This window comes from Ipomoea nil, unplaced genomic scaffold, assembly GCF_001879475.1.
Source record: "Ipomoea nil cultivar Tokyo-kokei standard unplaced genomic scaffold, Asagao_1.1 scaffold0681, whole genome shotgun sequence".
NCBI classification, from domain to species: domain Eukaryota; kingdom Viridiplantae; phylum Streptophyta; class Magnoliopsida; order Solanales; family Convolvulaceae; genus Ipomoea; species Ipomoea nil.
Window position 1 is genome coordinate 949,422 of NW_017617109.1, and position 72,089 is coordinate 1,021,510.

Here is a 72,089-nt window from a genome sequence, read left to right on the forward strand (position 1 = left end):
ATTTCTCTCTCGCTAAGCTTTGCGAGCGTCTCCCTCTTTCTCTTGTTTGAAAGTTTTTTTGCTTATTCAATTTTCACTACGATGGATATTGATGGTACTATGAATGCTTTGGCTACACTATCTTTGGCTGATCTGGATGATGATGATGGTCTGCGTCAAGTAGGCAATGTTGCAATCGGATCTGACCATGTTGAAGGGGAGTACTACGCGGTTGGACGATTGGTGACCAATAGATCTGTCAAGTTTCAATACTTTAGAGACACGATGGCCGCGGTTTGGATGCCTGCTATGGGCATGAACGTTAAGGAATTGCACCCCGGTCGATACTTGTTTCGCTTCTTCCATGAGAGCGATGTTGCTAGGATTGTTGAAGACGGTCTATGGACGTTTGAGCAGAATCTGCTTATTCTCAAACGGCTATCCGTGGACGAAGACCCAGAGTTGGTTGCCTTGAATCATGTCTAGTTTTGGATTCAGATCCATGGGCTGCCGACAGGTTTTCGTACAGAGGTAGTTATGCAGGCTATTGGATGCTTCGTTGGAAGGCTGATTTGCATGGATGAACGAAATTTCGATGGATCAATGAGGACCTTCTTCCGAATCCGAACTGAAGTAGAAGTCACGAAGCCACTATAAAAGGGAATGAGATTGTGGCGGGACTCCGGTGGGTGGGTGAAGGTAGAATTTCGCTACGAAAGACTACCAACTTTTTGTTTTATTTGTGGAGTGATTGGCCATGGAGACCGAGTTTGCCCCAAGAAGGCGCAGGGATGGGATATGAAGGCAGATAAGCCTTTTGGCCCTGAATTAAGAGCTGGAAACCGTAAAAATATTCAGAGTCTTGGACAGAGGTGGATAGCGCCAGAAACCGCTATGGAGAGGAATTCCTGGGTGGCGTCGGGAACAAGCGTGGAAACTGATAAAAAAGGTAAGACAAATACAGTTAACGTGATTGATTCTCTTACCATATCAATGCTGGGCAATAACGTACGAGGCATGCAAGGTCAGTCCACGATAAATAAGGAAATTATTGGGGAAGGATCAACCTCGGGAATAAACAATCAAAGGCACAGAATTAAATGATTCTATTATCATTTTTGAACAAAAGCGACGCCGTATTGAGGAGGATACCAATGAAGACGTTGAAGCCACAATGGACGTTGAGCAACCGAGTCCAAAAAACTTGCTTATGGCGGGACATGGCGTGGACCAGTCCCACCCTTCCCAATGAGTTCTTTATGCTGGAACTGTCGTGGTCTTGGCAACCCACGCACAGTTCATGAAATTATGGCCTTAGAAGTTAAGGTCAAGCCAGTGTTATATTTTTGATGGAAACACAGGTGAGAAGGGAACATGCTGAGAGGTTGAGAATCAAAATGAACTTTGAAGGTTTGTTTTATGTGGATGCAGGAGGCATAGGTGGTGGTTTAGCCTTATTTTGGAGGGATAAAAATATTGCACAGTTGATTAGCTACTCGGTTAACCATAATTATATTCAGGTTAATCTCCTAGGCTTAAATCCTTGGAGAACAACTTTTTACTACGGTTATCCGGAAGGCAATCGTCGACACTTAGCATGGGATTTTTTGCGATCGTTAAAAGACAAATCGGACCTTCCTTGGCTTGTAGCCGGGGATTTTAATGATATTGCTTCACCAGAGGAAAAGAGAGGTATATCCCCATCCCACGTCTCTTATTGATGGTTTTAACTTGGTTCTTGATGATTGTGGATTATTCGACCTTGGAATGCGTGGTCGAAAGTTTACATGGGAACGTGGTAAGGGTACAGACCACTGGGTGGAAGAAAGGTTGGATAGGGCAGTCGCAGGGCAGATTGGTGCACTTTATTCCCTCAAGCCACCATGTTTAATCACGAGGTCTTCACATCTGATCATACGGTGATCTATATTGAGTTGCATGGACCGAGAATTGCTAAAAGCCGTCGTGATTTTATGTTCGAAAATGCGTGGCTTAAGGAAAGTGGATGTAAGGATGTTATTCTTGATAATTAGAATTCATCCGCTGGTGACATTATTCCTAACCATCATATGAGTTGTAGTATTGCTTTGAAAGTGTGGGGCGGTGGAATCATGAAGGGTTTGCAACGTGATATTGACCAGCTTCAAGCGCAACTTAATAATCTTCGCGGCCGAAATGATACATAGTCATTATTGGCTGTGCGTGAGTTAGACAAGCAACTAAATAATCTCTTTGACCAGCAGAATATTTATTGGAGACAAAGGGCCAAACAACATTGGTTACTGAGTGGTGATCGGAACACAAAATTTTACCACAATTATGCTTCGGTTCGTAAGAGGAAAAATCGTGTTTTACGGTTAATGGATGGTAGTGGTCAATGGGTTGAAGAAGGGGGATTATTGGGCCTTGCTTTTAATTACTACCAGAATGTCTTTAATTCTAAAGGCATACGCATATTGATGGCTCTCTGGATAATTTCACTGCTAGGATTTCTGAAGCTGATAATGCATCCCTGTTGTTGCCTTTTACGGTTGATGAGGTGAAAGATGCTTTGTTCTCGATGGTTCCCGACAAAGCACCTGGTCCAAACGATTTTAGCCCAGCATTTTTAGAATGAGATTGGAGAGGATGTTGCATCATTTATCATCAATTGTATTGACACGGTCAATTTTCCTATGAGTAAGATATATTAAATATAATATATTTAATATAGTATATATATTAAATATAATATATATATTAAATATAATATAATATATCTATAATATATATTAAATATAATATATCTATATATTATATTTATATATATTGAGAGAGAGAGAGAGAGAGAGAGAGAGGAATAGATAAGTGATTCAATTGATGATTAATGAATGAACAATAGTAACTTATTTATACTAAAGATAACCACTAATAAAGCTAAAGATTAGGAGTAATGCTCCATGTAAAGCTACAATTAAGGCCACAATCCATGTAGTGACACCATGCATAATTCATAACAAACTAATTTAATACTTGGTTTAACAATTACTAATAATAATAATAATAATATTATTATTATTATTATAACATTGCCTCCTTTAAACCAAGTTGGATATATTGGTCATCCCAATTTCGTTTTTCAATTTAAGAAATGTCTCTGTCTTCAACGGCTTCGTAAAGATATCTGCAACTTGACATTCACTTGAACAATACTCAATGTTGATTTGCTTTTCAGCAACCAACTCTCTGATTTTGTGATACTTGATATCAATATGTTTTCTGCGACCATGAAAGACTGGATTTTTAGACAACGAAATTGCTGATTTGTTGTCACAAAAAATAGTTGTAGGTGCTTCCTGCTCGTGTTCTAGGAACTCCAAAATTCTCCTCAGCCAAATTGCTTGAGTAGCACAGTTTGCTGCTGCAATATATTCAGCTTCTGCGGTTAAAAGTGCTACAATCTGCTGCTTCTTTGAAGACCAAGAAAATATGGCTGAACTAAGATAGAAGGCATATCCTGATGTGCTTTTTCTGGTCTCAACATCTCCAGCCCAATCACTGTCTGTATACCCAACAAGCTTCACTACTTCATTTGTAGAGTAAAAAATTCCATCGTTACTCGTACCTTTGACATATCTCAGAATTCGCTTTGCTGCAGCCCAATGTGATTCTTTTGGTTCCTCCATGAATCTGCTAAGTATCCCAACTCCAAAGGAAATATCTGGCTTTGTTGCCACCAGATACCTCAGACTTCCAATTAAACTTTTATAAGCTGTAACATTCACATTCTTACCACACTCATCTTTGGACACCTTTAACTTTTCAGCTAACGGCGTTGAAACTGGTTTGGAGTTTTCCATTTTGAACTTTTTCAAAATATCAGCAGCATACTTCTTCTGTGAAATAAAGATTCCACCATCCATCTGAATAACCTTAAGGCCAAGAAAGTAAGCCATAAGGCCCATATCAGTCATTTCAAACCTCTTAATGAGTGCCTCCCTGAATTCTGAGATTAGCTTCAAGTTGTTTCCAGTAAAAACCAGATCATCAACATACAGACAAATTATCACAATATCACCAGAATCCGTGCATTTGATATACAAAGTGTGCTCATGAGGACATCTCATAAAACCACTTTTAACAAAATATGAGTCAATGCAACCATACCATGCCTTAGGCGCTTGCTTTAAGCCATATAAGGTTTTTCTCAACCTGTACACTTTATTTTCCTCCCCTTTCTTCAGAAATCCTGCAGGTTGCTCAACATATATTTCTTCTTCAAGAAAACCATTCAAAAAAGCAGAATTGACATCAATTTGATGCAATTTCCAATTATTTTGAGCAGCAAGAGAAATAACCATTCGAACTGTATCAAGTCTACTTACTGGAGCAAAAACCTCAAAATAATCAATACCTGGTTTCTGCTTGTAACCTTTTGCTACTAACCGTGCCTTAAAACGGTCAATTTCTCCATCTGACTTGTACTTCGTTCTGTAAACCCACTTCACTCCAATTGGCTTCTTTCCTGGAGGTAAATCTGTTAACTCCCAGGTACCATTCTTTTCAATGGCATGTATCTCCTCATCCATCGCCTTAAGCCAATGAGTTTCTGTAGCAGCCTCCTCAAAAGATAAAGGATCACAATCTGCAAAGAGAGCAAATTGAACAATCTCTTCATCAGACAGGTCATTATCATGACCCAACATATAATCCTTCAAGCGAGCCGGTAAGTGGCGCTCGCACTGAGATCGTCGAACTGACGACTCTGGCTGTGAAGGAGACTGGACATTATCTGGAATCGGTTGCTCATCAACAATATTTTCAACAACAGGAATAACAACTGAACTTTCATCTTTAGCTAACCAATCCCAGGCACCATATTCATCAAAAGTGACATCCCGACTTATAACAACCTTTTTAGTTTCAGGATTGTATAGTTTATAAGCCTTTAAAGCGTCACTATAACCAATGAATATGCACTTCTCACCTTTATCATCCAACTTCTTTCTCAACGGATCTGGCACATGTGCATATGCCAAACATCCAAAAACCTTGAGATATTTGATAGAGGGTTTTTTTCCACTCCAAGCTTCTTCGGGTGTCTTATCACGGACACTTTTAGTTGGACACCTATTCAACACATAGACAGCACAAGCAACAGCTTTTGGCCAAAAAGGCTTAGGCAGATTCCTGGATTTCAACATACACCGTACCATATCCATGATAGACCTATTCTTCCTCTCAGCCACTCCGTTTTGTTGTGGAGTGTATCTAGCTGTCATTTGATGCTGAATACCCTTCTTCTTCAGAAAATCATCACAAACAATTTTAATTTGTCTCTATCAGTTCTGTACCTCTATCAGTTCTCAAGATTTTAATTTCATAACCACTTTGTTTTTCAACAAAAGCCTTAAATTGTTTGAAAACATCACATGCTTCAGACTTTTGCTTCAGAAAGTAAACCCATGTTTTCCTACTAAAATCATCAATGAAAGTAATAAAGTACTTACAACCTCCATGTGAGGGAACCTCCAACGAACACAGGTCTGAGTGCATAATCTCCAACTGTTTTGTGGCTCTCCTTGACTTGCCCACGGGAAAGGGATCTCTATGCTTCTTCCCAATCACACAAATCTCACAGATACGATTAGGGACATTCACAACAGGTAAATCAGAAACAAGTTCCTTTCTCGCAAGATAGTTTAATCCAGAGAAATGAAAATGCTCAAACCGCATATGCCATAACCAATTATCATCGCAATCTTCAGAATTAAAGCAAGCAAGGAGAGTATGCTTAATTTTCAAAGGAAATAGTCGATTTTGGGACATATTTACCTTTGCAATCAAAACTCCTTTAGCATCTGCAATGGTACAACACCCCTGAGCAATATGTATTATATCCTTTTTCTGACAACTGACCCATACTCAACAAATTTTGGTGTAGTTCATGAACATAGAACACATCGGATATAAAATTGTGAGTACCATCCTTCAACTGAATAGAGATTTTACCTTTTCCCAAAATTGGCACTTTTGACTTATTGCCAAATGTCACTTCAGACCGGACTGATTCATCCAGTTCAGAAAACAATTCTTTCTTCCCACACATATGGTTACTACACCCAGTATCCAAGAACCATATGTTCTTATCTGCAGAAAAACTATTGCTGGCCAAAAGTAAGGTTTCAGAATTCTCACCAGACTTTTCAGTAGTGTTTTCAGCAATGTTTGCTTGATTTCCACGATTGTCCTCATTATACCAGCAATCTGCAATCTTGTGCCCATACTTGCCACAATTGTAGCAATGAAATGGAAATTTACCTTGTTTGATATTACCTCCACCTCTTCCTTGGTTGGAGTTACATTAAGGGTGACTTGACTCTTCAAAGCTTCTTCAGCTAGTGGTTCCGATTTTGACGCAATTCTGTAAATATGACTTTCTACCGTACCTTTCAGCTCTGCAATTGATAAGAGCTCAGTTTTGTGTGACTCTGTGATCAAAGCCACCACATGGTCATACTTCATCGGCATAGTTCGAAGAACTTTTTCAACCACTGCACCATCTTCAATTGTATCTCCGTATAACCTCATCTTATTCACCATATCAATAAGACGAGTGAAATACACATCTACTGTTTCTGTAGAGGTCATCTCACAATTATCGTAAAACCTTCTCAACGACTGCAACTTGGACTTCTGTGCACGATCGACTCCTTTGTTTGACACCTTTAAGATGTCCCAAGCTTGTTTTGCTGTTTGAGCACGAGCTAATTGCCCAAAAATGGAATAATGAACACCTTGGTGAATCTGACCCAAAGCCAACTGATCTCGTCGAGTTTGGGTTGCATCAGCTCCATCGGTAGACCGGGATCAACAAAGCTCCAAAGATTTCGAGATTTCAAATGTGTGGACATCATAATTTGTCAATAATTGTAATCGAGTTTCCCGTCCAATTTGGGTCCCGACCATACAATATTGAAATTTGCAGCCATATTTCACTACGGGAAATATCTCGGGGTTGAAAGGTTGACTGGCTCTGATACCAAATGTAAGATATATTAAATATAATATATTTAATACAATATATATATATTAAATATAATATAATATATCTATAATATATATTAAATATAATATATCTATATATTATATTTATATATATTGAGAAGAGAGAAAGAGAGAGGAATAGATAAGTGATTCAATTGATGATTAATGAATGAACAATAGTAACCTATTTATACTAAAGGATAACCACTAATAAAGCTAAAGATTAGGAGTAATGCTCCATGTAAAGCTACAATTAAGGCCACAATCCATGTAGTGACACCATGCATAATTCATAACAAACTAATTTAATACTTGGTTTAACAATTACTAATAATAATAATAATAATAATATTGTTATTATTATAACAATGTGGCCTAAGACAAGGTGATCTGTTGTCCCCTTATCTATTCATCTTATGTGCGGAAGCCTTGTCACATCTGCTGACTAGTGCGGTCTCTCGTGGTGCTATCTTATCCTGTAAGTAGCAAGGGGGCCCCCGGTGTCTCGCATCTATTTTTTACCGATGATAGCCTTTTATTTTTTAAGGCTACAATTGCTGAAGCTGAAACCGTCAAATCTTGTTTAGTAACCTACGAGCGCATGTTAGGGCAATGTGTGATCTTCAATAAGTCATGCCTAGTTTTCAGTAGAAACACCATTCATTCTATGAGAGACGAGGTAGCGGCCGTTTTTAATGTTCAACAAACTGAAAACATTGGACGCTATCTTGGCTTGCCAATGGGAGTCGGGAGAAATAAACGACAAGTGTTCTCTTATTTAGAAGACAAGCTGAGGCAGCGACTAGGAGGATGGTGCAAAAAAATCCTATCCAGAGCCGGCAAGGAAATTCTTTTGAAGAGTGTCGCCCAGGCACTGCCAACGTACACGATGAGTATTTACTACCTTCCCGTCACTTTTTGTGAACGCCTTGAACGTTTAATGAACAAGATTTGGTGTCTTTCTAATGGCAATAGAGCGGAGGTATACGATGGATGGCTTGGGAGAAGATGAGTGGTCCGAAAAGTTTTGGTGAATTGGGTTTCAAGTGCCTTCACAAGTTTAATGTTGCGTTGCTTGCAAATCAAGGGTGGAGAATCCTTTCTAACCCTTCTTCTCTAGCGTCCCGGGTGCTCAAATCCCGCTATTTCCCTAATTTTGGTTTTTTGGAGGCGAAAATAGGAGCAAACCCAAGTTTCACTTGGCGGTCAATAATTGCTGGACAGAATATGCTACTGCAATGTTGTTTTCGACGAATCAGTAACGGTCGAACTACGAGTGTGTGGAAGGGATCCATGGTTGCCAAACGATGCAAATCCCTTCATCCTTTCTCCGAGAAATAATGCAGATGAATACATGCATGTAAGTGATCTTTTCGAGCCACAATATGACAGTTGGGATATTGGACGGCTGAATTTATTGTTTGAGACGAGAGATGTAAACTTGATTCTACAGGTTCCAATCTCTAGGAACTTTGAAGATGCCTGGAGTTGGAGAGGGGATATCCGTGGCTGCTATTCGGTGAAGCACGGATATCGTCTGTTGTCTGGTTACCCATCGACGTAAGGAAATTCTAACATAAGTTTTTGGCGGAAACTTTGGTCACTCAAGATTCCACCAAATATTCTTAACTTTGTTTGGAGATGCATGCATGGAGTAGTGCCAATGATGGTAGCCCTGTACTCGAGGTGGGTAACGCAGGATGTTAATTGCCCACTGTGTCATCAAACTCCAGAGACTATTCAGCACATCTTCTGTGAGTGTAGTTGTGTTGCTGCAGTTTGGTCTGATTTTGCTGGGTTCCCGTTTGCTAATGGTGTGAATAAATTTACATCTTGGATGGCAGGGTTGGTTACGAATGGAAATACAGACACTGTGCTGCAAGTTCTGGCTAAGTGTTGGTGCATTTGGAGAGGACGTAATGAGGTGGTGTGGAATTCTAAACCGTGGCTGCCCATGTCTATTAAAATGGAGGCTAGCCTTTTCTATTATGAGTGGCAGGTATTAGTAACTTCAACCAACAATATACAGAGCATTACTCCTCCTTTAATTTTGCAACCAAGTTGTCCACAAGGTGTACTAAAAATATACGTGGATGCAACTGTGTTCAATGATTCTGATGTTGGCTATTTTGGCATGGTGTTCTTAGATTCAATGGAGTTTTTGTTGCTGCCAAAAATGGAAGTTTTCGCTGCATGAAAAATGATCATCTTGCAGAAGCTATGGCTGTGAAGGAAGCTTTATCTTGGGCAAAGGATAAACAATATGTAAGAATTATGGTGTGTTCAGATTGCCAGATGGTTTGCAACTCGATTAATCAACCACGAGAGGATCTATCAATGAGATAAGAAATTACAAAAGACACTTTGAAATAGTGTCCTTCATATTTGTTCCCCGATCAGTCAATAAGGCTGCCCATGCTCTTGCCCGGGCTGCTCAATCACAAACTGATCATTCTGTTTGGTTGTCTATTATTCCTACTTGTATTCAAACTTTGATTTAATATTATCTCGTCTTTTGGTTTTCAAAAAAAAAAAAGCTACTTAGACATATAATAAATGTGAGGACTGTGTAATCAAAGATATACAATTGCTATATTTCCATGATAATGATTAAATTTACACTTGCAAGCTAAGCTAATGTATGATAGATATAAATGAGTCTAAAAATGAGAGAATACAACCACACCTTGTATTTATTTACTTGAGTCACAAGCTTAGATAGTTTATTTGGACGTGGCGAATGGGCATTACCATTTGCCACCCCATGAACACCTCCTTCTATGTCCATGGCATCATCATCAAAATCTTCTAAGGTTGCAAGTTGTCTGTTGAATATAACATTCATATAAAGATTACCAGTTAATGTAAATATTATAATTGACTTCTCTTTTGCACTAGAAAGTACTCAGATTAACACTTAACAATGAAAAATCACAAATGCATAAAGCAAATTATACCCATTCACTGGTCATAGACGTTTCTTAGAGTTTTCATGTTTTGCTGCTAAAGAACTGAAGACACCTTTCTGTTTCAACTTCCCGGAGCTGCTCTTATTTTCAACATTTCCATGCTTTATACACCCACTTGGTCATCCTGCTAGGGTTTTAAGCTAATGTCAGTATATACAGTAACCAAGCATGCTGATAAAGGTAGCAAAGGAAAACAAGGGTGTGAGATGAGGGTTGTAAACACACAATAATAAGATACATTAGTATGAGTGGTTCTATTATTATATCTAACGTGATGTTTTAGAAGCTCTCTACATATATGACCTACCCGAAGCTTTCGCTTTGAATGAGTTCTATTGTACTCCTTTGGACTATTCAACTCCACTGATTCGGCAGCTCCATTAGGCTAAGAATAATTGGGAAAACATTGGTATATATTCCACAAAATAAATACTTATGTGTGTGTGTGCGCATCAAGTATGTAGTTACCTCTGATTTGGTTTGGTGGATGCTCAGATTCAAAGGCAACATCCCCTTATCCCCACTTCAGAAGGAAGTGACCCATTAAGTTCTTTCATCTGCAATGAAGCATGCTTGAAGAATGAGGGAAGTAATCAAGACAACATTAGACCCATTAACAAAAGGGAAAATATACCGTAGCTCAATTTATAGGTTGTGAAATAATTCCTCAAAAAATAGCTATCCAAAATGACTAAATTGAAAAAACATCTCAACTCTTGAGTACAAAATGCCACATCAATCACTCATCTTCAACAGACCAAAGTTCCAAGGGGTGCTGTAGTGTTGGGCAGCGCGATACCAGGAGGGGTCGTGGACCTGGTATGGACTGGGCTTGGTATGAGTCACGACTGGTATGGGTCGGCTTTGGTATGAGTCACGGTTGGTATGGGTTGGGCTTGGCATTAATCACGGCTGGTATAAGTCGGACTTGGCATTAGTCACGACTGTATAAGCTGGACTTGGCATGAGTCATGATTGGTATGGGCCGAGCTTGGTATGAGTCACGGCTGGTATGAGCAGACTGATCGAGACGAAGCGGTTCGTGAACATGCACTGGAAAACGTTTGATGCTGCGTGGTGCATGTTGCTGACCAGTGACAATTACTGGTTAGTGGAGCATTAGGCAAGGCACACGGGTTTAGTGTGACTTTGCAGGGGCGCTGTTGTGTTGGGGTAGCGTGGATATTAGGAGGGGACATGGACCTGGTATGAGCCGGATGCAGGAGGTCAGCTGAACAAGACAATTAGCATGAGTCGCTGCGAGTATAACAGGTCGACGGCTGAGGGTGAATAGCTTGGGACAAAGCAATCCGTGTACATGCACTAAGAAACGTTTGATGCTGCGTGATGCATGTGGCTGGCTAGTTGGGGTGAGCATGGTTGTTCCTACCCGTATGTATATGTGAGATAAGTTTTTCTCCTAAATGACATATTTGTAAAGGTGGAAATGGTGAGATAAGTCTTTTCTCCTAAAAGAGCATATTTGTGAAGGTGGAAATGGTGATATAAGTCTTTTTTCCTAAAGAGCATATTCGCCAAGGTAGAGATTTGTTGAGTTATCTTTTCTGCTAAAGAGCATATTCGCCAAGGTGGAGATTGTTGAGTTATCTTCTCCTAAAGAGCATATTCGCCAAGGTGGAGATTGTTGAGTTTGTCTCATATAGGGATTAGGAATATGAGTTTGTCTCATATTAGAAATATGTCTCCTAAAGAGCATATTCGCCAAGGTGGAGATTGTTGAGTTTGTCTCATATAGGGATTAGGAATATGAGTTTGTCTCATACTCGGAATATGAGTAAAACGGGTAGACTCATTGTATAGGGATTAGATGCCTATAAATATATTGGTTGTATCTCTGGGGTTGTGTCACTAATATCACCATCACTATATATAATAAAAGAATAGTTTCATTTCCGTGGACGTAGTCACATTGCCGAACCACATAAATCTTGCTTTCTTTACCATTTCTGTCATTATTATTGTTTCTTGTTCTTGTTAATCTCAACAAATCACATGATATAAATAAAACAAATAGAGATTAAATTAGTCATTACTATTTTTCAAAAAAAAAATTAGTCATTACTACTTTTAGCAAATCGTGGTGTCAACAATGGAAGATTTTTTGCTTACTTTTTTTTTTTAATCTACATATGATAGGTCCGTTTTTAATATTTTCTTACTGATGCCACAATAATTATAAGAAAATATGTGGACGTTATTACTTGCTTTTGTGTAGTAGCTATCCTCCTAGTTGACAGATGAAAGCAATAAAGGCAGGAATGTAACCAACTGTAAGTGTGTCTGTATTGGGAGATTTACATGTAGTTCTTTGACTTTTAGAAATTAAGGGAGTATTGAAGGGAGGAAGTATTGGTCATCATATCATCTCAAGCTAAGAGATTAAAGAAAAATGGTGAGCAGTTGGGTCGTTTCTACTTCTGCTAAGAGGTATATATGCATAATTCGATCTATTCCATTTTTGGGTAATTTCCATACTAGTTCATCATATTTCATAACTTGTAGGCTCATATATATATATATATATATATATATATATATATATATATATATATATATAGGTTGGAAGGAAAAGTAGCAATAATTACTGGTGGTATTGGTGGCATCGGATGTAGGATCGCACAGCTATTCTCTCAACATGGTGCCAAAGTAGTAATAGCCGACACCAGAGATGATGAAAGCCAATCTATCTGCAAAGATTTAGGTGGTGGCAACTCTTTCTTTGTTCACTGTGATGTGACAAGAGAGTCAGACGTCGAAAACGCAGTGAACAAAGCAGTCTCCACCCATGGAAGGCTTGACATAATGGTGAACAATGCAGGCATCTTGGGAGCCAAGGTATCCGGCATTCTTGATTGCGATGCCACTGATTTTGTCAATGTGTTTCGTGTTAACACCCTCGGTGCATTTCTGGGAACGAAACACGCTGCTCGTGTGATGAAACCCATGCAAAGGGGGAGCATAATAAACACAGCTAGTGTTGCTGGTGTTATGGGGGTTTTCCACATGCTTATACGTGCTCGACGCCATTGTTGGCCTGACTAAGAACACTGCCCTCGACCTGGGCCGATACGGCATCCGAGTCAACTGTGTTTCGCCTTCTGCAGTTCCTACACGTACAGATGGCAAGGGAGTATTTTGGGTTGTCAGAGGATGACAAATTTGAGGTGTATTCAAGCCTTAAAGGTGTGGATTTGATGGCAGAGGATGTTGCAGAGGCTGTTCTTTATCTTGCAAGTGATGAGTCCAAGTATGTGAGTGGCCACAATCTTGTTGTGGATGCCGGCTTCTCCATTTCTAATTTAGCCATAAATCTTTTCAACCAATAAATTATACTGTATTCCATATATATGCATTTAAGGTTATCTGGTTTATGGCAAATCCCTCATAAAATAATCATGGACATTATTCTATATTTCTATTTTGTGTATTTTGCTATAAATGTTTATCACATTTTTCAGCTGCGTTTATATTGTTTTTATTTTTATATTTTTGAGCTTGTTCAGAAGAGTAGTGTTAACAAAAACTCTAGTCTTCCATGTTCAATCCAAGATCTCATATGCCATAAGAGCATTCACACTTGTAGATTTTATGGAGTTTTTGGAGACCAAAACATTAAGGAAAAGTTTTTGGGTTACTTTCTTTAGCGCAACCTAATCTGAAGACTGGAGAGTCATTAACGTCCCTACTGAGACTCGAAATCATAACCTCCCATTTGGGAGAGTCACTTCATGCCGCCAACAATTATACTGTGGACCGCGGTCCAAAAACGGCGTTGTTTCTTTAATTAAAGAAACAGCGCGCCGTTACAGTTAACGGAGCGCGCATGTTTGGTGTATTAATTACCAACTGAAACTACAGTGTATCTAAACTGACACTGCCTCACGTATTATTTTTATATTATCAAATGAAACTGCAATTGAATTGAAATGAAAATGTAGTTGTATTGAAATGAAACTGCGTGAATATAAAATGAAACTGATCTGAATAACATTTCACATATTTGAGTGTGTATTGTGCAATGAACCTGTAGTTATATCGAAATGATAATGTAGTTGTGTTTTAATGAAACTATAGTGTATATAAAATAAAATGAAATAACATTTTCACATATTTGAGTGTATAAATATCGAATGAAACTGTAATTATATCAAAACGAAACTGTAGTTGTGTTGAAAGGAAATCGTAGTGTATACAAAATGAAACTTAATAACAGAGTTACTTTTTGCGGAACAGTGTGAAACGAGTGCCGTTTCTTTTCATTAAACAAAACGACGTCATTTAGAAGCTCGGTCCATAACTCATTATGGACCGCGGTCCACGATATAATTTGTCTCATGCCGCTTGAACACAAGGTCTTTTGACTTTTTTTTTTTTTTTTCCTTCTTCTCTTTGTTGCTTCTCTCTCCTTGTTGACTCATAAAAAATCATGAAAAATTGCCAAACATATATGATTCCTCTAAGAGCATCCACAATGGTTGGGGAGAATTGGGAGAGAATGTAAGAGTGATTAGGAAAGAGAAGATGGGAGGGGAGAGAAAAAAAAAAAGAAAAAAAAAACTAAAATTGATTTTGTAAAAAAAAAATAATATGAAAGTACAGTGTCAGGCGCGCCTGAGCGTGCATTGCACGCGCCCGTATGGGCAGGTGCTGTGCGCAAAACGCGCACATCACCTTTCCTTCTCCATTTTGTCTTCCTGGCATTATTTTTAACATTAGCAGAGGAATTCTTTCACAACTAAATCTTCCCTACATTAGTTTTGATCTTGAGCAAGGAGATTTAATTTGACATGCTCCCCACAAATAACCACTGATAAGGTTGCTCTAAGGTAAAGAGAGATTATTTATTGTGGCCTTGTTTGGTAACATGATAAACCAATTTTGACTGGTTTGACAGGTTAATAAGCCACTTTTGATAAAATAACTTGTTACATTAGCTTATTGGGCAATAAGTTAAAAACTGAAAAGCTAAGAAGAATAGAGTTTTGGGTTACTTGGTTGGCCTTAATTACGAAATGACCATTTTACCATTGTCGTCACTACTATTTATATATTTCTTGTTGTTTGCCTTGTCTTTTTATTTTTTTATTTTTTTTATTTTTTTTGTTTTTGTTTCCACAACAACAATAATAATGTTTTTCTTTTTATTTTATTTCATTCATAATAATAATAATAATAATAATAATAATAATAATAATAATAGATAAATATTTAATTAAGTAATTAAAATTGTAAAAAGTAATTTAAGAGTTAATAAATTAGCACAATGTATTTATGCCTTTATAGGTCATTTTATAGATAATTAACTAAAAGTAATCAGTTAATTTACCAAATATTATTTTTACAAACAACTAATAGTATCAGCTGGTCAAACCAACTAACCTTATAAAGTATCAGCTATCAACCATTGTATATTTTTAGCAAATCATGGTGCAATCAACAATCACGTCATCGACTGAATTCGTTTGTTTTATTAGTGACTTTAATGATTGGGTGTTGCTATTTGCACCACTCTTTAGTCAAAATGGGGTATAAAATATCTTGAAAATGTAAAAAGTTAAAAAGTTTTAATGATTATATAGGTGGTGTAAATAGCTAAAGTGTTGTTCAAATTGCTATTTGCACCACCTTAGCCAAATCTCATTAAAACATTAATTAACTAAAATATTAAAAAAGGAAAAAACATTAAAAAAAAAAAACGAAGGACATGTCTTCTCCGGTGAGAACAACCCACTGGGCTGCCTTCTCACCGGAGAATTTTTTTTTAATTAATAATTTGATTATTAAATAAAAATAAATAGTAAATATTAATGTTTGGCTATATTTTATGAGGTGGTGCAAATAACACTTTTGTATTTGCACCACCTTTTGTATTGGCTTCATTTCTACACAAGTAGATCCACCAAACAAAAGCTGCCCAGCAGATCAGCCCACCAGCTTCATCTCTGCTGTCAGTTCCTACCTCAGGCTGTATCCCTCAGGACTGCCCAGCTATCAGTCCATCACTGGGTATATAATCACCCCCAAAACTTCTACTGAGCAGAACTGATCTCAGCACACATAGCTTCATCGACCAATTCCCTCAGACCTGTCTAACCCTCAAGGCTGCCCAGGCCAGCAGTCTTTCACTAGGGTTAACATGAATTGAGAGGCCTGTTGATAAGTGCATAATTGTTCATATTTATACCCCATGTTTACCCCATATTTAACCTTGTTTTGCTTATGAAGTGTCACAATGTTATTCAAAATAATCTTTATTTTGCTCATTTGATCCATTATGCACAATTCATTATCTTTGAGTAAAAATGAAGGATTTTAGATCATGTTGGATGCATTTGGAGTCAAGGGGAGCCAAGGTGAAGCTAAGGAGATGGATGCAACACTTCCAAAGGAGTCAAAGAGTGATGTTTTCAATGGTGTTGATCATATGAACAAATTAAACCAAGGCAAAAGTGGAACAAGTGTCAACAAACTGAAATTCTCGCATGGATTGGGCACTGTTCTGTTTTCGGGCCATATCTCGGTCTAGAAGTATCCAAATTAATTGATTTTTGTTCCATTGGAAAGAAGACTCAAAGGGATACAATTATTATGAATATATAAAAGCCTAAAAAGGAAGCTACAGGGGTCAAAATTGTCCTTGAAGTTGAAGTTCCAAACTTACAATCCAAAACTGACCACTGTTTGGGTTTTGGACCATATATCGGCCTACGAATGTCCAAATGAAGTGATTCGTGCTCCATTGGAAAGACGACTCGAAGGGCTACAATTTTCATAAAGACCAGAGTTCCAAATTCTGACGTTTTGAAGGCCAAAAGATACGTCCAAGTGCACGGCCGTGTCTATGGCCGTGTATTTTATGTGCATTCCAGTAGCTACTGCCATTTTGGACACGGCCAGGGACATAGCCATGTCCCTGGCCGTGTCACTGTGCTCTGCAATTTTATAAACTCCGATTTTGTGTCATTTCTACTTGGTTTTGACTCTTGTTAGAACCCTAGACACTCTCTTTCATTCTCCTTCATATTTTTAGGTTAGAATAGACTTAGATTTATGTTTCTTAACACTTTTGAAGCTTGTAATCTTGGATTTGATGCTTGGATTCCAACATTTCAAGATTCCACCATCCATTTTCAATAGAGAAGCTTCCTCTCCCTTTTATCTCTTTATCTTGCAATGTTTATGCTTTACACTCATGTTTTTGTGTTCTTTATGCTATTTAATCATGAGTTGATAGTTTATGGACTTGAGTAAGGGTTGTATTTTCTATCTTGATGCTTGATTTGTGATTATTACAAAAAAGGGGAAGAACTCCAACCTAGGGTTCATGTGTTTGTGAATGTTTTGTATTTATATCTTGTTAATGTTTGATGTACACATTCATTAGCTTGTTTTTGGAGGATTCCTTGCCTCAACGAGAGTTGGGTGATGAATCCAAGTCACCCCTTGCATAGACCCGATTTCTTCCTACGAAAATAGGGGAAATTGGGGGCTTTAGATGCTATGTGTGCTTGATGGACTTGGAATTGATTCACCACGAAAGTGGGGCAATTTCTTGTTCTAATCCTTGTTTATTAATCATGAGAATGGTTCGTAGACTAGGATACCTACGTGCATTCCCACTTGATTTCTTGGTTACTTGTTCTCCCTAATCCCTTAGGTTGTTAAAGCATCTAGATGATAATGCTCCCTAGCTTGAGTCCTATATCTTTATTTTGTGTTTATCTTTGTGTATATGTGTTAGTCTTATAATTTCCTTAAACGTATAGTTTGCTTAGCTTCTTGTTGATTTCCTTATGCTAGTGCCTAGTTTATTGTGATTGCGTATTACGTGCCATAAATCCCAATCCCTTGAGGACGACATAACACACCTGAGCTCACATCTTATTTTGCTACATCACCTGTGCCGAGTTGGTCTCATCATAAAAATCGTAAACCAGCTCCCCCAGTTCTCCTCAAAAAGAGAGAATGCAGGTCAGCAGGTTAACTTCTGTCTCATCCCTGACTTATTAGAATGGTATTAGGTAGAACAAGCCTCAGCTTAACTAGCTTCATAGGCTAGTTCCCCTAGTTGTTCACCCTCATAGCTTGCCCAGCTAAGCAATCAATCATTGGGTTTATGAAATTCAACACCTCCCTTATCACTCCCTCACCCCACTCACTCACGCATTCCACTTTTTTGTCCATTTTCAACACTCTTAAGGGTGACCCATCCTTCCTTATCACCCCCCCATCCCCTAATGATTTTCCAAAAGCCAGGGTCACAAGCTATCCCTCAGAACACTTCATGGGGATGAACTAGTGTTTCCTGGACTTCAAATACAGAGCATTATATAGTGCAATTGAAGATATGGTTTGGATCGTTTATGTTTGTTGATGTTATCATTGTTAGAATTTGAGCAAGTAATTGCTCAAATTAATAATTAATGTGTAGATGTACACATGCGGTGCTGTAACTTTAGTGATTGTTATCATTGTTTAGGATTTTTATAAATTGGGCAGATGTGCTCGTTCTCTAGCAACTTAGTTATAGTAATCAATTACTCTCCTAATTCATTTGTATAAAGGATATATTTTTGTCTAGATATATAGCAATTTTGTCGTTTTGAAAAAAAAACATAATATCATCGATTGTATTTACACATTATTGAAAACCTCTTTGTAGACAACATTGGTAATCGCAGCACAATCCTGTCCATCCTTGTCTAGAGCTAACACCTTCAAGCCATCAGGATGGGTGACTCAGGAGAAAGCCACGAACAATTATCCGTGATTAAAGGTCGTTTTTTTTTAGCAATAACCCAACGTGAGTCAGTACTTGACCTTGACTTTTGTTGATAGTCATGGCATATGCAAGCATCAACGGGAATTGTTTACACTGGAACTTGAAGGAAATTTCCTATCAAAAGAAGTGAGAGAAGACATTCGGGGGATAAGAACTTTGGTTTCTTCATGTGTCCCATTAACTATTTTTGCTTCGACAATGTGATCTACCAATCTTGTGATGATGAGTCACGTCCCATTACAAAGACCAAGAGAATGAGCACGTGGATACACTCTATGCAGCAAGGATTTAATCCATTGAATCATATGATGTGAACATTCATTTTTGCCTTTTCTCTTTCAATTTACACAAATACAGTGAGAATAGTGAAGCGATGGACAATCTCCGGAAATAATTGACGATATAAAGCTACCGCCAGTATGGTTCCTGAATGGAGCATTAATCTTTAAGAATGATTGATTTCGAGTGGATGATGAAAATACCACTCTAACGAACCCGACAATTTTTCTTATTCGTTGCAGTTGTATTATATTGTTCTTTGCAAGTCTTTTCTTACCCCTACAGATAAAGGCTTGTCTGATAAAAAAAAGTGTGAGAATATAAATTTTACCTGATTAAAAAGCCAAGCTCCAAATTACTCTTCCTCAATCTTCTGTTTCAGTCTTGGTGATGGAGCTGAGTTTTGGGTTATATTTAAAGGTGATTTAGGAGTGTTTGAGTACAACATGGAGTTGGGATATTGAGTTTGATTTTAACTGGGTTTATTAGTGTTGTATGGAATTAAGTTTCTTCTATGTGATTGTTAGGAAGATACATGCCGGGGAATTAAGCATGCATGTTTTAAAAGATTTTTATTTAAATCTTAATAGTTCAACCAAATAGTTGAGTTTTAATGGGAATTAAAATTAGGTAAATTTAACAGAGAATTATAAAACTAATAATGGAGAATCTAATTTATAACGGGAAAAGGAATAATTCAATATCGTTGAATAGAAATATGAATTTTAATATTGTTGTATTGTATTATGAATAGGAATTTTAATGTAGAATTGTAGTACAAATAGGAAAGTAGGAAACAATATATTCTATTAGGAATTGTATTACACTATTTTACAATATTACGCAAATCTTAATAGTATAGGACTATTTTGGGCCGGGAAGTTAAAATAGAGGATTTTGTTTTTATATACAGTATAGATAGGAATTTCGGTAAGAAATATTGCCCTCCACATTTCTATGTCTATCACATGCCTTTGCTAAATCAAGAAGAAAGTTGAGATTTATTTTGCAATAACCCTTTTTTAGAACAACATATGGCATCTAAATTTGAAAAAATTAAGAGCCAATTAAGTTGTAGAGAAATGTGATGGATTGCTGCACTCAGTTCTTGTAGTTGCAAAGCGTCTATCTAAGTGTGACAACATACAACAAGAATGGAAGAAGGTTGAAAAGGAAATAGAGTTGCTTGGATTTCTAGATACCAGGGCACTCACCTCACTTACCATCAATTGCCGCAACATTTGAAAGTTTGTTTTCTATATTTTGGAGTTTTTCCGAAACGTAGTGTAATCAAAGTGAAACTACTTATTAGGTTATGGATTGATCAGAGATTTATTGAGCCTTTGGAGAATAAGGGGTTAGAAAATCAAGCTTATGAGTGTTTAAAAGAGTTGATTGATAGAAGTCTTGTTCTAATTGACAATTGGAGTTTTGGTGAAAAATTAAGAATTGCAGGATGCATAGTGCCTTCCATAGTTTTTGCGTAAGAGAAGCTCAGAAAGAGGGAATTTTATGTGCTTTAAATACTCAGCAACTTCCACGAGGATCATTTAGCATGTTTGCAAATTCATGCCGCTGGTTAAGTTTATACACACATAAATTTGACTATTATGTGTTGTTAAAAACAAACAACCCTTGTTCCATTTTCTTCTTTCAAGAAGACGCTGAAATATTTGTATCTTTCAATTTGCTTAGAGTTTTGGCTTTTGTTCCATCTTCGTTTCTTCAAATAGTGCCATCACGCTTACATGATTTAGTTTTTTTTTTTTTTTTTTTTGAGATACCTATCTGTATCTGAATGGTTTAAGGATTTTGAGTATGTAGTGTCAACCAATCAAAACTTGTAGACACTTGTTGTTTCTAGTAATGAATCCAAACTTGGAGCCCCTCTGCCTCTCCATTTGCCTTGTACAATTTGGGAGTCACCCCAGTTACAATATCTTGAACTTGACAAATCTTATGTGATTGATCCTCCAAGCATGGATAAAGATAATATGCAAACATTATCTTGGGTGTGTCCAACTCATTGCAGAACAGGAGGATATTGAAGGTTTCCAAACATTAAAATTTTGAAAATCTTTGTATCTGGCAGAAATCCAATTATTTTGGATAATCTTGAATGTTTGGAAAGACTTGAGAGTCTAACAATTTCATTTCGTTGGGCCATGTTGTAACCCTTTCAAAACCATTTGTGTTTCCTTCACATCTAAAGAAGTTGAGGTTGAATGGTATTAACCTTCCGGAGAGAGATTTAACGGTAATTGGCATGTTACCTCAGCTTGAAGTTCTCAAGTTGAAAAATGTCTTTCATGGGAAAGTATGGGAAGTAGAAGAAAGAGGATTTTGAAAATGCACGTGAGTCTTGAATGCAAGATTTATCTTTAAGCACTTTAATTTTATTTCAATTATAACGCTGGACTAGATGCAAACATACTCCAGATATACGAACGAACATAAAATAAATAGCAGTAAAAGAAAGCATGCACCAGGATATGTTCACACAGTTCGGAGCCTCACTCCTACGTCTGCGGGGCCACTCACATCAACTCAAATCCACTATGATAAAAACGGAGTACAAGAGGAGAGTTAATTACACACTAAAGAATAACCTATAACTACTCCAGAACCTACTCCAGTGGATCCGATGTGCAGGCGATCTTCCTTGCTTCATGATCTGATTACGAGCCTTTCTTCACACTCAACAGTACAGTATAGATTTGGCATAGATGCACCAAGATTTTCAGAGTAAAGCTATGTGAAAGAGTGTATGATCAAATGCTAATTAAGGTAGCATTATATATAGGTTGTAAAGGATGTTTTGATCCTCAAAACATGCACTCTTCTTCCTTGATTTCGGCTGCTCCATTAGATTTAGATCTCCCTATTGATAGGATCTTGAATAAATACTTTGAAGACGCTTCATACCTCTTGGATTACTTTCTTGCGCTGATCCAGTCAACTACTCCAGACGTCGTGACTAATCCAGGACTACTTTGACAACTAATCTAAGTCAATAATAAAGAGGTTTAAATGTGCAATATATTTACACTTACAATCTCCCCCTTTGGCTATTAGTTGACAAAACTACTAAAAGATATCATCGGCTTTAATAAACAAATTAATTGCCAAATGAATAAACGATACAATTGAAAGCGGATTAGTCACTAGTCACGAGTAGCTAGACACACACCCTCCTTAAAATTAACCAATGTTGTGCCAGAGAATTTAAACACAATTAAAGCATTCAAGCACATAGAAAATTAAAAACACAAAGAGAACACAGAGCACATATATTTCACATAAGGTAGCTGCGAAGCATTTATCACAGAGTCAAGGCAAAACACGCAACAACTTAACACATAACTACACATAGTTTAGAGCACACCACATTATTCGCTGGCACTTATGGTAAGTTCAAAAACGCACTCCCCCTTACTACGTGCACTCCCCCTTTTTGTCAAGCTAATGGACAAAGAGCAGCATCAGGACTGGGAGGAGGAGGAGGAGGAGGTCTCCAAGTCTTCATCATCACCAGCAGGAGCAGCAGTAGAAGCATTCTTCAGAGAGGCAATGTGTCGATAGGTGCGGAGCAGTTGAGCCTCGGCAGTAGAGATGGAAGATTGAATGGCAAGAGAGGCATCTTTCATGGTAGCAATGTGTGAAGTGAGAAAGGTGAATTGCTGTCTAAGAACAGCCAGTGTCGAAGCAGAAGCAGTCGGTGTAGAGTCCAAGCCTGTCGCTGGAGGATCAGCTAGAGCAGAAGCAGGTGGAATTGAGGAGAGAGTGGCCCGATCATCATAGTGTGACTTTTGGAAGATGCGAGAGTCCATAGAGGTCTTGTGAGTGACATGGCAGAGTTCTTCATTTGAGTAGAGTTGAAGACCTTGTTGTTGTAGAATCCCAGTGATAAGACACCGAAACGGAAGATGTATCTTGGCTTCCTTCTTCTTAGCAAAACTCATAATGTGATGATAAACGAGATGGCCATGATCAATGGGCAGTTGATGTCGAACTTTGTATAACAGTGAAGCCATCTTCTTAGTGACCGTGTGCACAGAAACATTTGGAATCCTGTTGCTTGATGCTAGGCGAAACAGAACCGAGTATACGGCAGTAAGAACATTCGAAGGAAGACCATCCTTTGGCCAGATTGTGATCTCATTGTGGGTAAGGTGTGATGCAAGAAAATCTCCAGCAGGTTCAAATAGATCATCACAAGCATCACGCTGAAAATAAGCGTTTATTATAGAAGGACTGAAATCGTACCAAACATCCCGTAGGAAAACCTGATGATAATGCAGAGAGGCCGGTAGGAGAGAATCAGATTAGGGATTTGTATAGAAATCCGGAATGAGACAGGCAGAGTAAGCTCCCACATTCTGGATAGTCTGGAGAAGATTTTGAGCACGAAGAAGAGGAATGATGTTGCACGTGCGGATGCAAAAGACACTATGATCACTGGGACAGCCCTTTATGCACGGGCAGAGTTTGGCATATTAGTAATGATGTCCGACATAATGGCTGCTTGAACGGAGGGATCCTCAGGCTTAGAGACTATGTCATGAATCGACACCTCAACATCCTCCGGAACAGAGCCTAGAGCAGAGGCAGGATCAGCAGTAGCTGGATCTGAGGCTGGAGCAGCTGCTGGAGTAGAAGCCGTAGCAGGAACTGGATCATGTGAGTGCTCAGCCATTGTGGGGTTTGCCTCGCCTGAGCGTTGTGGTAGGGAACCTGTGAAAACAATTGTAGATAGAGGCACAAGAGACATACCGGCAGAGGAATCCTAATACGCAAAATATAGCAACAACCACAAAACAAACCAAACACAACCAAGACAATAAACGCGAATTAGGACATATAAATGCGATGCATGCCTAAGCAAAACCAACAAGTTATTGCTTCCTAAGAGGATAGATAGATCAAACCGTAGATTGAGCCCGTAGTTGTCGAGCCCGAAGCTCTGCCTGAAGATTGCCTTCATCTAATACATCATCAAGAGGCCAGGGATTATCTGTAAAATTTGTAGTAGCTTTGTAGAGTGGACGGATCATCTGCCTGTTAGTACTTGTAGAGTGGACGGAGACGTGACAGACAAAGTCACTTTTCTTCACCCAAATTTGCTTGACAAACGGGGTGATAGACTTGTTGGTGTATTTCTCAAAACGTTGGTCTTTGTAGAAGTATAAGCCCTCCGGTTTTGTATGTCCGCGTACCCTGCAGTAATGACATATAGGATTATACAATCTAACCTTGATTGTCTTTTTACTTGGAGCAAATTTAACTTGACGTTGAGCTGTACTAGTTTCTGGACTATCTTGATCTGCTCCAGTGACTGAGTCAGGGCCTGAAGCTTTGACGAAAATTGTAGTAGCTTTGTCCTTTCCTCCAGAGTATCCTAACCCATATTTTGTAGATGTCTTTCGACCAGAATCCAAAATTTGGTCTAAGGTGGATGTGTTGTCCGTCATTTTTATCTTGCGTTTGAGTTGCTCCAGTTCCTTTTTGAGATCTTCCAGCTCATGTTTAAGTTTTTCTTCTTTCTTATGACTATCTTCAATGATGTTGTCCCTGTCAGATATTTTAGATAGATACACCTTTTGGCATTTTCTAGAATGCTAACCTGACTAGACAGAGATCTATTAACTTTTACAAGAATTTCCCATTTTGCATACAATTTTTTGTATTCTACTTCAAGTGAAGGTGCAGGTAAATCTTGATATTCTAATGACACATACTCTTCAATTTCTGATTCTTCGCCAGTTGTAGAGTCAGGTACTGTAGTTGTAAAAGCTGTGAAGGCAACAAAGTTTCCGGAGATCTCATCTGGATCAGATCATGGATCAGTTTCTGGTTCATCATCATCACTCCAGGTAAGGGCGACTTTCATCGACTTCTTCCGTCTTAGGTAGGTTGGACATTCGGCTTGCACATGACCATACCCTTCACATTCATAACACTTAATCCCTTTGCCCTCGATTTTTTCTTTTAGCTGAGAATTTCTTGATGTACCTGACCGTTGATTGGAAGTATTTGGTTTTTTATTGTTTCGAGCAATACTTGACCCCGATCCTTTTTGACTTGGATACTTGCCAAATTTTCCGTTTTGACGTTGTTTTACCCGTTGCAACAATTTAGAAAAACCTTTAGATAAGAACTCTACTGGATCATCGCTTACCTCATCTGGATCAGATCCAGCTCCAGCATCTTCGGCAATAAAAGCTACGGTTTTTCCTTTTGTTTTAGGGCTGCCTAAAATTTCCATCTCATAGGTTTGTAGGCTTCCCATAAATTGTTGTACCGTTTTCTTTTCCCATCCATCATGCTCCTGAATAGCGGTAACTTTCATGCGAAATCTTGGAGGGAGTGACCGAAGAATCTTTTTGACAAGTCTTTCTTGAGTGATTGGCTCGCCTAAAATGCTTTCTCTATTGGCTAGTTCTTGTACCCGAGCATGGAAATCAACTATAGTTTCATCATCTTTCATCTTTAGATCTTCAAAATCTTTTTGAACCATTTGTAACTTGGATTGTTTAACCGATGCGGTTCCTTCATAGGTGGTTTCCAAGGCATCCCAAGCTTCTTTAGCCGAATCACACCCTGCAACAATGGTAAATTGACTCTCATGCATTAAAGAAAAAATCGTATCTAACGCTTTATGATTGTAGCTTGCGGTAGTCATCTCAGTCTCTGTCCATTCTTCCTCTGGTTTGAAGGCTGGAGGATCTCCTGTATTGTCTCCATCTTTGGTAGGATGAGACCAACCAGTGAGAACAGCCCTCCAGACCTTCTCCCCTTGAGCTCGTAGATGCATTTTGGTGCGGGCCTTCCAGTACGCATAGTTGTCACCTGTTAGTTCTGGAGGTGCTCTATGTCGTTCCATGCTGTAAGACTCAATGCACAGTGAGCAACAAGTAAACCAGACAAGCATAAATAAATAAAAACAGAAAATACTGAGATCTTGAGTTCAAAAAACACGTGATAGCCAGATCGGTTAGACTAGTAATTTAAGTCCCCGGGCTCTGATACCAATTGAAAAAGCACGTGAGTCTTGAATGCAAGATTTATCTTTAAGCACTTTAATTTTATTTCAATTATAACGCTGGACTAGATGCAAACATACTCCAGATATACGAACGAACATAAAATAAATAGCAGTAAAAGAAAGCATGCACCAGGATATGTTCACGCAGTTTGGAGCCTCACTCCTACGTCTACGGGGCCACTCACATCAACCCAAATCCACTATGATAAAAACGGAGTACAAGAGGAGAGTTAATTACACACTAAAGTATAATCTATAACTACTCCAGAACCTACTCCAGTGGATCCGATGTGCAGGCGATCTTCATTGCTTCATGATCTGATTACGAGCCTTTCTTCACACTCAATAGTACAGTATAGATTTGGTATAGATGCACCAAGATTTTCAGAGTAAAGCTATGTGAAAGAGTGTATGATCAAATGCTAATTAAGGTAGCATTATATATAGGTTGTAAAGGATGTTTTGATCCTCAAAACATGCACTCTTCTTCCTTGATTTCGGCTGCTCCATTAGATTTAGATCTCCCTATTGATAGGATCTTGAATAAATACTTTGAAGAAGTTTCATACCTCCTGGATTACTTTCTTGCGCTGATCCAGTCAACTACTCCAGACGACGTGACTAATCCAGGACTACTCTGACAACTAATCTAAACCAATAATAAAGAGGTTTAAATGTGCAATATATTTACACTTACAGATTTTATAATTTAGAATTCTTGCTTCTTGAAGATAATACGCTCAAGCAATGGAGATCTAATAAATATTCATTTTGTTATCTTAACTGCTTAGGAAAGGTATTTATTCCTTGAAGTCAATTGAGTTGCAGCAGTGTTGTCATTCCGTTGTTACTTTTGCCGAGGATATTAAAAGATCTAAAAGGGAAACTAGATATGGAATTTTTTTAGGTTAGAAGCTATTATTTCTGCATTTATTTTTCTATTAAATATAATAATGCTAATTTTCTTTACAAAATCCATTGTAGTTTTCTCCTTCAATTCTCATCACATTTCACTTTTTTCATTTTGAAATTCTCTTTTTTTATGTAGATCAAAATCAGATGAATCACAATGTACACACATAGAAGAGTCTCTACCTTCACATATTGAATGGCAAGCTAAGGTATGGATGTATGTTAGAATTGAGTGACAAATTAATTGGTTGTCAACTATTCTATATATTTGCATATATCCTATTTAATTATTATGTTATTTTTCCTTTCTCATTGCATGTTTTATTACATTGCAGTCCCCCATTTTCTGTATGTAATCTTGTACTTAAACAAATTTTGTATGATGAAGAGGATATATAGCTATTGATTATATTTAATTTTAAGTTATGTATTTGATCCTATATATTTGATTTTCTCTCGTTATATGTTTTGTATCTAATAGGATATCTGGGAAGAATATCTCAAGTTGAATAATCAAATGCAAAGAAGAAATGAAGATGATGATTATTATGAAACTAATCCAAATTTGGAACATGTTGTACATATTAGGACTTTATATTTGGGTCATTATATGACTCCCTATTCCAATCTTCCTATGATTCCTCTTGTATATATACCCCCTCTATGTATAGTTGTAATGACAGTTTATAATATACAGTCTCCTACAGTTCTCATCTGGTATCAGTTAAGCTAGGGGTTTTTCCTCTATTCCAATGGCTGACGAATCTGCTAACTCCTCCGAACGGACGGTTTCCAATGCAGTCATCACGTTTTCCGCTAGCTCTGTTGTTTCTTCGCTTTCTACTGCTCATCACTTTATCAGTATTAAGCTTACCCATAAAAATTACCTGTTTTGGAGAACTCAAGTCATACCGTTTCTTGATGGACATGGTCTCATGTCGTTCTTTGATGGGACCAATCCCAGTCCGCCGCCATTCTTTCTCGCCGTCAAAGGAGGTTTGCCGACGCCAAATCCCGATCATGCAACATGGTTTCGGCATGATCGGGCTCTTATGTCTATGTTAATTTCTTCTCTCAGTGAAGAAGTTATGCACCTCACCGTTGGTCGTCGTACGTCACGGGAGGTTTGGGAGTCAATTGAACAATATTTGGCTTCCGCATCTCGCGCCCGCTCGTTAAATTTCCGTGGCCAACTACAATCTCTGAGCCAGGGAGATTCAATAGTTGCTGATTATATTGGTCGTGCCCGTGTTATTTTGGAGGATCTTGTCTTGGTCGGTAGGCCAGTTGGGCTAGACGAGATGAATCTTTATGTGTTTCGGGGTTTACGGCCGGAGTTTCAAAATCTAACCGCATCTCTCTCAGTTCGCGGTTAACCCGTAACCCTAGGTGAGCTCGCTGATTTTCTTGGTGGTCAAGAGTTCATCCGGGGGAATGTTCCTAGCGGTCCGCCAGCGGCGTTTGCCGTGCAGCGCGGCGGCAGAGGCGGTCAAAACCGTCGTGGTGGTCGCGGTAATAACCGAGGCGGCCGAGGTCAAAATTCCAGCGGTCAGCGTGGAGGCAACGGTGACCGGTCGAATTCCGGCAGAGGTACTGTCCACCGTGGGCGTGGTTTCAGTGGTGGTAACAATGGTCCGATAGTTTGCCAATTATGTGGTCGTACGGGGCACTCAGTTGTAACATGTTACAACCGTTATGATCCTCCTCCACAAGCAAATTTGATGTATTAAACCACAAATTCAAATCTTAATGACTCACAGACATGAATTCCTGACACTGGAGCTACCAATCATGTGATTCCAGATATTGCAGCCATATCTACATCGGAGGAATACACGGGTTTGACACATTGCGTGTTGGTGATGGTAAGGGTCTTTCTATTAGTCATGTAAGTCATGCTTCCTTTAATACCCCGTCTCGTTCCTTCCAATTGTCTAATATCCTTCATGTTCCTAGTGTGTCTACAATTTTATTATATGTTCACAAATTTGCCTTACATAATAAAGTGTTCTTTGAGTTTCACCCTTTTTTTTTTGTTGTGAAGGATATCAACACCAAGGAAATTCTGCTTAAAGGCTATAGTCATGGGGGCCTTTACAGACTTCCAATTACCAAAACATCTCCCTCCGCTCTCCTTTAAGCTCATACTACTTTTTCAGTGTGGCATGATCGTTTAGGGCATCCACATCATCGTGTTTTACTTCGCATTCTTCAGTCTTGTTCAGTTAGTGGGTCTAGTAATTCTAGTCTATGTAATGCGTGTCAATTGGGCAAATCCTCTCGATTCCCATTGGCACGTATAGCGTCTTCCAGTTCCAGTGTTCTTGATTTAATATACACAGATATTCGGGGTCCAGCTCCTCTTTAATCAATTGATGGCTATCGTTATTTCGTTATTTTCGTCGATGATTATACTCGCTATATTTGAATTGGTATTTTCCCATGAAATTAAAATCTGATCTGTATGTTATCTTTGATAATTTCGTACAATGGTTGAACGATTTTTTAATAGAAAGATTAAAGCCATTCAATCTAATCTAGGAGCTGAGTACAAGAAATTACATCATTCCTTTACTCAATTAGGTATCATTCATAGACAATCATGTGCCTACACCCATGAACAAAACGGTCGTGTCGAAAGAAAACATAGACACATAGTTGAAACAGGTCTGGCTCTTCTAGCCCGTGCCTCTGTTCCATATAAATTCTGGGATTATGCCTTTGAAACTGCAGTTTATTTAATCAATAAAATGTCATCTGTTGTATTAAATAATCTGAGTCCTCATTTTAAAGTGCATACTTCCAATCCCTCATATTCTTTTCTTCGTGTCTTTGGGTGTCTATGTTATCCATATCTCAGGCCATATAATCGTCACAAACTCTCATACCAGTTATCTCCATGTGTCTTCCTAAGTTATCCTGAGTCGTTTATGGGGTATAGGAGCATGGACTTACAGACAAACAAGATTTATGTGTGCAGGCATGTAAGGTTTGATGAGACAGTTTATCCTTCCTAACACTATTGTGCAGTCTTCTCAACCTGTGGAAAATATTCCCTGGGCTGAATCTGTTCTTCACCACACACCACCAGCTGCACCCCCCCCCCCCCCCCCCGCGGCAGGAATGTCTCGATTCCACCCGTTGCACCTTCTGATCTACACAACAGCGACGACACACCGCCATCACCGCCTCACACCAATGCTAACCCGCCAGATGTGCCCAAGCACGAACCGCCTGAGCCAACGGATCAACCTGCCAAGTTGCCTCGCGGTCATCCTCGAGGTAAATCCGTTAAATCTATAGTTTGAACTCACGAGATGAACACTCGCAGTCGCTCTCAGGCTCCTCCAACGGCTTTAACGGTTCAAGTGTGTTCTTCAGATCCTACTTGTTATACACAGGCAGTTAAGTTTCAAGAATGGCGTGAGGCTATGGACCAAGAATTTAATGTTGTTCTACAATATCAGACATGGCAACTTGTGCCGTCTCAGCCAGGTTTGAACATTATTGGGTGTAAATGGGTCTTTCGTACAAAACGAAAGGCAGATGCATCCATTGAGAGGCATAAGGCAAGACTTGTAGCAAAGAGGTTTAACCAGGTGCCCGGTCAGGATTTCTTTAATACTTTTAGTCCAGTGGTTAAACCAACCACAATCAGGTTACTCATTTCTCTGGCTCTATCGTCTGGATGGTTTATTAAACAACTTGATGTTCATAATGGCTTCTTAAATGGAAATCTATCTGAGACCTTGTACATGAAGCAACCACCAGGTTATATTGATGCTCATCATCCAACATGTCTGCTTACTAAAAAGAATTATTTATGGCCTAAAACAAGCCCCTAGGGCTTGGTTTAATCGTTTACACACTTTTCTACTATCTATTGGTTTTCAGGCATACAAAATGGACGTGTCTCTATTTTATCACTCATAGGGATATTTTTTTTTTTTTGAATGCCACTCATAGGGATCTGATTGTGTATATCTGTTGGTTTATGTGGATGATATACTTATGATGGGAAATAATCAGGACCTAATCACTCAACTAATTGCAAAACTCTTTGTTGTGTTTAAAATTAGAGATCTTGGTGAACCAGGATTTTTTCTTGGAATTGAGGCAATTAAATGCAGAGATGAAATTTTTCTTTCGCAACAGAGATACATGCATGACGTTCTAAAACGTGCTGGAATGGCATAATGTAAACCATTGTCTACTCCTATTTCTTCCTCCAAAATCGTGAGTACCAACACAGATTTATATGATGATGCCACACAGTACAGGAGTTTAGTAGGTGCTCTATAGTATTTAACTATCACTCGTCCTAATCTTTCCTTTGCTGTCAACTAGTTATGTCGATACATGATGCTCCTACCATTACTCACTGGGAGCATCTTAAAAGAGTCTTGAGATATATTAAAGGAACTGTTAATTTTGGTTTACGAGTCAGGCAGTCAACTTCAAGAGAAATTCATGCCTTTTCTGATTCCGACTGGGCTGACTGTCCAGAAGATAGAAATTCTACAAGTGGCTTTGCTGTATTTCTTGGTTCTAATCTTGTGTCATAAGTCTGCAAGAAACAAAGAACTGTTGTTAGATCTTCTACAGAGGCCGAATATAAAGCTCTAGCAGATATTGTGCTGAGGTAACATGGATTATGTCTCTGTTACGTGAACTTCATGTCCCAAATATTTTTGTTCCAAAGTTATAGTGTGATAATCTTGGAGCTATATATATATATATATATATATATATATATATATATATATATATATGTGTGTGTGTGTGTGTGTGTGTGTGTGTGTGTGTGTGTGCGTCAATCCCATATTTCATGCACGCACCAAACACGTAGAAATAGACTACCATTTTGTGAGAAATAAAGTTGCTGCTGGAGAAATACAAGTAAATTTCATCTCAACTAAAGATCAACTTGTAGACATATTCACCAAAGCATTGTCTAGTCATAGATTTTCTTTTTTTAAAGACAAGCTACATGTTACAAGTATACCATGCGCTTGAGGGGGAGTATTAGGACTAGTATTAGGACTTTGTATTTGAGTCATTATATGACTCTCTATTGTAGTCTCCTATGATTCCTTTTGTATATATATCACCTCTATGTATAGTTGTAATGATAGTTTATAATATACAGTTTCCTACAGTTCTCATCGTACACATAAGAGATCAGAGTCATTCTCGTTGTTTAGATAATTGTGTACCAACTGTCTTAGTCTATTGAGTTGTGAACTTGTGATTATATGTTTTCTTGCACTTTGAAGATATTGCACTGGGTGTGAAAATATTTTCAATATTCGTCACAGTTTTGTAATTCAGTGATATAAGTTTGATGAAACTTTATATTAGAGATGGTGAAATTAAGTATGCATGTAAAATATTTATTTCAAATTCTTAATTTGAATGATTTAAAGTGAATCTAAACAAATTTGGAGCTTGCATTTGTTGCATTCGTGAAGACTACTTCAGAGTTTCTTTCGCTTTCTGCTGCATATTAGTCGCTAGGCACACTGGACTTTGGTATTTTGTTCCAACTCCACTGCACCATCCAACAATTTGGGTTAATAGTTTAATTAATATTTTGGTTCCTCAAAAAGTAACCTTAATTCTTACAAAATTGTTCTGAGATATGTTTTGCAATAGTTATACAATGCACCAGTGTCCACCTTGTAAGGTGGACCGTGGTCCTAAATTATGTATTTTTAATATTAGAATTACGAATATCTAGAATATAAATTGTATTTTTAAGTTTTGAGAATTTGTAAATATAATATAGGGTCATAATAAATTGTGAATTTTTAAAAGGTAAATTGTGAACATTTAGTATGTAAATTGTGTATCTTTGGACTAGATCCACCTTGCAAGGTGGACCTGAGTCCACAGAATAATTTGCCGACATAAACTAATGCTTATACCATGGATCAAGGTTTACTGTGCATTGTGGACCCTGGTGCATGTCTGTGTCTTATGTTGTGAGTTTTTTTATTTATTTGCGTTATGAAATTCTGTACGTTAGGAATATAAAGTCTGTACCTAAAACAAATTAGCAATTGTGTCTTATGTTATGAAATTGTGTCTTGTGTTTTGTGAAATTCTGTGCCTGTGAACACAAATTGTGTACGTCAATTAGATTTTAAAAAATAAGTAAATTAAATATATAACATGTGTATGTGTCTTGTGTTGTGATTTTTTGTGTCTTGTGTTATGAAATTTCGTATCTTACGAGTATGAATTTTGTATGTACCTCGTCGTTTCAATCCATGATCCATAATGCTATGTGGACCTTGGTCCGTGATATAAATTTTCAACATAAACATCTGCCCTTAGCTTATTGGCAATGATGAAAAATTTTCGAAACGACTAACAAAATCTAGCTACTCATCTGGCATTCTAACCGTTCAATTTTTCAACAATCGTTGTTGTTAGTCGAAAATATTAATAGACTCTTTTCTAAATCCCCAAAAGTTTTCATGAACGCAATTTCATATCGTAAATTTTAAATCTTTGACTATTTTTCATTTAAAATTTCTTGATTTCTTAGTCATGATGGGTTATAAAATTTTATTTGGCATGAAGAATATATTTAAAGATAAAAAGTACTCCGTATTAAATATTTTACTATTCAAACTTTAATGTCAAGCGTGATTGCAGCTGGAAAATAAATCCTTTCGCTAACTAAATCACATGATAGCCAAAGACTCCCTCTAACATAAATTCTTACATAAGATTCTATATGTAACACTTTCAATCCTTTTCTTCATAAGTTGTGGTCCCCCATTGAGGTAGTCTTAGGTCACTGCCTTATGACTTCTTTAGTATGGTCAAAATTAAATTAATCATAAAGACGTGATTCATGACTTTTTATTTGAGTGCTCAAATATACAATTGTACAAGGTAAATTTAAGGAACGAGTGTTATTTTGTAACAATACCTATACAACCAAACACAACCATCTTATTTCTGAAGCTATTGCCTTTACCTCTTTTTTGAATTGCAATCTTCAGAGTAGGGGTGTGCAAACTTCGGATAATTTTCGGTTAACCGCCCGAACCGACAAAGTTCGATTAACCGTTTTCGAACCGAATTTTTTCGGTTCGATTAATGGTTAAAGGAATTTTAAAATTTCGGTTAACGGTTAATTCGGTTCAAAAGGTCGGTTAACCGAAATTTTTAATATAAATATAAATACTAATTTGAAGTTATGGATGTTTGGAGTTTATAATTCATATTTTTTTTTATTTTGTTATGAATTTATTATGACATGTATTTTATTTTAATTGCATTAATTATTTTAAGTGTTATTTTTAGAATTTTAAATTTTTAACTTTAAAAAGTTCGGTTAACCGACCGATTAACTGAAAAAAATTTCGATTCGGTAAATTCGGTAGAGCAAACTTCGATTCGGTTAACGGTTAAAAAAAAAAACTTCGATTAATTCGGTTCGGTTAACCGATTGAACACCCTAACTTTAGAGAACATTACAAAGGCAAAATATTAATGTCCACCAACTTTAACCTTTAATAGGTATAATGAACTTTATTCATACCCACCCTTCATTGATTAGGAACACTTATCTAAGTACCATATAATCAACTTTAACCTTTCAACTTTCTCTAAGGACATCCCCAATAGGAGAATTTTTCTTGATTTTTTTCAAACCCTTTTGCCATATGAAAGAGAGAGTTTAAGCTCCTCCTACAAAAACCCAAGTTTTTGCATATTTGTGGATCCCACCAAAAGAGAGAGGGGAGCCGCCAGCTCGTGTGAGGCACACAAAAGGCACCCAGATACTCTTTTTTTTCAAATTTTTTTTTTCCTTTTTTTTTTTTCTCACATTTTCTTCTCTTCTCTCTCTTATTTGGCACCTTAAAAACCATTCTAAAAAACCTCACTATTGAGGATGCTTTACAAACATACAAATCCAAACAGATCACTATTAACAGACCACCTTTGTATATATTTAGCACATACCACCATTAAATTAAGAATGCAAACAATATGTCTTAAAGAGTTACACGTTGTTGTATAAACTTAAAATTAGGAGGTCCATCCAATCCCCCCTATAATTTAAAAAGTTTTAACTTCTAACTTAAATATTATAACTCTCCAGTGTAAGGAATAACTCAAAGCATACTATGTATATTTAACCAAACATATCAAAAAGCTTCTGAAATTTATTAGAAAATTCTGTCATGTAAAAAAACACAAGTTCTAAATACATTGTCTAGTGAGTAGCAGGCCAATCAGTCAATCAATAACTAATATCAGAATCCAACATCTAGTTAATGTTTCATCGTAGCCAGTCAGCAAGAAAAATGCAGATACATTGTCCACATAAGCCTCTGTATGGCAAAAACACCAAATATATTCAGCACCAGCTTTACTCCTTAAGGAGCCTACATTCTATTACATACTTCTCAGAAACAAATGGATGTGTAACGTTCCAGCTTTTCATTAATTCAAACATGTAAGCACAAATAAACATGGTGACTTTGCATGGTGTGTGTGTGTGTGCAAATTCCAATTGTTATACCATGGACCAGGGTTCATATTGATTGTGAACCCTGATAAAAAAATTCTGTACCTTCAGTTAACACATTCTGTACTTACCGTTAACAGTTTCTGTACATGTAAACAAATAACTTGATAATTGCTAACAGATAATATGATAGCTACAGCCTACAGGTACAAAAACTATCAATTGCAACTACAAAATGTGTCAACTATAGATACAAAATCTTACTTGATAATTCCTGACACATAATATGATAGCTACATGTACAGAAACTATCAATTGCAGGTACAGAATGTGTCAACTATAGATACAGAATCTGAACGTTATTTTTGGACCAAGGTCTACAATGCAAAGTAGACTATGGTCCATGGTATAATTTGCCCCGAAACTGGAGGACAAGCCAGAAGTGGGTGGGTGAGTGGGTGGGTGGGTGGGTGGGCATTAGGGGAGAGAGGGAGGGCATTAGCTGAAATGGCAACACCTTTCATATAAAAATATGCCAAGTTAAAATACAGGAATCATGAGTATTAGAGTATAACAAATTTCTCAACATTCAAACATACTCTGCTAACTCCATAAGTGGATCCCTAGCTAGCAGCCACTTCATTTGCGTCTAAAATCAGGGTTCCTAAAGAAGGGGAAAAAAAAGAGTTCAAGGTTGAGTAGCATCCAATTTTAAAACTACATACTCCAAATAGTGCATTGCTCATACCTATGTACTTGATCAAGGATGAGAAGCCTTGGTCCAGGAGGAATGCTCACGTCTTTAAGTGCACTGAAAATGAACGACAACAGATGAGGCGTCCTGCCAAAATGTAAAAGCAATTGCATGGTAAAAACAAGCTTACCTATCAGTGAGCAAAGGTAAAGTGGTATCTGTCAACAAGCCACGCTTAAAATTTTTCTCGTATTTTTCTAGGCCAAGTCCAGACAATAGTGATCTAGTTTTAACGTACTGCATGTCTTCTGCTGGTGGCTGTGAAAATTGCTGTCCTAGCTGCATGAATAGAATTCCAAACCCAATTAATTCATATTGGAATCGAATGCAAAACCTAAAGTAAGATGCCTGTCTATTTTTTTTTTTTAAGTACTACTGACTCTGTTACAATATAGTATATGTTCATAACTACTTTCTCAACTTACTAAAACACAAAGAGTCAATACCAACCCCACCTACGGAAGCAGAAAGAGTCAATAACTCAATACCGACCCCACTGAGGATCGAACCCATCCATGGCCTCCCATTTGGGAGAGCCACTTCGTGCCACTAGACCACAAGGTCATTGGCATGCCTGTGTATTTTTAAAAGAGCCTATAGATGGCACTTCCACATTTCCCCACCATTCATTAAAGATGATACTGGATACAAAACAAACAAAACTTCCAGGATAAATTTCAAAGCAAAAGTGTTTCATTATTGAACGACATTATAAAGCTTGTGCATCATATATTGCATGTACATCCAAGCAAGCACTGGACAAATAAAGGGCATATATGGAAAGGATTGCAAAGAAAAGGCTAGCGAAGTGAAGAACTCAAGTTAAGTGTCATGTGATAACAGTTTCCTTGGGGAAGGATGATTCTGAATCAGAAAGGTAAAATAGCAAACATATACAGACTTTAATTACTTAGCAGTACCAAGAGATTCTCTGTTTTTATATATTCTTTTGAGCTGAGGGGTTGTAATTATTGAGCTCATGATTACTTCAAGTCAGGCAATTACCTTGAAAAGACCACCTTGAACAAGTGCAAAGAAAACTCCAGACGTCAAAGCAGCAGGAACTACATCTGGGCCACCCATGCCGCTAACTAATGAATACATGACTCCAGACCCAAAAGCAGCTGCCATACTGCAATAAAGAATTCAAGATATATAAGTAACACAACATTGCAACAATGCAAGATCAGAGAAATAATGAAAACCAGATAAGCAAAGATAGTCTCAAACTACATGATAAAGCAGCGACAAGTTTATAGCCAAACTGCTGATTGTATGTTCATTCAGACAGTAAACAAATAGGGGAAAAGCAAAATCTCTACAATATATTATGAAATGTTAAAGGAGATGTGCACATTTAAAGAAGCAACTGATCAACATCTCAGCTAGGCCTAAGCATGCTTATCTAAAGTAGAAAATGAATGAAAGAAAAAGGAATATTCAGAGGAAAAAGATAACTTCTTGAGCACTTCAAGCTGAGAGAGAAAAGCATGCTCAATTGCTCACCCCACAAAAAAATAAAATAAAATTTTTAAAGGACAAACGAGTACAATAGCCAGAAAAAAAAAAAAAAAAAAGGAATATTCGGCTAACTATTCAAAAACATGCTGAGTTAAGGAAAGGAGCATATCCCTTCAAAACCAATCTCAACTTCTCTTTATCTAAGAGCATTGTCTACTTGTGCCTAATAAAAACAGTAAATTTTTTTCCCTGACAGCATCAATCATGAAAATGACAATTTGTTAAGAATGTGAAGAAATGTTAGGACTTAGGAATAAGAAGTGATAAGTCCTATTTGTAAGTGAAAATTATGAAATAATTCTCTTCTTCCTCTCTCTCTCCTTCTTCAACCTATCTCCTTCCTTTTCACTACATTTACATAGATTTTTACAATTGAATGAAACATGACCATAACATTTGACAACACAACTTGAACTTGATTGGCATTTGGAATCTCACATAATTGAATTACATTCAGATGAACAAATATGACAAACCAAGGTACAATAAGTCAATAACCATATAGGAAACAGAAAACAAGCACTTAACGATGACCTGTAAAACAAAATTAACATGCTTCTTGATGATGTACAATTTAGAAGAACAAAGCAGATACCCTTCACAAGTAATGGAAAGTAGAAAGTACCATTTCTTTAGAAAATAGTTAGTCATGAAATTTTTTTATGTCAACTTAGTGCAAAGTAGTAGAATGGATATGCAAGCACACGTTTGTAGCTACTATGCTGCCTCTGCAAAGCAGCTCAAAATGTGACATAGCAAAACTACATGACATGAGAGCAACCTAATTTGCATTTTGTAAGAAAAAGTATATCCTACCTTGACTGAACATCCTCCTTGCCTCTCACCCTTTTCAAGACACAAGAAATGCCAGCATTCACCCCAGTCATGACAGCAAAATTTCGAGCTTGTACCAAGGGACCACCTGTAAGAGCCTGATCAGATTACATTGGTTAGAGCTCAACATATTAGTTTATGCATCTTAAAATCGGCAAATTATTGTATAGAGTTCACACAATGCTGAAAAAAAAAAGTACTTTTTAATATACTAAAAGTTCATTATTTGTGTACTGAATGTACATTCTATAATATAATGTACTTTTAATTCTATAATATAATATAATAATGTACTTTTAAATATTCAAATAGTGTACTTTCCCTGAATAGAAGGCACATTTATAATATACTAAAATTTCATCATTTGTATATTAAATGTACATTATTTGATAGTATACAAAATAATTTACTTTATAATACTCAAATAATGTAATTCATGTACACAAACAATATACTTTCTATGGTCCACCACACAATAATGATTGCTTAAAATCTAAACCTACCATCTATCGAATTTCAAGCAATATACGGAGTATAATATAACGAAAATATAAATTCATTCGTAGGGATAGAAATTTGGACCTGGGCTTGGTTAAAGGTGGCCATGGCGTTGGGATCGAGATTGGCCCCGGGAGGAGGAGTAGGCTGGAGGTCAGGGCTGAGATTTCCCAGAATAGCGCCGATTACACCGCCCTGGGCGGCGCTGGCGGCAGTGACGAAAGCGGCTTCGACGGGCAATGACTGCTTGGATAGCCAGGCTTTGACCCCGCTAGCGAGTTCGTTGTACTTGGCCTGAAACTGTTCAATAGGGTTCTGGCTAGGCAACTGAACGGCCATGATTCCTTGCTTTCCTTCACCCATCTGAGAATCACTCGTAAACCCCTTTTCGGTGCTCTTCTTTCTGTACCTCGCACTCTCGCAGTCGCAGAGAACTACCAGCGATAGAAAAGCCAGCCAGCCTTAAACCCTTCCTTATCGGTTATCAGAAACGCTAAATGACAAAAACCATTTTATTTCATGAACCACTTCTCTTTTTCGGGTTATATATATATTTTTTTATTTTTATGTTTACTAGGATGGTACCCGTACTAAAATTTATAAGTATTGTTGTAAATGTTATGATACTAAGAACCATTAGTGTTATTAAATTTTAAGTAGAATTATATAATGTATATAGGGTCAGGTTCCTGTGAGGTAGGTCAGGTCTCCCCGTGCGGTCAGTATAGCATACACCATTAGGTATGCATAAATGCACCACACAGTGTTCGTAAATACACCCTTATGTGTGGTGTATTTTTTTTGTGTGGTGTATTTTTTGCCATTTCATTCTAGTGTAGTTTCGAACATTGTATGGTGCATTTATGCATACCTAATGGTGTATGCCGCACTGACCGCACGGGAAGACCTGACCTCACATGAACCAAAATCATGTAAAGTTACTCATTATAAAAAGTTTATTTATATAATTACTATGTTGATTTTAAAGTTTATTGTTATGTTTGGATAATAAGAAACATTTGTATCATTATTTTAAGAGTTAATGTCATTTTTGGTCCTAGACTTATTGAGGCATTAACACTTTACATCCTCCATAATAAAAATTGTTAGTTAGTAGCCACTGTTATTGATTGTTGGACACTTTTAATCTTCCGTCTAAATTTTCGTTTGTTGACCGTCTAATAAGAGGCATTTCTGTCCTTTCATGTGTTCTTCTTCTCAACCCTATCTTAGATGTCATTCTACACATCCCTGCACAGCCAAATAATATTGGAGAGAGAGGGAGAAGAACGCGGAGAGGGAGGGAGTGATCGCCGATCGGAGCGGAAACTAGCCGGACGCAGCACCACCCTCACCTGAATCAGGAGATGGCGAATAAGGTCTCCAATTTCTCAGATCTGATCTAGCGCGTTACCGCGTCTTGCTTGTTCCACCCGCTGGTCACTGTGGGTCAGGACGACGACGAAGTTTCAGTTAGTTGCAGCAGTGAGGACTCCGATGACGACAAGTGCAAGGCGAAGAAGGAAAACACACATTACGAAGACGCCGGAGAGGAAGCGGATTTCAAGCTTCTAGGAGGCGGTGGTAAGGAGGAGTCGACATTCAAGCAACTCCGATTTTTCCTCTGTCGTTGATTTCAACTATTCTAAGCCGAATTCACTGGGGAAATCCGTCGATCTCAACCTCTATCTCCCTCCCCCGCTCCGATTGACAGACATGATAAACATGCGCAAGCACTCCGGCGAGCCTCCCTTCTCTGGTGAGAAGATTTGCTGGGCTTAGAAAAATTAAAAATTCCCAGGAGCCCATGTGTCATGTGTAGGCTATTTCAAATAGTCACTACGTTCTTCGTTCATTCTTTGTATATTACTTTGTTTTGAATTTTATTTTATTTACCAAGATAGGGAATCAAGAGAATATTTATGCTTCAAAAATCATGGCTTATATACTGATTCAAGACTAGGTCTCCCAACTCCCCTTCTCATCCTTTCTCCAATGGTGACTTTGCAAATCAATTGGCGTTTTTAGATGAGCCGTTTGATCTGATAATGAGCGTTAGCGATGGGTTTCTGGGTGGATCGAACGACGGCGGTGGCGGCGCCCCTAATGGGTTGGGTTTATTGCCTTTGGCAGAGGCCTCTGTAAAAATGGGAGCAGCAGCGACTTTGCTGTCTGGTGTTGTTTTCGGTTTTCCCGGCAAAATTTATGCTTCTTCCTTCAATGAGCTTGTCTAGATGAAAGATCTTTAAAAGCAGTGATTCGCCACCGTCGCATCCTCACAGTTTATTGCTTCCGGCGGCCACCATCCTATCTCTTACAACAAATACATGAACACAGTCTATTTTGAATGTTCAATTGACCTTATTTCTATCTCCAGTAGTTCTTATTTCTAGAGTAGGGAAGACGACCCATTGAAATGGAGAAATATAAGGTTTAGAAGAAAAAAGTCATAAAAAGACAGAAATGCCCTTCATTTTCACGGTCAACAGACATATTCACTGGCGGAGGACCAAAAGTGTCCAACGATCCATAACCGTGGCTACTAAATGGCAATTTTTATTATGAAGGATGAAAAGTGTCAATGCCCCAATAAATCTAGGACAAAAAATGGAATTAACTCTTATTTTAATTTTAATTTGAAAAAACTAATTTAATTATATAGTTTATGTATTTTAAAAAAATGAAAATAAAAAAAAAAAAGAAGAAATAAATTTATTTAAAAAAAAAAACAAAATTACAAATTATTATAAACTTCTCAATAAACAGCGTTAGTAGTTGAAGTACTAACTTTATTTGAATCACTACATATTAATATTTTTAATCCTTTAGATTGCTAATTCGAGATGCAGCAATGTACAACTGATCATGCACAAAAATTTGATTTTTTAGTAGTAATCCAACATGTGATAGTGTTTGTCCCTAGCTCTTATTAATAGTCATTGCATATGATAGCATCAGTGGAATTTGCCTCCTTTGAAATTTGAATGGTAGTCGTGGATCTGAAGGTGTCATTGACATGCGAGGAACCAATACCTTAATGCTTGCATTGTTACAAAAAAAGTATCTTGCCTTCAATGATGTGCTATGAAAGTTTTTTTTAATAACCAATCTGGTACTATTGCATAAACTAAGTGAATGGTCTATGTTCCTCAATAACATCACTGGTGAACCAACCTTTAACGTCAACAAATTGTTAGGTACACCAGAAGCTCTTATACCATTTAGAAATTCAATCTAGAGTGTATAAAGTTGCCATGATACCCATATTTGAATCATAGTCACAAACAGTGTCACAACTTAAGTACGTCTTTGCTTTCAGCTACATGCAATGCACTCATGTACTACTCATTTACGGAGTTAACCACATCAAGTGTTGGTGCTAATATGGCCCGACTATCAAGATAGCTAGGTTCACAATTCCCATTCATAAACATTGGAAATGTACTTTCCACAATTGTAGCAATATGGCCACCAGTAGAGGGTAATAACATATTTTTTGTATGTCAACCTCTGCATATCCATCATTAGGACCACCAACTATTCCATCCCCGATAGAATCAATCCAATTAGCAAAATATTGAAGTTCTATTGCATCAATACCATTTTCAATGGTATTTAATCTAAGATTTTTGATCAACCTCAAAACTTTACAATTGTTCTAAAGATATGATGAATTGATGATAGCAGAAACAATGAGGTTGTTTACCAACATAGAAAAATGGAGGATTTTTCAAAAAAAAAAAAAAAAAATTGGAGAAATTGAGAAGTGGAAAAAATGAAAATTGGAGAAGTTGTTTACTAAATTTCTTCTTCCAATTTTAATCTCATCTCCATTTTTCCACTTCTTATACAATTTTGGAGAGATGGAAAACAACATTCTCCAAATGGAGAGATGGAATAATATGCGTGAATAGTGCAATTTTAAATGAAGTCATTGTTTTAAACCTAACTGAGCACATTTCTTTCCCCCTCTAGGGTTAGGTCATTCTTTCCTTTTTTCTTATATTTTTTCCCCATCGCGTAGCCGCTTCAACATCGCCTCACCTCCGGTTTTCCCTATCGCCGTCTCCGGGCTTCAACATCACCTCACCTCTACAGTAAAGAGGAGTGTAGCAACAATCTGTCAAGCCACACAATCACTCCGGTGAGCCTACATTCTCCGGTGAACCTTGGCAACTCAACACAGACTCTCCAAAATCTTTCGTAGGATCTTGTCCAAGTCCACAAGTAATTATTTAAACCTATTTTTATTTATTTTGATGAATGATATCTATTTTTATTTTGCTATTATAATTGATAATTAATGAATGTTCCAATAGAATCTCAATTGTAGAACCACATTTAGTAAAATACCACTTTAAAACGAGATTCTGAATGTTAACCCTCATTTTGATGTTTAAATTGCATAACCTCAAAATGAGATTCGACATTCAGAACCTCATTTAAAGGTTCAGTAGAACCTCATCATTTTGAGGTTCTACAACCAGAACCTCATTTTGAGGTTCTAGTTATAGAACCTCAAAATGAGGTTCTGATTTTACAATCTCATTTTGAGGTTCCAGCATAACCTCATTTTGAGGTTCTGATTATAGAACCTCAAAATGATGTTCTTTTTGTAGAACTTTAAGGGTGTGTTTGGAAACCCAGAAAATGATTTCTGAAAATCATTTTTTGAGTTTTGAGTGTTTGGTAAGTAGGAAAACACTAAAGTCAAAGGAAAATGAAGTTGGGTCAATGGAAAATAGAGTCATTTTTATGGAAAATAACTTTTCCTTTTTTTTATTATTATTATTTTTTTATTTTTTATGGAATCATCTAGTTTTGGATTTCTAAGTCGGAAACCAAATTGGTTTCCGACTTGGAAATGCATATTCTGGATTTCCAAGTCTGAAACCAAATTGGTTTCCAACTTGGAAATCCAGAATATGGTTTTCCAAGTCGGAAACCAAATTGGTTTCCGACATGGAAATTCAAAATCTGGGTTTCCAAGTCGGAAACAAGTTTGGTTTCCGACATGGAAAACCAAATACCGAAAACCAGATTGGTTTCCTTGACCAATCTGGTTTCCGACGATTGGTTTCCTTGCAGGAAACCAAACCAGTCTCTGGTCTGGTTTCTGGAAAGGAAACCAGTTCAGTGTTGTTAAATTTTTTAAAATAATTTTTTTTTGGGGCTTATACATGGAGTCACATCTATTGTATGTATTCTTGCTCATTTTCTGGAAAATGAACCAAATACATAAAGATAGTTTTCCGTTGTGCAGCCAAACACCGGAAAAGAAAATGTTTTCTGAAAAATGACTCATTTTCCAGAAGTCATTTTCCTGCTTTCCAAACGGACCCTAAATTAATGTTCTATAGTTTTAATTGCAGAATTTCAAAGAAAGTTTGCAATTAGAACATCAAACAGTTTTCTATGTTTAATTTTTTGTGAATATTTGTTGAAAAATTAATGAAAATTGGAGATGAGTAATTTACGGAATACGCATGATGAAGATGCAAAGTGATTGGACAGTACCTTAATTAGCTTGGTCGCTTTTCTTAATATTGTATACGATAGGATCAAACAGTACCCTAATAGACAACTTGTTTTTAAGTCCTCTTCCTGGAATGAAATCAGTCAAGAACTTAAAGAGAAAACATGATGTGTTTATATTGGTGGACAATTGAGTGGAAAGTATAACAGATGCAAGGATTTATATAAGCGCTTCTTAGAGGTGTTAAATCACACTGGGATAACATTCAATGCTGAAACAAATAAGGCTATAGTAGATGATGAAGTTTGGGAAAGTATTTTCAAGGTATGAATTTTAATTTTATATAATAATATAATATTATATAGTGCACTAATATAATAAAGATGACATTAATAAGTTCTTTTTTATTATGTAGAAAAACAAGATCTACAGAACTCTATACAACCAAGGTTGCTAACATTATGAGATGTATTGTATTATTTTTTTGGTAACAACTAAGCTATTAGAAGCCTTATGGAATCCAAAATGGTATCCTTATTTCGAGGTATTATTATTATTATTATTATTATTATTATTATTATTATTATTATTATTGTTGTTGTTGTTGTTGTTGTTGTTGTTATTGTTGTTGTTGTTGTTATTCGCTACAAGAAAAATACACATAGACAACACTAGAAAGACAACAGTTTTTAACAAAAGTGTTGTCATTTGTATGAAAGACAACAGTTTGGTCCAAAACCGTTGTCTTTGACGCAACACTTTTTTTCAAAGACAACGGTTTTTACTTAACCGTTGTTATAAGCGTGAATTAGAGATTTATTAGATAGCTGGCCATTTCGAAGGCATAGTCCCAATATTCAAGAGGTACTGAGCCTTCAGCGAGCAGGGCTAGGCCGGTTTCGACAATGTGTATATTTCTGCGCTCAACCCGCCCATTTTGTTCATGTGTGTAGGCACATGATTGCCGGTGAGTAATACCCAGTGTTTGGAACATAGTGTGTAATTTCCGGTATTCACCCCCTAGATCAGACTAGATACACTTGATAGAGCGCGAAAATTGCCGCTCTACCAACGCACGGAACGATTCAAAAATTTTATAGACATCTGATTTTACGTAATGGATAAAACCAGCAAAAGCGGGAATAGTCGTCTACAAATAGCAAAAAGTAGCGAAAACCACTAGCAGAAATTACAGGAGCCGGGCCCCAAACATCAGTAAAAATTAAGTCTAAAACATTTGTACTTGAATTATGAACCCTATCTAATTTAAAGCGGGATGACTTGTCGAGGTGACAAGCCGTGCATGACTCCGAGGACTTTGACTTATTTGTTGAAACTGGACAGTTCTGGAGAATACGACTCTGAACGACACCGTGCGGGTGACTTAGCCTGCGGTGCCAAACAGCTTGAGTGGCTTGGGAACTGACAAAGGCAAAATGACCGTGAGACAGCGGAAGCTTATACAGTCCACCCGAGGTTGGTCCCTTAAGTAGAGTTGCCCTGGTTTTGGAATCCTTCACAACAAAACAGTCGTTATGAAACTCAAAATAAACGTTGTTTTCTTTAGCGAACTTATTAACGGATAGCAAAGGAACGGACAGACTCGGAACATGTAATACATTAGACAAACTTAAAGATTTTGACACAAACGGGATCGATGCATAACCGACACATGAGATAATCAAACCTACGCCGTTCCCGACTCGTAGCACGTCGGGGCCGTTGTACTCGTCCGAACGAGTCATCATGCTTGCATCTGGCGTGGCGTGGGCGGTGGCACCTGTGTCAGGGTACCATCCATCCGCTGAAACTGCCGAGGCCGTGGTTGGGAGTTCGCCGGCGGTCGCCACGTGAGCCTCCGCCGGTGGTTGCGTCGTGTAACGCTTAAAGCAATACACAGCCGTGTGTCCTTGGGAACGGCAAATCTGACACCTCGGAGCACCACGGCCGTTGCGGCCACGACTACCTCGCCATTGTTATCCGAATCCGGGATTCTGGCCACCGTCTCCATTAGAGCCTCGACCTCGACCCACGTACATGCCAGTAGGCGGACCTTCGTTGCCACCATCGCCGATCGTGGAGTATTCATCAGAGATGATGAACTTCTGAGCTTGGAGAAAGTCGGCCAGTTGTGGGAGCAAGACAGGGTTGCCGGTGGCAGTGAGAGACGCCGCCATTATATGAAGATCCTGACGAAGGCCGCGTAAGACGTACAAATTCTGCTCGGATGAGGAGAGAGGCCGGCTGGCTTGAGCTAGTGCTTCCACGAGCACCTCTGCACATCCCAGATATTCAGCGGTGGAGGTGTTTCCTTGCCTCAACGACTGGAATTGGCCAAGAAGGCTGAGGCAGCGAGCTTGCGTGGAGGAGCCGAGCGACAATCCAAACCTCCGCAGTGGTATCCCGGTTGACTGCCAGATGAAGCACTTCATCGGACATGGAGGAAATTAGCATCGAGAGGATCGACTGATCCTGTAACACCCAGGCTTTGTACGCTGGGTTGGGAATCACTCCGGTCGTTGTTGTGTCGGAGCCTGAATCGTCGGCTGTAGTGGCAGCAATAGTCGCCGGTGGGCACGGCGTGGAGCCGTCGACGTATCCAAGCAGATCCTGCCCCCGTAGGAAGGGGACTAGCTGCGTCCGCCAAAAGAGGAAGTTCTGGTTGTTGAGCTTCATCGAGACATGTTAATGAGCGATGGCGAGGGGTTGGTGTTCGCCGGCGAGGGAGAGCCACCGGCGGTGACTGTGCGTTCGGATGAATGAGAAGACATGACGGTGAGGTTGTTTTCTGGTGGGAGTTTGCGTAGGTAGGGTGGAGATAGAGAAAGGACCGATACCTATCTGATACCAGATTAGAGATTGAATTGATAGATTCAGTTGCAACCAATTGAGATTACAGCTGATAATAGATAATCAATGCTAAACTCTCCTATCTAATAGAGAGGCTTTAGTTAACTAATTCTAAACCACATAAATAAAGACTATAGGATACATAAAATAATAACACTTATCAACAGCGTGTTGTCTTTGTGCGTTTTGAGAAAAGACAACACAACAACGACAACGTTTTTTTAAAAATCGTTGTCTATGTGCGTTTTTGTTTTTTAAGACAACGGTTTTATTTAACCGTTGTCTTTGAAATGTTATCGTTAAGTGTACTTGAATAAACAACACTACAACGACAACGGTTTTCTAAAACCATTGTCTTTCTGCATTATTATTTTTTTAAACAACAACAGTTTTATTTAACCGTTGTCATTTGTGTGTTGTCTTTAATAACACGCACTTGAATACACAACACTACAACGAAAACGTTTTTATAAAATCGTTGTCGTTACACGCTCTTTATTTCTTTAAGACAACGGTTTTATTTAATCGTTGTCTTTGATATGTTGTCGTTTTAAGCATACTTGAATACACAACACTACAAAGACATCGATTATAAAAAACTGTTGTCTTTGTGCATTATTATTTTTTAAAAGACAACGGTTTTGTTTAACCGTTGTCAGTTGTGTGTTGTCTTTAATAGCACTTAAATACACAACATTACAACGACAACGATTTTATAAAACCGTTTTAGTTGCACGTTCTTTATTTCTTTAAGACAATGGTTTTATTTAACCGTCATCTTTGGTATGTTGTCTTTAAGCTTAGTTGAATACACAACACTACAAAGACAACAGTTATAAAAAACCATTGTCTTTGTGCATGATTACTTTTTTAAAAGACGATGATTTTGTTTAACCGTTGTCATTTGTGTGTTGTCTTTAATAGCACTTGATTACACAACACTACAAAGACAACGATTTTATAAAACCGTTGTCGTTGCACGTTCTTTATTTCTTTAACACAACCGTTTTATTTAACCGTTGTGTTTAGTATGATGTCTTTAAGTGTACTTGAATACACAACACTACAAACACAATGTCTTTAAGCGTACTTGAATACACAATACTATAAAAACAACGATTATAAAAAACCGTTGTCTTTGCGCACTATTATTTTATAAAGACAACGGTTTTATAAAATATGTTAAAATGCTACCAACAAGAGCTGAACTTGAGACCTCTATCATGGCAAGCAAAACTCATCCCACTAAGCAACACCATCTCTTATACATTAAAACACGACACCTAATATTTATCCTATATTTTATATAACTGTTGTTGTTTATGGGTCAAAGTATCTATGAGGTCCCTGTGCTATAGTGTTTTATTCAATTTAGTCCTTCTACCTTAATTTTGTTCAATTTAGTCCATGTACTTTAAAAAGTGAAACAATTAAGGACAATGGCTTATGTGGCGTGGACATTATCTCCGCCACGTCATCATATTTACATGCCAACTCATATATTATTTTATAAGCATTTAAAATTAATTGTTTTTACAACCAATATATTACATTTATATTTCCAAAATAAATACATAAATATTTTCTCACATCTTTTTAAAGTATAGGGACTAAATTGAACAAAATTAAAGTAAAAGAACTAAATTGAACAGAACATTATAGTACAGGGACCACATAGGTACTTTGACCTTGTTTATGTGTTGTTTTTAAGAACACTACAAAGGCAACAATTTTATAAAGAAAGTTACTTAGATGCTACGAATAAGGGTTGAACTTAAAACCTCCAACATAACACACAAGGCTTAACCCACCAACCCACACTAACTCTTATATATTAAAGCGCGACACGTAATATTTATCCTATATTTTTTTACTGGAAGCTTTGACCACTGGCCAGTGGCGTGTCCAGCCAGCCACCTCAGACCATGACGGGGGCGGCCGGGGTGGTGCGCCCTCGGGCACTCCAACGGCACCCCTGTTCCTGAGGGAGTGCGATGCAGTGCGTTATGGTGTTTAGAATGGTGTGGTACGGTGTGGAGGGGTAAAGTATGATTAGGGGGGGGGATTGGTAATCAACCTTCCGGCTAGCGCACGACTAGCAAGGTTAGCTATAGGTTGGTAATCGACCCTTCGGTATGCATGGGACACGTGGAGGATGGATATGGAAGGCTAGTTGATGTCGTACACTTTTTCAACAATCCGAAAGACCCTCTACATACAATATATAAGGCACCCTGCCCTCCCTTTAAGGGGGCATCATCTGAGAACTACAAACACCCTGGTCTTATGATCTTTGTATTTGGACCGCCAGAGAAATGGGCGCAAATTATGCCATGGAATCGTGTTCACCGATAATAGTGAACACAAGGCAAAACGACGTCATTTTTAGGCAAAAAAAAAAAAAAAATCGCGGATGTGGAGTTAACGGCGCACGTTTGATCAAATTATGAATTTTCTGTTATGAGATTATGAATTTTATGATAATTCATAATCTCATAACAGAAAATTCATAATCGCATAACAGAAAATTCATAATCTCACAACTGAAAATTCATAATCTCATAACAGAAAATTCATAATCTTATAACAGAAAATTCATAATCTCATGGTTCCAAAGTGAATGTGTAGGCATGGTTCCAAAGTGAATGTGCAGGCATGGATTCATAATTTATGAATGTCCGTGATTTCGGACGGGAATATGTAGGCATGGTTCCAAAGTGAATGTGCAGGCATGAATTCATAATTTATTAATGTAATGAAAATTCATAATCTCATAACAGAAAATTCATAATCGCGTAACAGAAAATTCATAATCTCATAACTGAAAATTCATAATCTCATAACAGAAAATTCATAATCTTATAACAGAAAATTCATAATCTCATGGTTCCAAAGTGAATGTGTAGGCATGGTTCCAAAGTGAATGTGTAGGCATGGATTCATAATTTATGAATGTCCGTGATTTCGGACGGGAATGTGTAGGCATGGTTCCAAAGTGAATGTGCAGGCATGAATTCATAATTTATGAATGTCCGAAATCTTTGTTCACCTCAAATTAAAGTGAAACCGCAAAATGTGAAAATAAAGAAGGAAAGTCACGCAATTAATTAAGAAAAAAAAAAAAAGATAACGGTGTACTAACACCGTTGGAACCGTGTTCACCATGGTTCCATGGCATAACGTCCCAGAAATGGGTTGTGATGATCTTTGTATTTGGGCCATCAGTCAGTGCCTGTACTTTCGGGCCGGGCTTTATACATACTATTTTGGACCTAGCATCTCGGGTAATAAAGCTACTATTTTTTTTACCCTCCATTATGTACTTATATACCTGGTATTATTTTGAGCCTAATGCCCCGGGTAATAAAGATATCCCCCGTTCTATACCTATATACTCGGTTTATGGTGGATGCGGTCCCTATAAAACCATGAATATAGTTATTTAATTTAGAAAAAAAATGAAAACTTATTATAAAAAATAAAAATAAAACTTTCGTTATTTTGTTTATTATATATATATATATATATATATATATATATATTAGATATATACGTTATTCTTTAAATGAAATTAAAGTCAAAATAATTTTGACTTTTGATATATATATATATATATATATATATATTAGTTATATATGCTATTCTTTAAATTTTAACTTTCAAGACTTGCACAATTTGCAAAAAATCTCACTCCCTCTCCGAATAAAATAATTTTCTCTTTTTAAATTTTGACTTTATTTTGTTTTTTACACTTAAGCGAAAAAGAAAAAATTTTAAAACAGAAAACAAAATACAAAACCAATTAAATCTAAGACTAAAAATAGAAATTACTAAAATCTAAAAGACTAAGGGTGTGTGAATTGTGCATTTCTGTAGTTATTACTTTTGTGAATTTCCATTCGACAATTTGCATTCTTGTGATCTAACCATGTTCCCTACAAACACATTTTGTGTCCATTGGTAATAGACTTATAGACTAATAGCCTATGTTGTGATCTTTCTACCCCGAATGGAATGGAATGAAATATTACCTATAATCTATCCACTTTTTTCCTCGCTAGTTTGCTGCTTGTTGAATAACATGCACTGATGCACCCATGTTAGTTAATAGTTAATTCCATTTGCAGTTATTGTTTTTGCATTGGTTCTTTACTACTACTACTACTACTACACAGACAGCTAAGCTATATGCATACAATTATACAAAGTTAAAAACACACTAGGCCCTACAGTAGTACAGTGTACCTAAGAGGCTAAGAGTTATCAATTAATATAACAAATCACCTACATAATCATTATTAAAACTTTAGAATATGTGCTTTTTAAATGGTAACTTGATTTTTTTTAAGCAATGCTAAGAAATAATATGTGAATTTATTTTTCATGTTACTTGACTGTTTTGTAGCACTGATGTATAAATAAACAATGGACAAAGACCGGATGTCAAAAGATAGATTATGTTATGAATATGAGGTTGGGGTAGAATCTTTTTTGCAATTTGCTAAAAAAAAGTGTCGTTGATCCTAATTCGATATCATGTTCATGTGCAATATGTGGCAACCTAAGGAAGCAACCTCTTGATACTATAAGGGCACACTTGTACCGTAATGGCATGGATGGAACATATGTGTCATGGATATGGCATGGGGAAAAGGCCACGTTAAACAACTCAGATCAATAGATGATACTGATCAAGTTAAGGGAGAGGAGCATAAGCTTGTTGATGAAAACCCTATAGATATGGTAAATGCTGCTTATGATGAATACGCTGAGGATCCCAACAAATTTAGTAAATTACTTGAACATGCAGAGAAACCGTTATATGCTGGATGTTGTACGTTTATAAAACTATCAGCGATAGTGAAGTTATATAACTTGAAGGCAAAATACAGTTGGAGCGACGCAAGTTTTACTGACCTTTTAGATTTGTTTGCAAAAATGCTTCCATTAGCAACGAATTGCCTTCTTCGTTATATGAGGCAAAGAGAAGCTTGGTTGCATTGGGAATGGACTATGCGAAAATACATGCGTGTCCCAGTGACTGTATCTTATATCGGAAGGAGAATGCAAATTGTACTAATTGCCCTACTTGTGGAACTTCAAGGTGGAAGATAGGCAAGAATTCTAAGATATCAATAGGAGTTCCAGCAAAGGTGTTATGGTACTTTCCACCTATACCAATATTTCAAAGAATTTTTCGGAACAAGGATATATCTAATTAAGGAGTTAACTTGGCATATTGATAATAAAGTTTGTGATGGTTACTTGCGTCATCCAGCTGATGCACCTTGTTGGAAAAAGTAGATCATATGTGGCCAGATTTTGCTGATGAGCCAAGAAATCTTAGATTGGCTATATCTACAGACGGGATAAATTCCCATAGTGTAATGAATTCTACATATGTAGGCCAGTTATCATGATTACATACAATCTTCCTCATTGGATGTGTATGAAGCGAAAATTCATGATGCTCACTTTGTTGATTTCTGGTCCTATGTGGCTAGATTTTGCAATGATGATTGGAAACATGTTGTAGAATTGTAAGGATTTTTTTTTAATTTCTTTTTTTTTTTATCTGTATGATTATTACATTATCTGAATAATAAAAAATTATGAATATATGAGGGGCTATGAAAATGTTTCATGCAGCCACTGGAAATGGAAAGAAAGGACAAAGTAAAACTGTTTGGGAAATTGTCAATGTAATTTAAGATTTTTAACTAAGTATATATAAGTGTTTGTATATGTATTTATATCTAGATAAATTGTTAATTCACATGCAAATATTATTTAAAATCTGTAGGCTCCTCTTCAACCGGATAGTAACCAATGTGGTTTTTATGTCATGGCTTACCTGAAAACTTTAATTGAGAATATGTCAGACATTGATGATAAAGATTCTGTTCAAGCACTGGTAAGATAATTTTTATCATTATGCCTCCATCTAATAAATTTTATTCCTTCATTATTTATATATAGCTAGCTTTTACTTATCAAGTACGTTGTTAACGAGAAGAGTTACTGCTATTGATAGTACTAATTGCCACGTAATGCGATAATTAAATAAACACGAGACCAATTAAAGCAATTAAAGGTCTTTATTGATCACAGTGAAGGCCCTAAGTACAATCTAAGTGGTTGCTCTGAGTACCGACTGACTGCGGTCGGGATTCTCTAAAAACAACCTAACGATCGTCCAAAAGTCCCCCACACTGTCGCTATCGCGGGTATTTATAGCCGTGGAGCCGGAGACACAAATCCGACCGTCCGGCATGCCTCCCACGTAGCAACCACGTGTCGCCTTCCCGGGTGCCCTGCCTGTCAACGGGTAGAGTCGCCACGTGTTTCTCACCAGCTCCTCGCTAAAGGGCTACCGCTCGGTGGTCGGCAACGCCAATCGGGCACTACCAAGTCGGGAACCGACCGGGTTCTTCACAAGAAACCCGACCTGTAACCTGCAAAGACAAGAAGAAAAGGACAAAGGCACAGGGATCGGGGTAACATTATGTCGGTCGGGGTATTCCTTACCAAGAGCCTCCCAGCCCGTGCTTTTTTGACCGTCCGGGAAAAAACGGGACGGGATGATGAAGCCCAACCGTCAGCCGTCAAACCGACCGGCCAGCTGTCATTCCCTCCCTTGCCACGTGTCGGCGACTGCCCACCTCTGCGACTGCAACGGTCGCCTTGGAATCAGCACTGGTCGCGTCACGCAAGTGGACTGGTTTCCCGCCCAAACGCTCTTCTGTAAATAGGCCCTTGAGGCCCTCATTTGAACTTTCCTCAATCTTCTGATTCGATCGACATACTCAGAGAGTCCCGAGCGAAGCACATCAGCAAGTCAGTCGAGCAAAGGATTTTCAAGCTTCTCAAAGTCTCCTCAATCGGTAAGCTTTCTACCCTTCTGCTTTAATACTTGCTTTACATTTGCCTATAGCGGTTGGTAGGGCAAGACTAACCTCGACCCAAACGTCCGGAGCCCCATACTAATCCCGACCGACCTTTAGGTAGAAAGAATGTCAGACTCGGACAGCCAGAACGTGTCGGTCGCAGATTATGATGACGAGGTCGAGCAAATCAGCGAGGACGTGGACATAATGTCCTACTCGCCGGAGGTCGTTCAACGACCACAACAAACTCCTAAGCGAGCCCCCGAGCAACAACGGTCATCAAGCTCGCCTGGGACATCGGGATCGAGCTCTAGCGGATCGGGGAGCTCGAGCGGTGAGAGCGGGGAAACGTCCACGAGCGGACGAAATTCCCCGGCCGAAGGCGTTCGGGAAACGCCTACGAGGGTAATTGGGGATTACCCTCAAGCTGAGCCCCAAGAGGGCGATCAAGAGAATGCCGCGGAACCAGTTGAGGAACACCCGGCCGAGCAGGCGGCGCCGGGCGGGGACGGGTTCGAATTCCTCAACAGCGAGAGCGTAGAAGGTCAGATGAGCAAGCTGACCAAAGGAGAAGCGGCCAAACTCGCCGCAACACTCAGTGGTCGGGTCGAGTTCGACACCAGTCGCCAACTCGGGAATGTGATCGACCGTCACCGGGGAAAGTGGCTCGGGATGCACTACGACTCCCTGATGGTCCCGATCACTTTCCCCTTCTCGGGCCTTCTCACCGCGTTCCTGGGATACTACCAGGTCGTGTCCAGACAAATCTGCCCGAACGCGTACCGGATGATCGCGTGTTTTCCCCAAATATGCGGTCAGCACGACGTAGCCTGCACCATGGAGTTATTCAACTTCGTGTACCAGGTGAAGGTCTTGGCAGCGACGTACGGGGGCAGGTTTCTGATGACTCAATCCCGAGCCGATATGTGCTCGATCGAGGGCCTACCCGGGAACAACCGGGGGTGGAAGAACCGGATATTTTCGATAAAATACGACCCTTGGATCCTCCCGGTTGAGAGGGTTTGGAGCCAGCGTTTCCGGAAGCAAGTCATTCCGGTCGAGACAAAGGCCCTCAAGGACGCGGTCACCAAGATCTCGAGCGTGATCTACGAGTACAGGATCTTCAAGTCGGCCGAGAGCTATGAAGCGGCCCAACTACCCGAGCCGGTCTATGATCTGACCGAGAAGTACAAGCCCGAGCCAATGGGCGTAACAATTGCAAGGATGCCCGCTCGGGGCAAACGGAAGGGAAAAGGTCTAACACTAACCAATTCTCCCCAACCTTAACACCCCGAACGTTCTCTCGTCCCGATCTAACCATCTTTTATTTGTTTGCAGAGATGGCCGGTTTTGGAGATGATGATGCCCCTCTACCCCCGGTGGCCAAGATCATGCTTGGCAAGAAGAAACCAAAGACTAAACCAGCCGGGGAAAAGGAGGTCCCAATAGCCCGACCGATGGGCGCCTCGACCGTCACTACACCGGAAGGCTATGTACTCGACGCGTCCGACGTCCTGGTTACCCGAGTGGCAGTTGCCAAAGGCAAAGAAAAGGTGCCCGAGAAAAGGGCAACTGACAGTGGCGCACTGAAGCGCCGGCGGGAACAGCGCAGCCTGAGCCCCTCGACCGGGGGAAGCAAGGACGGCTCGTCCATTCTCGCCCGAATCGGCAACGCCGGGCCAGCCAAGGAAGACTTGACCAAGCTGACCCCGACCCAGGTAGCCGAGAAGATCGGCTACGACCTGCCCGAGGTGAACGTTTCCTTCCCTTAATCTTTTTATGCAAGTAGCCCCGCTCGGGCTAACCCCGATCGTTTTCGTATTTGCAGATCTCCCGAGCGACCCAACTTCTACAACGACGGGCTCTGCAAGCCAATGAGGTCGTCACCCTGAAAAAGGTCGCCGATCGGCGACTACAAGAAGTCAAGGACCTCCAGGCGGAGCTGAAGAAAGCCCAGGAGGACCTGAGGAAAAGCCGGGAAGACCGGGAGCTATCGGAGAAGGTCGCGCAACAGGCGATCGGGGAGGTCGCCGATTTGAAGACGGCGGCTCAGCGGGCGACCGGGGAGGTCGCGGAACTGAAGGCCCGGTTGAACAATCCGAGTGAACTAGCCCGGTTCGTCTTTCAGGACCCGGAGTCGGGCACGCGGTTCCTCCGAGCAGCCCGGGACACAAAGGTCGGGGACGAGCTGATCTGGTCGTTCGGGCGGTGGGCCTTTAAAACCGGCCAGAGGAAGATGCGCGAGAAGACTCAAAAGATTATGGAGCAGGCTCTGGAAGGAGAAGACCTTCAGCTGGTCCTGACCACACTTCCTCCGGACCTTCCCGACCCCGGGCCAGCGCCGTTCGACTCGAAAGAGAAGACGGCTGAGCCGAGCGGGACTGCAGCGGCCACCCCAAGAGAAGCGAAGCCTTCAAAGAAGTAGTTGTAGACTCTTTTTTTGTAAATGAATCTGATCGGGAACTCGGTCCCGAGTTTGTACCGGGCACATTTTATATTTAATAAAACTTGTTTTTTGTCCAACTTGTGCCGAACGTTATTGCATCTTTACTTTCAATTACGCACGTGTCGAACGCCTAACGCTCGACCTTGCGGCCCTATGGCCTGGTCTTACATCATTCGACTCGTTTAACGGCCGACCTCGTGGCCTTATGGCCTGGTCGTGCATCTTTCGATCGCAGCATCGACGTTCTGATGGCCTACCCGATCGGGTTTACCCGATCCTCTGGCCTTTGTCGATTTTTGAAAACTATTAAGCCTCTTCGGTCGGGGTGTTCCCGAGCGACGGCCCTATAGCACTTCCTTCATCCTAGCCCCCACACTATTGTGCACTCGAGGCACGAGTGGGTGCGATAGTGGAAAGAAGTTGGACGGATCGAGGAATTATGCTGGAGCTCTGGCTTTCCCGATCGGTGGCGCGACCCGATGTCCGCCGAAGAGGAGCGCATTTGACCGATCGACGGATTCGCCCGGTCGAAATAACATGGTGATGACTTAACCTGCGTTCAACGAAGGTAAGGAAAAAACGGATCGGGCCGCCGTATGCAAACGGTCGAGCAATCACCGATCGTATATACATTGAACTTTCCCGCTCGCAGGCAGTTAAGAAAATATTCATAATTTACAAATAAATGACGAACGAGGCCAACTCGTAGGCCGAGCCCCCACTTCGTCTAAAATTACCAAAAATAGGCTAATGCCTAAACATAACGAGATGCTCGAAATTCCAAGTCCTCTCGATTACCCGACCGGTTGTTGTCTCCAGTCGGTATGTTCCTGGCCACACCACAACGCTGAATACGTACGACCCTTCCCAATTCTGAGCTAGCTTCCCGCCTTCTAAAGGTTGACTGGCCTCCCGTTGACGTAGAACGTAATCTCCCACTTGAAAATACCGAGGGTTGACCCGAACGTCCTTTGAACTCTTGACTCTTTTCAGATACTCGGCCATACGCCGAGCGGCTAGCTCTCTTTTTTCCTCGACCCCATCAAGATCCACGACCATCGAGTGTTCATTCTCCTCTGCATTGTAAGTTCGCTCTCGGTCGGTCGGGATCCATGCCTCGATCGGGAGTCGGGCTTCTGCCCCGTAGACAAGGGCGAAAGGAGTCTCCAAAGTTGCTTCTCTCGGGGTCGTCCGATAAGTCCATAAAACATATGGCAACTCATCGGCCCAACTACGACTAGCCGAGTGTAGCTTCTTTTTCAGACCCTCTAGAATTGTCCGATTGGCATTCTCCACTTGTCCATTTCCCTGCGGGTAAGCCACCGACGACCGGACGTGGGTCGCCCCGTGGCCAAGAAATTTTGAAAATACTGGCTTACGAATTGGCGGCCTTTGTCGCTGATGAGATGCACGGGCACACCAAAGTGGAAAATCACATTGCGCCATAAGAACCGAGCACACTGCTGAGAGGTGATCGTGGCTAACGGCTCGGCTTCAATCCACTTGGAGAAGTAATCAATGGTAACAATAACAAACTTTTTCCGACCGGATAGTTGAGGGAATGGTCCCAAGATATCCACCCCCATCTTGCGAAGGGAATTGCAGTCGTGACCAACGTAGAAGGTGGCCGGTCGTCCAGGTATCCGGGCAAACAATTGGCACGTCTCACATTCCCGAGTGAGCTTCTCACAGTCAGCTGGAGGGACGGCCAATAATACCCGATCAGCATGATTCGACGAGCTAAGGATCGGCCTCCTTGATGTGATGAACAGATGCTCGAGTGCAATTCTTTCATTACAAGATCGGCCCCAAATGCTGTCAAGCAACGCATAAGAGGGCCTCCATACGATCGCCTATAGAGACGACCATCCAAGACTTGGAACCTCGGGGCTCTAATCTTGGCCTTTCGAGCACGCTGGGGTCGTCTGGGAGTCAACCGTGCTCAAGGAACTCTTTCAGATCGGTAATCCAATTGTCTTCTGCCGGTTGGATAGGATTGATCGGCAATCGATGGATGCTGTGTCTCGGGATTACCAAAATCCGAGCGATCTTCGACATATGTTCCGGGGCGTCTTGGGCCAATTTGGACAAGATGTCCGCATCGGCATTATCCAACCGGGGTATGTGTCGGACGGTATACCCCCAGAACTGGGCTAGCTTCTCCATGGTTAGGTCTCGGTATAGCTGCAGTCGTTCTCCGTTCACTTCATAATCACCGAGGACCTGCCCGACCATGAGCGCAGAATCCGTTTGAGCCCGAATATATTCAGCCCCCAAGTCCCGAGCACACTGTAAGCCGTTGACAAAGGCTTCGTACTCGGCTTCATTGTTGGTCGGATGGAACTGATACATAAGGGCAAAGTAGACCTTGAATCCCTCCGGGCTCGTGACTACTACCCCTCCTCCTGCCCCTTTCTTGCTGCTCGACCCATCAGTAGCCAACGACCACCACTCGGCCTCAGGGTCCGCGACCTCGGGGGGTCGGGTATCCCGAGCGGTGCACTCGACCAAGAAATCTGCAAGGGCTTGACCTTTGATGGCTGGTCTTGGTCGGTATTCTATCGTGTACTGGGTCAGCATTAATGCCCACTTGACTAGGCGACCGGATGATGAAGCAGTTCGGAGGACTGGCCCGATTGGCTGATCGGTCAACACGCGAATTGCTCGACCTTGGAAGTAGGGAGCCAACTTCTTCGCGGCTACGTACAAGGCATAGACGACCTTCTCTAGCCGGGAGTACCGGAGCTCGGGACCATGTAGCGCGTGGCTTACATAGTACACCGGTCGCTGGACCCCTTCCGGATCGGTTCGGCACAATACTGCGCTTACTGCTCGATCGGACACGGCGAGGTATACGTCTAGCTCTTCTCCAAGCTCTGGCTTCGACAGCACAATTGGTGACATGAGATATTCCTTTAGCTCGTCGAAAGCCGCTCGGCACTTGTCATCCCAGACGAACCCATTGACTTTACGCAATACCTTGAAGAAAGGTAAAGCGCGCTCGGCTAATTTGGAGAGGAACCGGCTGAGAGCTGCCAACCGACCGGTCAATTGCTAGACTTCCCGAACGGTAGAAGGCGGTTGCATGTCCAGAAATGCCTTGACCTTGGCCGGGTTGGGCTCGATTCCCCTCTTGGTCATCATGTAGCCGAGGAACTTCCTGGTCTGAACCGCAAATGTGCACTTGGTTGTGTTCAGCCTCAACTGGTACTTCCTCATGATTTGGAAGCACTCCCGGAGATCCCGAGTGTGGTCGGATCGGTCTCGAATCTTGACCAGCATATCATCAATATACGCCTCCATCGTTCGACCTAACAAATCGGCGAATAGCATATTGACCATCCTCTGATAGGTCACTCCCGCATTGCGGAGGCCGAACGGCATCACTCGGTAGCAATACAGCCCGTCCGGGGTCACAAAGGCTGTTTTGCTCTCATCTTCATGGTGCATCATTATTTGGTGATATCCCTTGAATGCATCCATGAAGCTCATCAACTCAGCCCCGGCCGTCTCGTCGACCATCTGGTGGATACTCGGTAGCGGATACGGGTCGAGCGGACAGGCCTTATTGAGGTCGGTGAAATCAATGCACATCCTCCAAGCTGGGGGCTTAGGAACAAGGACAATATTGGCCACCCACTCGGGATAGATCACCAGTCGGATGTGCTCGATCGCTGCCATTTTCTTGACCTCTTCTCTAACAAACTCGCGGCGATCGGATGAAAGGTGCCGGGTCTTTTGCACGACCGGCTTAGCTGCAGGATCGACGGCTAGCTTATGACAAATCACCGTCCGGTCGATCCCGGGCATGTCTTCGGGCCCCCAGGCGAAAATGTCAGCAAACTCCCGGAGGATCGCTAAAATGTCTGCTCGGAGCTCGGGGGTGAGGGCCCGGCCAATCTTTATTTTCCTGTCCGGTCGGCCCTCGGACAAGGAAACTTCTTCAATTTCCTCGGAAGGCTCAGGTTGTTCCTTCCGGTCTTTGGATTCCTCCTTGGCGATCGTGTTCACCCGGGAAGATGGACCGGAGTCACGTCTATTGACCGCTCAGGTGTAACACTTCCGGGCGGATTGGACATCGCCACGGACCACACCGACCCCGTTGGGGGTGGGAAATTTCATGCACAGGTAGGGCATCGAAATAATCCCACCGATCTTCATAATCGCGGGTCGGCCTAAGATTATGTTGTGGACACAGTGCAAGTTGACCACAACGAATTCCAACTCAGTCTTGATCGACTTCGGTGGGGCGCCGATCTCAACCGGGAGCATTATTTTTCCCTCAGGGTATACAAGAGCCCCGGTAAATCCCGACAATGGTACACCGACCGGAGTCAGCTCTCTCTTGTCGAGCCCAAACTTCTCAAGCACGTCCAAATAAAGGACGTTGACACTGCTCCCAGTGTCCACCATAACCCTCTGGACGTCCGTCCCTTTCACATCAATCGTGACCACGAGTGCCTCCATGCCGTGGTCACCGCTAATGGGTTGATCTTCAAGGGAGAAGGTTATGGGTTCCATTTTCTGCCTCTTCCCGGTGTCTCGGGAGTCCACTATGGCGACCGGGCAGTTGTCCCTCGGTTGGGAAGCGTCGTCCAATCCACCAAAAATTACGTGGATGGTCGGTTTTCCTGTCGGTCGGCTGCTAGATGGGGGGTCAGGGTCCCGTCGGTCGTCTCGACGGTCATCTCTTCGATCATCTCTTCGGTCCTGACCCGACTGATCGGAGCGTCCATCACGACCAGAGCGATCGGAGCGGTGATGGGATCGTCGATGATCTCTCCGATCGGTATTCTTCTTTGTTTCTTCTCTCTTCCCCACACACTTGTCCAACTTCCCCCCTTCCAACAATTGGCGCAAGTGGGTACACTCTTCAGTGTCATGCCCGGCACATCGGTGGTAAGCACAGTGCTTACTCTTTTCTGGGCCGTCTTGATCGGGATGGGGGAGTTTGATGAGATTGCAGGACTGAGCGTACTGCATGGCCTCCGCCGCGGATCAGTTCTAGGCCGTAAACTCACCAGGCCTGGTGCGGGATCGGGGATGGTCGTCACCCGATCGATTTTTCGCCCGGCCGGCCAGTTTACGGGACGAGGACCCGACCTCCTGCGAGCGTTTCATGGCGTTCGCCTCGCCGGCGTTGGCATAATCTGTGACCCTTCGAAGGGCCTCTTCATACGTGGCCGGGGGATGGAGGATGAAATCCTGATAGAGGTAACCCGCCCAGAGAGAAATGTGGAGCATGTGGGTGGCGGTGGCGTCGTCCATTGGCTCGACTTCCCCGACCGCTGCCTTCCACTTGACAAGGAAGTCAGTCAAGCTCTCCCCTTCGAGTTGCTTGGCCTTCTCCAAGTACATATAGGGCTTTCTCACCACCTTGGAGGTGATGAACTTCCTCACGAACTTGATCGCCAGGGCATTAAAATCAGCAATTGAGCCCGGCTGCAAAGTTCGGAACCATTCCGCCGCCCGACCGGTGAGCGTGGAATAGAAAGCCCTGCACATTACGGCGTCTGATATGCCCTTCATCATCATGTTGCCGTAAAAGTCGTTGACGTGGACCTCAGGGTCCGTACGGCCATCATAATTTTTCTCCCCGGAGACCTTCAAGTCGAGCGGGTATGGTTGAGCCATTACCTCCGCTGTAAAAGGCGTCCTCAACAAGGATTACTGGTCGATCGGGGGTGTCACGGGATGCTCGTTCCTGAACCGAGCGAACTCTGCCTGGAGGTTATAAAGCAATCCTCGGGTTTCGTTGAGCTCGGCCGTCTGGGCGGCTTGGGCTGATTCCCGAGCGCGTCCTGGCTGGCTTCCTGCATCTGCACGTCTCCCGATTGCCGGCTTGGGTCTTGGGGTCCCAAGCTTTGTCGCAACGCCGGTCGGAGACGATCAAAAGCCACCGCTCGGTTGACTTCCTCGGGATCTTCCGCTTGAGCTGGAACCTCCGGCACTTGTGGGGCCTGCCGTGGTACCTCCATCGCATCAGCACCCCCCGACCCCAACCGCGAACGAGCCAAGCGTCGAGCCCGGGAAGTGGGCTGATGCTGCGGCTCTACCTGAGCAGTCGGGTATACTGGAGGGGCAGCGGCTAGAGCCGTGTACGCAGGCGTGTAGGGCGGATAGCCAACCGGTGGTGTGTAATACATTGGTTGACCGAGCCAGTACCCGTACGGTTGAGGTGGGGCCGGGATACGGCATCTGCTGTTGGAATTGCTGACCGGGTGGAGGATATCCCGGTTGAATGTAGTTCACCGGCTGTTGGGCAACCGGGTATGTATTTGACGGATGAGGTGGTGAGAGATTGAGATTGAGGTCCATTCTCTGACCTTGCTGCTGGCTTGGCTGGTGATCGGATGAACTAGCCGCATCCGCTTGGGATGAACTAGCCGCATCCGCTTGATTGTCGGCGAAGAGGTTTTGTGCCCAAGGATACATGATTACCAAGAGACCGGGTGCTCGTCAAACGTTGGCTTGCTTGCACGGGTTCCCCACGGACGACGCCAAAATGATAGTACTAATTGCCACGTAATGCGATAATTAAATAAACACGAGACCAATTAAAGCAATTAAAGGTCTTTATTGATCACAGTGAAGGCCCTAAGTACAATCTAAGTGGTTGCTCTGAGTACCGACTGACTGCGGTCGGGATTCTCTAAAAACAACCTATCGATCGTCCAAAAGCGCCCCACACTGTCGCTATCGCGGGTATTTATAGCCGCGGAGCCGGAGACACAAATCCGGCCGTCCAGCATGCCTCCCACGTAGCAACCACGTGTCGCCTTCCCGGGTGCCCTGCCTGTCAACGCGTAGAGTCGCCACGTGTTTCTCACCAGCTCTCTCGCTAAAGGGCTACCGCTCGGTGGTCGGCACCGACCGGGTTCTTCACAAGAAACCCGACCTGTAACCTGCAAAGACAAGAAGAAAAGGACAAAGGCACAGGGATCGGGGTAACATTATGTCCGTCAGGGTATTCCCTACCAGCTATATAATGTTATGTTGTGTATCTCACTATCTACCTATCTCATGATATTATGTGCACTGTGGACCCTTTTTTATTATTTCAAATAATTTTATAAAATTCATCATATATTGGTTATGTTGAGTACGTACTTATATATTTTTTCTAACTTTCTACATGTAGTTCAAACAAGTTGATTACGACAAAACGGTTATTGATTTGGTGCGTTCTGAATGGGCAGATATTGTATCAAGTTGTATAGAGTAGGTATGATTATGATGATTAGAACTTAGTGAACATTTAGACTTGGTTCTTGGAATTTTTTTTGAAGTATTATAACTTGGATGGTGATTGGATTGGAATTAGTTATTGAAGTATTTTGACTTGGTAATTAGTTTTTTTTGTGTGTTTTGAACGTTAGCTTGAGCAAAATTGTGTAACTATGCACTTGGTGATCGTGATTTGATACATTATTTTGTTATATGATATTTCAAATCTAAACAGGTTAAAAACAACGGTTTAAAACGGTTGTCCTTCATATATAAGACAACGGTTAAAAACCGTTGTCTATATTCTTCAAATTATCAAGAATACAGCAGGTTTCGACAACATACAATAGACAACGGTAAAAAATGGTTGTCTTTTCTACAAAAGACAACAGTGTAAAACCGTTGTCTATGTGTGTCACTTTTAACAACACCGGTTTTAACAACATTCAATAAACAACGATTTTAATCCGTTGTCTATGTGCGTCACTTTTAACAACACATGTTTCAACAACACTCAATAGAAAACGGTTCAAAACTCGTTGTCTTTTCTAAGAAAGGCAACGGTAAAAAACCGTTGTCTATGTGCGTCACTTTTAACAACACCGGTTTCAACAACACTCAATAGACAATGGTTCAAAAACCGTTGTCTTTTCTAGAATAGACAACGGTTAAAAACCGTTGTCTATGTGCGTGATTTTTAACAACACCGGCTTCAACAACACTCAATAGACAACGATTCAAAAATCGTTGTCTTTTCTAGAAATGACAACAGTTAAAAACCGTTGTCTATGTGCGTGACTTTTAACAACACCAACTTCAACAACACTCAATCGAGAACGTTTCAAAAACCGTTGTCTGTACTAGAAAAGACAACGGTTAATAACCGTTGTCTATGTGCGTGACTTTTAACAACACCGGCTTCAACAACACTCAATAGGCAACGGTTAAAAAATCATTGTTGTTTCTAAAAAAAGACAACGGTTAAAAACCGTTGTCTATACGCGGGACTTACAACAACACTGGCTTCAACAACACTCAATAGGCAACGGCTAAAAAATCATTGTTGTTTCTAGAAAAGACAACGGTTAAAAACCGTTGTCTATGCGCGGGACTTACAACAACGCTGGCTTCAACAACAGAAATTATACCCCTACGACAACGGCGAAACACCGTTATCTATGTGCATTTTTCTTGTAGTGGTTGTTGTTGTTGTCTTCTTCTTCTTCTTCTTCTTTTTCTTCTTCTTCTTCTTCTTCTTCTTTTTGTGCATAACATTTATATAGGTTATTACTATGTTGTCGATGTCGGTTATCCAAATACTCCTGAATTTTTGGCACCTTATCGTGGGGAGAGATATCACTTAAATAAATTCTATGGACGAGGCTGGATACGGAATAAGCAAGCTCTATTCAACTATCAACACTCATCTTTGCGTCATGTCATACAGAGGTGTTTTGGATTACTAAAAGCGAGGTTCCCAATTAGCAAGACCATTTTACTAACACAAATAACAATACGGAAAATTGTAATTTATACCCCTCACAAATACGTCAATTATCAATGTCACCCTTGAACTATTAGTGGTGTAAATGTTGCCCCTCAAATTTAAAAAATGACATATATTTTCCATTTCCTAATTAGTTAGAATCGAAATTTACTATTTAATTTGATATTTAATATTATAGATATTTTTCATATATATTCTATTAAAATAGGATAACAAATTTAAATTCAAAATAGATATGTTGAATTTATTCTAATTATATAGAATATAAATCTTTTATTTAATTTAATAGTTTAATATTATTATAGATACTTGTTAGTTTCATTTCTTTTTATTTGTTTTGAGTTTCAATTCAAAAAAATTAAAGTTGAAATAACTTCATTTGATTCGAATTTATAAATATATATTTAATTCTATATTTAAATTACAGTAATTGAAATAGTTCTTGAATTTTTCCATCTTTTATACGCATAAAACGAAACTTTGTTGCAAAGTAAAGTCAAAATAAATCGAATACAGTCTCATTGGCAATTATTGACCATGTCATATTCGTTAGCAATGAGATAATGTTGTAGCTCATGATGATACAATATTTTTTCTTTTGAATTGAGCTTGTGAACAATCCTTCAATGACATACATATGAAAGACAACACTAATAACACAAAAAAAAAAAAAAAAAAAAAAAAAAAGTGTAAAACAACAAAATAAACTGCTTTAAGAAACTAGCAAACACTCAAATTATGAGGAATAAGATCTCGATCGATATTCGAACCATTGGCACTAAAGTATCCATCTCCTTGCTGGTCATAGCAACACTTAATTTAAACCTATCTCCAAAATTGATAATTTTCATACCTCATGGAACAATCAACATATGAAAGTTGAGCTCCAATTGAACGATAACAAGTTTGGAGTAAATAAATTCTAGCACTGCTTAGACAAAGTCCGCAATCATAAAATGATATAGCGGTGTTGCAAGTAGCGTGACCATAAGCTATAGCAATATTGGGATATGGAGAAATTGAATAGTAGTTATATCCTGCTTTTGTGGGAGTCATATTTTGCATGTCTTCAAAAACATAAGTTAAGCTAAGCCCAAAATGGTCACCATGTCTATAGTGCTCTCTATTACAAATCTTATTTGTAATGCTGAGATTTGGCTCTCCTGTTACCAAACAACAAAAGCCGCCCATGAACCATATAACTAGTACCCATGTACCTAAAGCTCTCATGTTTGAAAGAGCTGAGATATCAATGTTAATTTCTCTTCTCGATCTAGACCCCTAACACTCACTCTTGTTCTTCCAATCTTGCCATACTCACTCTTGGATATTTTTTTGACTTCACCAATTCATAGTTTATATAGGCTTTATACTTCATTGGTTTTCTCACTAAATTATTATTCAAGTATATATAATTTTTTCTACACTTTGTAAAACTAAGGCTAGTCGTCCTACCCTAGTTACATATTTTGAACTATATTTCTTACTTAGCTTGTCAGTTTGCAACATACGACCATTTACATTATCTTCTTGTACTTTACAATCTCTAATTAACGGCAATTTATAATGTGGGATGGGAGTTAAGATTTAAGAATGCCGGCCAATGGTTGGAGAACCCAAACTTGATTACAATGATTTTGGTCCATTTGATGTTAGCTGGTTATTGTTAGAACTTATAAACAATATATATATATATATATATATATATATATATATATATATATATATATATATATAATGCAACTAGACTGGCTAGTAAATTAAAAGTTTTAGGTTTTAAAGTATTTCCTCTCAAACTTATAGATAACTAGATTAGATGTTCATAAAATATTGTCCAAAGTCACACTTAGAGCTGTCAATGCAGGCTGGCGGGGCGGGCTAAGAAGGTAATATATAGTGACCGTTGGTAAATGGCTGTTAGCTGATTGTGTTAATTAAAGGGTATAACTAGTTGATAACATTAGCTGTTGTAGAAAAGTGTTTGGTAAATTAGCTGTTAGCTGATAGCTGTTTGGTATAATTTTTTTTTTTTCTAAAAAAGCTAATTGAAAAAGTTGATTGGAGTAGCTTTTTGAATTTTAGCATTTTGGAGTTACAAAAAACTAATTAACCAAACACTTATATTGATATTTAATTTTAACCAAATCAAACAATTAATAGTGATCAAAAAAGTCAAAATTAACCTATAGGCCAATTTTTTACCAAACAGGGCAGGTGTTTTCTTGAAGTAGGATTTTTTTTTTTCTCGTAGATTTAATACCCAAAATCGTCCTCGACTATAATGGTTTTTCTTAATTTTGTCCTAAACGACTTTGGTGACCTAATATCGTCCCAGACTTTTGTGTTTCGCTCAATTTAGTCCCAGATTTTGTGTTTTTGCTCAATTTAGTCCATCATTTGTTATTCTGTCCATTTGGTGTTAAATAAATAGACAATTCAGTAATTTTAATATTGGCATCTCTTTACTCATAGACATGTGAACTGCGAAATCCTTTTTTTTTTACGAATTACTCCTAAAACTGCGAATATAAAATTTGATTTGTAGGTCCGGGAGTAATTATGGGTGTAATTCGTACAAGAAAGAGGAATTTCTCACTTCACAAGTTGAAAGTAAAGAGAGATCAATATTGACATTACTGAATTGTCCCTTTATTTAACACCAATTTGACGGAATAACAAATGGAGGACTAAATTGAGCGAAACACAAAAGTCTGGGACGATATTAGGTCACCAAAGTCGTTTAGGACGAAATTGAGAAAAACCACTATAGTCGAGGACGATTTTGGGTATTAACTCATTTCAACTAGTAACTAGTAACTTGAATGCCAAACTTAAGCAAAGAAAAACACTACAACATAATATTGAGCATGGAAGAAACATACATGCCAAACTTAAGCAAAGAAAAACACTACAACATAATATTGAGCAGGGAAGAAACATACATGCCAAACTTAAGCAAAGAAAAACTAACACTACAACATAATATTGAGCATGGAAGAAACAAACATGCCAAACTTAAGCAAAGAAACATACACATGGCCGGATTATGAATTTATGATACACAAGGCCGGAAAATAGATACTTAAATTATTAAGGAATCAACATCCGCCACCTCCGCATCCGCCTCCACCTCCCCACACAACACCACCAAGTGATCCTACGCCACTGCCACTGCCACCGGTGGAGTATCTTTTCTTACTCTTACGCCTCTCCGGAGGTTGGTTGTCGTCTGTGGAGGAGTCTCCACAAATGAAAATTGCCATTGAAATTAGGAAGATGGACAGAAAAGTGAAACCCACCGCGATAAACACATTTGGCATTGTTGAATAGTGAATAAAAAGTGATAAGAGATTTTTTTTTTTGAATGTTATTGATTCTATTACAATGTAGTATTTGTACGTTCATACAAATACTTTCTTAACCTATTGAAGCATAAAGAGGGTTTGAACCTGAGACCTCTCATTAAAGAAGCCACAACTATGCCGCTAGACCACAAGGCCTTTGGCAGATGAGAGATTTAGATAGCTTAGCTTGAAGGAGTGCGGAGTGGGGATGAGAATATGAGAAAATGCAACCCACTGTGATCAACACATTTGGCATTTTGAAGAAAAAGTGATGAGAGATTTAGAAAGCATAGCTTGGCTTGAGGGACGGTGGAGTGGGGATGAGATACTGGATGGTGATGTAGAAAATACTTGCTTCTACTACAGAAGAAGCATGTTTCATTCACTCTTCTTATTGAATGGTTCCAGTAGAAACTAGAGAGAGTGTAGGGGAAGAGAAAGGGATGCCCTTTGAGTGTAGTGGAATGTTGAAATGGCCTCCCTTTGAACGAAGGGCTAGGGCCCTTGATCAGTATAGTACTCAATACTGAATAGATGAACAAAAAGTGTAGGGTGGTATATTCATAGTATATTCTCTATAAGATGGTATAAATAGAATTTGATAGACAATATAATTTAAGAGAAGAATCTTAATTGAATGAACAAAAATAATCTTACTTTGTATCTTTGCTCAGTTTATTGTAAAAATAAATTATACTGAAAAAGTAACTGATGCATTTTCCATTCATATGTCAACTTCAATAAAACTCCTAACCATTAAAATGAAAAAAGAAAAAAATTGATCTTCCCCCGAGAATTCATTGCTTGTTTGCTCTCATCATGTCAACATACATCATATATTTCTAGCTATGATCTGCTTCGTAAATATAATGCTCCTCTAGAGTGCAGTTTCTTTTATTTTATTAATTTTTTTTCAAATGATAGTTCAAAATTTTCAAACCAAATTTAGTTCATAAGCTGTAAAAGGTTAGTGTGAATAATTATTTATTTCAAACTAAATAAATAGGTGTATGATGACACAAATTATATCATGGATAGAGGTCCATCATGCCTAGTGTATCATGGATCAACATTATGAATCTATTATAGAGTTGGTGGCCCTGGGCTCATGTTTATTGTTAAATGGCTGATTGGTCACGTTCGAGTCAGAGTGTCAATTTGACTACCATAACTCACCGGGCAAATTATTCTGTGGACGTGAGTCCAAAATACACAATTTACATACTTAATGTTCATAACTTACATATTGAATGTTTACAATATTGTAAAAAGTAAATTATGAACATTTAATATGTAATATGTAAACATTCAATAAGTAAATTATGAACATTATGTATGTAAATTTTATATTTTGAACTCCGATACCCTTTACAAGATGAGCCTGGGTCCATGGTATTATTATTGAACTCACTTTCATGTTGAGTGTTGACTGCTTGGTTTTTACTACTCTAGACCCGTGATCCATCACGACTAAATTAAATTAAAACTTAAATTTGAATTCAGCATCTATGCCAATGCCATTGCCATATTTATGTGTACGTGGTGGTTTACTGTGTCTATGTTAAAGCTGGAAAGAAGACAAGGCAGATCGAAGATGTCCCATTATTAATTTCATACAATAAAATAAATTCCTAACCATTATTAATGTATAAATGTATAATCATCTTGTATAACTGACAATTAAATTTTTAAATAATTTATCTTCTTCTCATTTCTCAAAATCCTAGCTAGCAAGATTCTTGTTAATTAGGTTGTGAATTTCATAACAACTAACACCAAGATTTTACACTAATATAATTCGACGAGCGATTTAAGTTGATTGGTCATGATGGATTTCGTTGTTGTTTCCATCATGATAATTTTGATAATAAATTTTGCATGTAAAAATTCCTCAGGCGATGAAGAACCTCCAAGTATTTTAAGTGGTAAAAAAAAAAAAAACCTTCAATTCACATCAAAATAATAAATAACAAAGGGATAGATGCATATACAAACATATGAGTAAAAATAAATATACCTTTTTTCTATACCACACAACCCCAGGGATAAAAACATACTTTGTATTGTTCCTAGGCTCAGCGTAGCGGTTTGTCGCATAACTTGTTATCACAACGGAAGGCAGTAGTACGGAGGTTCGAAATCACTAAAAGTGTGAATGGGAAAAAGGCCAAACCAAGATGATGGGAAGTGTGGATTAATATATTATAAACTTAACTGATATTATTGATGTAAAACAATCAGCTTTAAATAGCAGGTTGTTGTAACAACCAGTCTAACAATGCTACATAAAAGGAATGCAACTAGAACTAATCATATACAAAAGATGTCAGCCAAATATCCTTAACATGCCCCCGCAAGATGGAGGAGCCGTCGGAGACTTCAATCTTGGAATGGAACCGAAGAAACAGCGAACGGCCCAACGACTTTGTAAGAAAATCAGCAAGTTGAGCCGACGAAGAAATATGCCGAACCACCAGTGAACCATTAGAAACTAGGTCACGAACAAAAAAATAGTCAAGCGCGAGGTGCTTCATACGCGAATGAAACACCGGATTCTTACACACATACGTAGCGCTGAGGTTGTCACATAGCAGAACTGGAGGCCCCAACAGCTGCAGTCGAAGCTCATGCAACAGATTCTTAACCCACAAAACTTCTGCTGCAGCATTCACCAAGGCTCGATATTCGGCTTCTGTAGACGAGCGCGAAACTGATTTTTGACGAGTGGATTTCCAAGAGACGAGATTGTTCCCAAGATACAATAGGTAAGCGGTAGTGGACCGCCCACTGGAAGTGCAGCCACCCCAATCAGCATCCGTATACACACTTAGTGAGAGAGGCTGCCTGGCACGGAGGTACAACCCATGGTACACCGTACCCTTCAGGTAGCGTAACAACCGTTTCGCAGCTTTCCAGTGCACCTCCGTAGGCATATGCATGAACTGTGAGAGCCGGTTAACTGCATAGGACACATCAGGTTTAGTGATGACCAGGTACTGCCAACAAGCCAAGAAGACGCCGGTACTGAGTTACATCCACCGTAGCAGTACCGATTGCGCAGGAAGTAACTTGTCTGATGTTGCAAGTGGCGTTGAAACAACCTTTGCACCATCCATCTCAAAATGAACCAGTATGTCTGTGATATATTGACTCTGAGACAGGAACATGCCAGTGGGTTTTGAAACGACCTCAACACCTACACTACAAAAATGAAGACATTTAGTGACCAATCTTTTGTGAC

The 72,089-nt window shown here is 39.5% G+C and overlaps 3 protein-coding genes across 4 annotated transcripts; 2 read left to right on the forward strand and 1 right to left on the reverse strand.

Annotated features, from left to right (window-relative positions):
- The first annotated feature begins 8,671 nt into the window (after positions 1–8,671).
- On the forward strand, positions 8,672–9,202 carry LOC109175047. The gene has a single exon (XM_019324305.1). The coding sequence runs from the start codon at positions 8,672–8,674 to the stop codon at positions 9,200–9,202; it is 531 nt and encodes a 176-aa protein (XP_019179850.1).
- A 3,062-nt stretch (positions 9,203–12,264) lies between these two features.
- LOC109175060 (secoisolariciresinol dehydrogenase-like) lies at positions 12,265–13,255 on the forward strand. Its single transcript, XM_019324318.1, is given in 4 exon segments — positions 12,265–12,422; positions 12,554–12,987; positions 12,990–13,013; positions 13,016–13,255. Coding segments are annotated over 4 exon segments (630 nt in total). The 5' UTR covers positions 12,265–12,384; the 3' UTR covers positions 13,150–13,255.
- A 21,924-nt stretch (positions 13,256–35,179) lies between these two features.
- LOC109175059 lies at positions 35,180–39,602 on the reverse strand. 2 transcript variants are annotated; one of them, XM_019324317.1, is made up of 7 exons: positions 39,196–39,602; positions 38,596–38,711; positions 37,264–37,390; positions 36,389–36,537; positions 36,253–36,315; positions 36,104–36,168; positions 35,180–35,367 (listed from the first exon to the last, which is right to left on the reverse strand). In XM_019324317.1, the coding sequence occupies exons 1-6, from the start codon at positions 39,472–39,474 to the stop codon at positions 36,144–36,146; spliced, it is 759 nt and encodes a 252-aa protein (XP_019179862.1). In that variant the 5' UTR covers positions 39,475–39,602; the 3' UTR covers positions 35,180–35,367; positions 36,104–36,143. The 2 variants fall into 2 exon arrangements, with proteins under 2 accessions (XP_019179862.1, XP_019179861.1); XM_019324316.1 differs by lacking the exon at positions 35,180–35,367 and having other exon boundaries at positions 36,003–36,168.
- Between the last annotated feature and the right edge of the window lie 32,487 nt (positions 39,603–72,089).

Bases quoted from the DNA above. Each gene is read 5' to 3' on its own strand.
- LOC109175047 (XM_019324305.1), top strand. From the start codon at position 8,672: ATGGTAGCCCTGTACTCGAGGTGGGTAACGCAGGATGTTAATTGCCCA.
- LOC109175059 (XM_019324317.1), bottom strand. From the start codon at position 39,474: ATGGGTGAAGGAAAGCAAGGAATCATGGCCGTTCAGTTGCCTAGCCAG. The intron at 36,538-37,263 runs GTAATTGCCTGA...CTATTCATGCAG, and splicing joins TTCAAGGTGGTCTTTTCAAG to CTAGGACAGCAATTTTCACA. The intron at 36,169-36,252 runs GTATGAGCAATG...CCCCTTCTTTAG, and splicing joins ATCCTTGATCAAGTACATAG to GAACCCTGATTTTAGACGCA.